We start from the raw sequence: 72,089 nt of genomic DNA on the forward strand, positions 1-72,089 counted from the left end.
TGGATTATTAATGTCAATATTATTAGGTTTCATGCTTATTGTTAATTATTACTAGGTGTGCCAATAGGTTAGTGAGTCTGATTATTGTGTATTGCGACATGCTGATGACCATTGGTTAGATCAGATTACTAAGTGTGAATATAGAGTAGTAGGTCTTGGCACTAGGTGCCAACTTTCCTCCCCATTGAGGGCTCAATCCAATGCGGCCGTGCGTTGTTGTTCAACCGTCTCAGTGAACCGTTGTGAACCCTTGTAATAGAAAATATTGTAGATCTTAACACAAATTACTAAAAATAGAATGTTTGTACCAAAAAAATTTGAATCATGTGGATGAGCTCTCCAACATTCCTATGATACCAATGATACTTCTATCCGGCCTGTTGTGTCCTTCGCCTTGTTGCGCGCCCTCGCAACCATTTTCCTTGGGCAGCCCATATAGTACTAGGCGTTTTTTTTGGTTGGTCAGTGCGCATGCAAGACTATTGGTCCTTTTTTGGCCTTGCTTCTGCTACCTTTTGGTAGCAGAAGCTTTTGGATTTTGGTAGCTACCTTTTTGGTTTACTGGCCCTTCCACTCTGTGCTCTTCTATTGTGAGTTGACAAACTTGGGCTTGTGATTCAGGGTCCGTCTGCGGCTCTCCTTGTTGATCATTCATGAGTGGGGAACTATGTAATCTTCCAGATTTTACTATTTGCTCCTTGCCGATGCATGCAATCAAACTTTAACAATTTAATTTTTAATAATCTTTAAAAATTAATTATGGAATTTAAATTGGTCTGTGCGTTAAAGTCTTGTAATAAAACAATCTGCTCTTTCTAGCCTACCATCCACAGCTGGCTTTGTGAAAACGTTGTACACGCTAAGTGTGCCGGGTTCACGGCCTCAGTTTCGGATGCTATTTCACGTAGGTCTGGTCTCCACACTTCACTTATGAAATTAAAAAAGTTAATTATGGAATTTGATTGGTCGGATTTACTGGCATACGAGGATATAAACATCGCATTACAAAAATTGTATTACACTGTTATGACCAGCATCGGGTCCTACGGTCCGCCAATCGGCATGGGTCTGGCTCCGGCTAGCTCATCCAGGGCCGTGGTTCCCCTGATCCTTTCCATTTAGACCGCTAACAATAAAAAAAAAATCGAACATATACTGAACCGCACATGTTAGACGTTTCACAACACTAAACTTCCTCAACATTTGAATCTAAATTCTAACATACCCAAAAAAAACAAACTAATAACATCCATCCTCACGTGGTCATCACGGGATCTCCATCCTACTCCTGATGAATCGGAGTAACTGGGCCTGCCCCCCCCCTATCCTTAGCGGAACGCTGACCAATTCTTGTGTCCGCCCCTTTCCTCGATTCCTCTCAATCCCTACTCTTACTTTCCCATTATTCTTTCCTCAACCCCCCCCCATTAGCCTCTACTCAGTCTTCATCTTCTAATTAAATTATATTGAATAAATTTTACAATTATTGTTATTCAGTTTCCTCTACCTTTACTTATTTCTTCCGTTCCGAAGCTTTGGTTTCGCTTTTAGGCTCAATAATAAATTGTTGTAATATACGCATATATTTGTATCAAAGCAGAAACTTGGCAACTCTGTTCCAATATGTATTAGTTCTTAAGTTCTTTTGTTCAAGTTCAGTTCTAACTCAAACGTCAAGCACGAAAGTCCAATGTAAGGGACACGATCATATTATCAACAATTTAATAAACTGCACTTTATATTCCTTTTCATTCTTAATAACCGACTACCACTTTATCTGGCTGTTGACCAAAATATCAACAGGTTATGGGCCCAGATCGCGATAATCAAGAGAATGAAATGCTGAACGAAGAGTTCTGAGAAAAAGTGTAAATTGTGAAATAGGCAAGCTATAAAAAATGGCGAGTGCTTTTATAAAACTTGAACCGCTAAGCGCGGAGAATTATGACACATGGAAATTGAAAATGCGTGCAGTGCTCGTGAAAAGCGAACTATGGCAGTACGTAGATGGTACAAACATTTGTCCAAAAAAAAATGAAGATCGGGATGCATGGAAAATGCAAGATGAAAAGGCGCGCGCGGATATATTACTCTCGATTAGTACATCGGAATTATATGTAATTGAAAGTTGCGCGACATCCAGAGATTGCTGGATACGGTTACAAGAAACGTTTCAATCAACGGGACCAGCGCGAAAAGCGAGTCTGCTGAAACGTGTGGCATTATCGAGAATGCAAGAAGGTACCGACATGAGGCAACATGTCAACGAATTTTTCGACGCAGTGAAAAAGTTAAAAGAAATCAACGTAGCAATAGGCGACGATTTACTTGCTATCCTTCTCTTATATAGTCTGCCGGGTTCTTACGAAACATTTAGGTGTGCCATGGAAACAAGAGACGATTTGCCAGGGCCAGAAGTGTTACGCGTAAAAATATTAGAAGAGGCAGATGCGCGAAAGACAAAAGGTGATTGTGAAGAACAAAACGCATTATACGCTAACCGCCGAAAAGGCAAAGTAGAGAAGAAAGAAACGAGAACTTGCTATAACTGTAATAAGCCGGGGCACTTAGCAAGAAACTGCAAGAATAGACAGAAAAATAAAAATAACGAGAATCGCGCGAGTAAAACGGAAAATAAGAAAGAAGCGCTAAATATTTGCGAATACGGTTATTCAGTGGAAATGCAAAACGAAATGTAGTGCCTAGATAGCGGTTGTACGGCACATATGAGTTCAAACAGAAATATGTTTGAGAGTGTAACAAAGGTCGAAAAGACTTTGCATTTGGCAAATAACAATACTGTTGAGCGATCAGCTTTTTGATAGCGACCGAATTAAAGATGAGATTCAATTGTTTATATTTAATTTATTGAGCTAATTCCGCACAATAAAACAAATAGCGGCCCGTCAATAACAACTCTCAAACTACAACAAGAAGAAGAACAGCTTTGGCGCAGAAGCTCTTCCAAAGCTCCCAAAAGCGCATGCGCTACAAAAATGACAACAAAGTGCATGCGAATCTGGGAGTCAAAAGAGAAGATTAAATGCCGCTGCAGATGAACAAATTATCAATATTCTAATTAGCCTATCTGGTGGCTGCTTAGCCCAACATCCTCCCCCCTATTGAAGGGTGGGCCTTCAATAACAATTTTAGAAGGGCAGCAGACACGTCTTTTTCATTAAGAAGATTTAGAACTCACAGGGCGCACAAGGCACACCAACTTCTTCCAAACTCTTGACCATGCATTGCTCCCCCCAATAGACCAATGCGGGAATCGAGTTCTCGTAACGAGTTCAGGGGGTCCGGAACGTTGATTCTTCTCCTCTTCTCCTTCTGCATAGGGCAATCCAGCCTCCCGCGATAGTACAATGCGTCCAGAAACCACCCATCCAAATAGTGTATTTTGGGCTACTGGGAGGCAGTGACCTAATTGGATTTGGCCAACTGACAATAGGTTGAAGAACAGGCTGGCTCCAATTAGCAGGTCCACACCATGCGGTCTGTGGAAGTTGGGATCAGCTAGCGCTATGCCGTGAGGAATCTTTCATTTCGCAATATCAATTTTAAGGCTGGGCTGACAGTCCGCAATATGAGACACTATAACCGCCTCTAGGTTCGCACAATATGTGGTTAGTCGAGACTTCACACACACATTAACGGAGGATCCATCCGTAGCAAACTCAGTGCCGCCGAGACCGGCGACCGCTACACAGCTTTTGGTGCGACGAAGCTGAAGTTGACTTGCCAGCCGCGATGAGATAAGGTGAACTTGTGAACCAGAGTCCAATAACACCCTGCAAGGCAGGAAGGCACCTGATCGACCACGGATGAGGATATTGGCGGTTGGCAGAAGCACTTCAGTAGGGCGATCCTGCGTCAAGACCGTGTTGATTGACTGGGACGGCGGGGTAGCAACGGCAACACCAACGGCGGAACCCAAGCTTCGTAGTGGTGGGGAATTGTTTAAGCTGGGCAGCTGCCCGCAATGGTGCAACAAAGCATGATGTCGGCGATTGCACTTTGGGCAACGGGCAGCTGAACATCCGCGTGCAAAATGACCATCCTCCAAACATACAAAGCAGCGGGTCAGCCGTCGCACTTCGTCGTACCGTTGACTAAGTGGCAAGACAATGAAGCTTGGACATGTAGGAAGCGCGTGCGCCAAAACACCACACAGGGCGCATAGAGCTGGACGGGCGTTGACAATCATTCACGACGATCGGTTATTCGAAGATCCACCTCGGCCCACTTGGTTAGCTGGTGGATACGTAGCCAAAGAAAAGTCGGTGCATTCAAGAGTACGGCACCTTTGCTAAAAAAATCGTGCCATGGACTCCCAAGACGGAAGGCTGTCGTTGTTTCCGGCGAGAGTGTCTTCCCACTTGGCTTTTGTGGCAGGATCCAACTTCTGAAGGACAATCTGGATGAGCAAGCATCCTTGGATCTCGGCAGCTGATCCGGAACTCATGAGAGCCCGCATATGCCCATTGAACCGATCCGACAGCTCCCGCAACGTAGCAACAGAACCTGGCTCGACCACACGAAGCTGCAGGATCTCGTTGATGTGATACTGGAAAATTAATCGCCGATTACTAAACCGATTGCGCAATAGGTCAAGAGCCACATCGTAGTTCGCGTCAGTAATTTCCAGCGCTCTCACCGTCTCCAAGGCTGACTCGCGCAGGCATGAAATGAGCCACCGGAGCTTTTCCATATTTGTTAGATGAGGATGGCTGTCAATCGTGGCCTTGAACAGGGCGAAGAAATCCGGCCAGTCAACATAGCCGCCGCTAAATGTTGGCATCGGCAACGCTGGTAAGGTGGGGGCTGGCTTGTATGGCATGGGTGAGACACCGGCACCGTCGAGAAGTGTGGAGTGGGCAGCAATTCTCATGGAGTGCTCGGCAACCTCCACCTGAATGTCCACCTGCACATCAGTCGCCAGCTGCGAGAATCTCCAATAAAGGTCACTCCCGATCTCGCTGAAGTTAAGCTCCTCCAACTCTTCTTGAAGCGCGGTGAACCGCTCACGCAAACGCTTCTCCACTGACTCCAGCGCCACAATGGTGCCATCCTCATTCCGCGCTGCAGCCTTCACCTTATGATGCAGCGCCTCCATCTCCTGGCAGGTCACCTCTGCTCTTCTCCGCAGCATCCTTTCCCGGCTTGCGGCAGCAGATCCAATAGTTCCACATCCAGACTCCATCCCGCAAATCTCCAGCGCGTGTGAATCAAATCGAAAACCAAGAGATGTTTGTTATTTTTTTTTGTTTATGAGTTTTTTGTACCGCAGTTTTTTCAGTTTCTCGGGCAATTAAACTGATTGAACTTCGGGCGCGATCACGTCGGGGTCACCAATGTTGAGCGATCAGCTTTTTGATAGCGACCGAATTAAAGACGAGATTCAATTGTTTATATTTAATTTATTGAGCTAATTCCGCACAATAAAACAAATAGCGGCCCGTCAATAACAACTCTCAAACTACAACAAGAAGAAGAACAGCTTTGGCGCAGAAGCTCTTCCAAAGCTCCCAAAAGCGCATGCGCTACAAAAATGACAACAAAGTGCATGCGAATCTGGGAGTCAAAAGAGAAGATTAAATGCCGCTGCAGATGAACAAATTATCAATATTCTAATTAGCCTATCTGGTGGCTGCTTAGCCCAACAAATACAAATAGTGTTAATGTAAACGGTATTGGCGACATTAATATTGAAGTCAGAAACAAACAACAAAAGAAAGAAATAATTCTTAAAGAAGTGCTTCATGTGTCTGATTTGCGCCAAAATTTATTGTCACAAAGGGTACGAGGTACATTTCCGAAAAAACGAGGCAATTATTATGAAAAATAATAAAGTGTGGTTAAGCACGAAACGGTATGGAAACTTATATTATTTGAATACCGAAAAACAACAGGCGAACAATGTGGTGAATTCTAACGTTAAAGAAATCGATTTGTGGCATTATCGTATGGGACACTTAAACGAAAATGACTTAAAAGGCATGGCCATAAAAGGGAAAGTCCACGGTATGAAATTAAATCGCGAAGAAAAACTCTCAGAATGTGAAATTTGCTTAAGTGAAAAACTAACCCCAAAAAGTTTCCCGAGCGCAAAAGAAAAGAGAACCAAAGACCTATTAGAAATTGTACACAGTGATGTATGCGGCCCCATGCGAACGGAGTCCATAAGTGGCTACAAGTATATTGCCACGTTTACTGATGACTACTCCCGTTACTGTAAAATATATTTCCTCAAAAGGAAAAATAAAGTATTTGAAGCTTTTCAGACTTATAAATCATTTGTTGAGAATTTCACATGCAAGACAATAAAAACATTGCAAAGCGATAATGGACTAGAATATCGCAACAGAGCCTTCGACGATTTTCTGGGGAAGCACGGGATTGGTCGGCGGCTATCAGTGCCGCACACACCGCAGCAGAACGGCATAGCGGAGAGGCAGAATCGCATTCTCATCGAGATGGCCAGGTGCATGATGAAACAGTCGGGTGCACCCCCTATGTTTTGGGCAGAGGCAGGTCAACACCGCCTGTTACATCCGAAACAGATGTTCGACGAAAGGAATATGTGGTGACATACCATATACATACTGGACTGGAAAAGTCCCAAAGGTGCTATATCTGAGAATATTCGGCACAAAAGCATATGCATTGGTGAAAGGCAAAAACAAAGGCAAGTTTGAGTCTCGATCACAAGAATGCATATTGGTTGGCTACGCTGAAGAATCGAAAGCCTACCGATTGTATGTTCCAGGAGCACGCTCAATAATTACCAGTAGTGACGTCAAGTTTTTGAGCACAGCAGGATTCAAAAGCGACTACCAAGAGTTTTACGAAGACGAGCCACAAGTGGCCATAGGCACAGGAATAGCAGGCATTGAGCTACAAAAGCAGCAATGGGTCATCCAGCGATGCAGAATCTGAAGATCAACCCCAGCCCCAACGTTTTGGTAAAGGGCGTCCCAGATCAGTGAGGACCGGCCAGCGTGGAAGACCACGCAAAATATACCAACAAGCAGCAAAAGAGGGCAACGAGAGCAGTCAAGAAGACAGCATGGGCTCATCCTCCCAAGAAACGTTCGAGGAGTGTGAGATGGCATTTGCGATGGACGCAGACGATCAAACGACAATCGACGATGCGAAAAGCTCAACAGATGGGATCGGCTGGATAAGGGCAGCTGAAGACGAATTTTTGGCGCAGGTTCTCAACAACACTTGGCAAGTTGTTGAACGTCCAAGAAACCGACAAATAATTGGCAACAAAATGGTTTTCCGAACCAAAGACGATGGCACATCCAAGGGTAAGAAGAAGGTGAGGCTAGTGGCAAAGGGCTACGCACAAAAACCAGGCGAAGACTTCTATGAATCGTACTCCCCCGTTGCACGATTCACATCAGTTAGACTATTGGCCGCCTTAGCAGCACAGTCTGATATGGAGATCCACCAAATGGACGTAGTAACGGCATACCTAAACGGTGAACTGGAGAAAGACGTGTACATGAACATCCCAGAAGGTTTCAACGAATTTATGGAAAAATTGGCATCAAGAGTTCCAATTGGTTCCAATCAGAAGAATCTAGAAGCGAAATACGTCCAAGAAGCCAAGCAGTGGATTCAGGCAGTAAAGCGGATGAAAAATCCAGTCTGCTTAATCAAGAAGGCCCTTTATGGATTGCGACAGTCAGGCTTACGTTGGTATCAGAAGCTGACTACAAAACTCAAGGAAATTGGACTTGAGCCTACCGAGCAGGACCCATGCATGTTTATAAAAAAGGAGGAGAAGAAAATTCTACTGGTGACGATGTACGTGGATGATTTGCTATTAACTTCAAATAATCCAAAATGGCTGCAGCAAATCAAATCGCATCTCAGCGCAAAGTTCCAGATGAAAGATATCGGCCGAGTGAAGATGTGTTTGGGAATGGAATTCCAACAAGCTCTACAAAAACATTGCGTATTCATCTCACAAGCGAAGTACATCGATACCATATTTGGTATGACAGAATGCAAACCTGCATTGACACCAATTGAAGCAAAAAGCAACCTGAAGCGAGCAGAGGCATTCGACGAGAACGAGATGAAAAGGTATCCTTACCAGAGTTTAATTTGTACTTTAATGTTTCTTGCAGTGACAACTCGTCCAGATATTGCATATGCAGTGAATTTTTTGAGCCAGTTCAACTCTAGCTACAATGAAGAACACTGGAGAGCGGCAAAACGCGTACTGCGCTACCTAAATGGAACAAAGGAGCTAGGTCTTCTCTACAGCAAAAATAAAGAAGACCTATTCGGTGTGGTCGATGCAGACTGGGGCGCCAACATGACAGATCGGCGCTCATATTCGGGGCAAGCGTTTATACTTGCCGGCGCTACTATAAGCTGAGAGGCGCGAAAACAGCGGACTGTGGCTCTATCCAGTAATGAGTCCGAGTACTTAGCCATGTCCGAGGCAGTAAAGGAGGCTTTATACCTAAAGAGTCTTCTGGAGAGGATCGGCAGAAAAGGCAGACCTATACGCATCTACAATGACAACCAAAGCGCGCAAAAACTGGTTAAAGGCTTTGGTTTTCATCCCCGCACAAAGCATATCGACGTGCGCCACCACTTCATCCAGGAAAAACATAAGAGTGGCGACATCGAAATTGAATACATGCCGACGGAGCAGATGCCAGCCGACGTCCTGACGAAGGGATTAAGCAGCAGCAAACATCGTGACTGCATATCATCATTGGGCGTCACCGTATTTAATTAAGTTGAATAATTAAAGTTATAAATTGCTATTTTGAGGGGGCGTGTTGTACATAATATACGCATATATTTGTATCAAAGCAGCAACTTGGCAACTCTGTTCCAATATATTAGTTCTTAAGTTCTTTTGTTCAAATACTTAACATAAATAATAATAATATAATAATAATGACATAGCTTTCCGCCCGGATTTATACCCCTACCAACGAGAGCTCTCCTTAAGATGTAGGGACTACCGCCAAATAAAGGGAAATTTATCTATTTTTCTGGGAATAGCCAACCGTCAGCTCCTACTGCCGCTACCGGAACTCACAATGCATATTTAAAAGTATAAGAAAAAAAAATATATAAAATAAATATGTACGTATTAAAACTAAAAATAAATTATCGTTATATATCGCACAAAACTGTGTTTTCGGGTGGATTCTACCTCCGAGAAGGCGGGGCAATTTTGCCGGATTATAGACGAATATATGTAGACAGTCCTCTCTCCTAGCCTGCGGTCCTTTTTTGGTGAGCCATGTTAGAACCTTTGGCCGGCTTCCACAACGAAACTTCAGGTCCGGCGTTAATCGTTATGAGGCGCCAGCAAACCTGCGGCGCCAAAATTGGTGGAGCGCAAAAATAAAACAAACGTCGAATTTGTTTCAAGATAGGATTTTTTAACCAAAAAAAAAACACACCAGGCCCAGCATGATTTCTTAGGCATGGCTTCTTCTCCCGAAGATACGATTCTGGTCGGTCCTGGAATGAAGAAGCCCATTTATTACGGCTCCCCTTCCTGGACCGACCTCTTACCTTTGATTCCTGCCGATCCTGCTTCCCACCTCCGTTTTTTCCAGCTCCCTTTAGTTTTTTTAAGTGTGCATTTTCTCTTTCTTCTTCTATTTTTCCTTTCACCCACACTGCTCGACCACTGTCTTTCAAATCACCTTCCCTTCAATCTCCGCCTGACATGGTCATTCGGATCGGACCGGTTGTTTCAAATTCCTCCGGAAAACTTTCTGGCCAGGTCGAAACCGAACCACCCGCTTCCTCCTATTATAGGTTCTGGCACTTGCTTCATTTGCCGCGTCTCAGATCAAGGCGATTCTGTCCAACGGCAGCAAACACAGGAGCTCATTGTCCTCCAGTTCCTTTATCTTTCTAGCCACCTTATAGTCGGTTCCATCTGTGAACATGTGCTTCCCAAATAGGGAAAACTGCGGGGTTACTCCCGTCACCTTATGCACCAACGTTCTCAACGCTGATTCAATTTCCGTCAGGTATATGTCCCAATCTCTGTGGTCCTGGTCTAAGCATGCCCTAATTGCGTTCAGTATCGACTGGTTCATCCTTTCTGCCGCATTCGACAGAGGGGAATAAACTGCTGTTCTGACGTGGCTGATGTGGAATTTCTAAATCATTTCCCGGAATCGCTTTGCCACGAACTGTTTCCCATTGTCCGAATGAATGGTCTCCGGCACTCCAAAGGTGTGAAACACCTCTCCCACCAGGAACCTAACCACCTCTGCCGTCGTTGCTTCCTTCATGGCTTTCAGGAACACGAACTTCGGAAAATGATCTACCACAATAAAGATATACGCGTGCTCTTTTCGAGATCTCGGATATTTCCCCAAGAAGTCTATGTAGAGCTTTTGAAATGGCCTGTAGGTCGTTTCGGCTCCTAGACCTGGCCGCGGGCCGCTATTCGTAGGTTTCGTCTCCTTGCAAGTCTGACATTTCCTCACAAAAGCCCGAACCAGAGCCACCATTCCTGGCCAATAAAATCGCTGCCTTAAGCGATGCAGGGTCTTTGCCATCCCTCCATGAGCCTTATTAGGCAGGAAATGCGCCTGGTCTATCATGGCCGCACTCAGCGAGGCCGGTACCCACAATTTCCAGGTGTTCTCCTCCAACTCCACGGCGCTTTTACATTCTGTCATTTTGAACACGAAGTCATCCACAATCTTTACATCTGAAAACCTATCTTTTTTCGCCTCGAGCAACTGCCTTAACTCCTGTACTCTGGAGATTCAAAATCTGTGGTTCCTCGACGGCTTCCACCATCCTGGAGAGCGTGTCTGCCACCAACTCTGATCCTTTGCAGTGCTCGATTGCCATCTGATAGGGTTGCAGTTTGAACGACCACCTCGCTAACCTTCCGGCCAGGTTTTTAACGGACATGATCCATTATAGGCTCGAGTGATCATACACGGCATGAGTTCAATATACGGACAAAAACGTTCCACCGCCAGCACGGCTGCTAATTACTTTTTCTCCGTCATGCTGTAGTTGCGCTGCGCTGGATTCTCTTGTCCTTCTCTATTTGGAACAGTACCGCTCCTATTCCGGTATCTGAAGCATCGCACTGTACATAAAACATCCTTTTAAAATCCGGATGTCTCAGAACCGGTGATGCACTCAGCGCCTTCTTCGTCGTCCAGCTACACGAAGACGCTTTCCCTGAGGCTCTGCGGTATGTAAACGCCGTGTACCTCTTGCTGGCTTCGTCCAATTCTATCTGCCAGAACCCATGCTTAAGGTCCATACTTGAGATGTACCTTGACGTTTCTATGCGACTCAAGATCCCCTCCATGTTCTGTTGCGGATACGCGTCTTTAACCGTAATTAGTCCTTAGATTTCCTACTGCCTCTTCTGGACTTCGGGCTCTTTCGTCGAATGCTGGTTGCCCTCTGACGCAACGTTCCTGTTGGCGTTTCCCGGCTTGGGCGTTACGGTGTTTGCCAATCCACATTTGTCTCAGAAAAGCCTACGCTGAGCCGCTTCGCAATCTATGTAGACATGACCCTCCTGCTGACAGTTCCAACAGGTGATCGCTTTTCGGGGTGTGTCGCTAGAGATCGCCGCCAACGTATCTTCTAGTTTGTCCATTTCGTTCACTTCGGCTTGTCCTCCTGTTCAGTAGGGATGATCCTCTTCCAACTCGTTGCTCATCCCGGGGCTTGAATCCGGCGCTCACGCGATGCCTATGCCCTGCTCCTCGCTCCAGATTTAGAACTCGTTCCACTTCCTTGCACTCATCGTGTAGGTGTTCTAGGGTGTAGACTCGCATTGGATAAATCCACTGCCTCATCGGTTCTAAGAGATTTCTTTTTGCCGTCTTGATAACCATATCGTTTTCCACTCCTGACTTCACCGAAGCTACCAGTCTACTTAGAGCCATAAAATTCTCCTCCAGTGACTCCCCTTTCCTTTGCTTCCTCTCCGCGATATCTTGGATTCGATCGTAGTCGCCTCTATTATCGCAATATCTGCGTTGCAGGGCTTCTTTTAATTCTCTCCAGTCTTGTGGCGGGTTGGTCCTTATTAGCAGCCAGTACCATTCGGATGCCTCTATCGTCAACAACCGGTGGAAGTCTCGAAGCAGTTGAATCCACGGCATCCCATATTGTTTCTGAAGGTGTTCTACCCGGAACAGAAAATCTTCAGCCCTTATCATTCCTAGACGACCGGAAAATTATCTATCGGAACATACAGCCATACTCTGTTGTGCCCCCTGCTACTGCGGTACCACAAATGTTCCATTTGTGATCCTTGGAAACTTCTGTTCCTGCTCGAGCTCCGGTGCCTCCAATTATTCGGCGGTGGGGGAAACTCCCAATTTCCGCTCTTTGGCTACTTTCCGCTAGTACCCAGTTCAGCAAGGCGTTCGTTCCAACCGTTCCTAATGCGTCTCCTTGGCTTCTGTTGTTTCCTGTCCCTGAACTTGGTGGGGCAAGGAAAACCGTATCTTTCTCTGCCTTTTGTTTGTCTCCCTATTGCTTTCCTGAATTAGGAGAACCGCCAGCTGAACCATTAGGCCGTGGATTCTCCACCTGGATGGCCATGGAGGATTCTGATGACCTCGAGGAAGGAACTTTTCCGATGTCCCGTTCCAGCTTCCGAAGTATTTGTTCAAATCCTGTCCTCATGCACAGGTTAATCCTTCGATCCACCAGTTGGCTGAGATCTACCCTTAACTGTTGGGAGGTGTGAATGAGGGCCTGCATCTCTCGTCGATTAAAGGATGCATAGGCCTCTGCGTTGCCCAGGCTATACTGCTCTTGAATGGGAACCAATTAGACATGAGAGTACGTCCCGAATGTAGTTGATGCTTGCTCCATGTTGAGGTTCCTCGGGATGGCCCTTTGTTGTGCGCTGAGTCGACTGGTCTCTCTGCTTTGCTCGGTACCGCACTGTGCGCCCCCCTCAATGTCCAAATCTCTTTCCCCTTCTTCGAGCCTCGATAGGCTTGGTCCGCCCACAGAGTCCTATTTTGATTTTACTCTAGTTTCCCAATAAGGAACTATCCAATCCATTTATATGCAAGCACTGACTGACTGTAATAATTAATTTCGATAAAGCCTGGTACAACCAGAATGAGTCCCCGATAACCAAATTAAATAAATAAATAAATTAATAAATAAATGAATAATAAATAAATAATTGGTTAAATTAATAAATAAATAAACACTATTAAACCAAATAATAAGTATAATAAGTATAAGTAAATAATAAATAAGTATACGAATAAATTTCGAAATACATAAATAAATAATTACATAAACGCTCTCTCATTTTATTTTGGACTAATACACTTCTATAAAAACGTCTCTTCAGTAACAATACTATATCTGGTTTCCTATCTGGGGGCTATAAGAAAGAATGTTTGGGGTTCCGGATTGAGGGCTTTCCGTCAGAACCGTGTTTTCCTTGATCTCCGGGTGAGTGTTATTAGCGGCATTGTCGACTATTCTAACCATCAATTTGATTGATTGATGGTTATTAGTCAAGATGCATCAAGATGCATGCACCCTATTTTTGACCAAAATAGGGTATTATAATTTTGGTCAAAAGTGTGCAACGCAGTGAAGGAGACATCTCTGATCCTATAAAGTTTATATATTCTTGATCAGAATCACCTCCTGAGTCGATATGAGCATGTCCGTCTGTCTGTCGGTTTCTACAAACTAGTCTCTCAGTTTTAAAGCTATCGAGTTGAAACTTCGCACACATCCTTCCTTTCCTTACAGGTAGTATATAAGTCGGAACAGCCGGGATTGGTCGACTATATCCTATATCTGCCAAATAACTGATTGATCGGAAATGCCATAACTTTGGTGTTTTTTATGTTAGAGGGTTCCACACACGTTATTTTTAGCCAAAATATCTTATGTACAAAATTTCATAAGGATCGGCCGAATATATCCTATAGCTGTAATAGAACGATCGGAATTGGCATAACTTTAATTTTTTTTAAATTAGAAAGATGAGACTTGGTACAGATTCTATTTTGGACAAAATAATCTGATTTGCCAAATTTCATAAGGATCGGCCGACTATATCCTATAGCTGCCATATAACTGAACGATCGGAATTGCCATAACTTTGCTGTTTATTAAGTTAGAAAGATGGGACTTGGTACAGACTTAATTTTGGGAAAAATAATTTGATTTACCAAATTTCATAGGTATCGGCCAACTATATCTAATACCCGCCATATAACTGAACGATCGGAAATAACACAACCTTAATTGCAATGGTATATCAACTTTGGCTCCGCCCAAAGTTATCTTTCCTTTCTTGTTTTTTTTTTTCTATTTGAAGGGTTTTTTCTTCTGGTCCTTCTTGAAGCAACTCAAAGGCTATTTGTGTTTAGCAGTTTGGGACTTCCGTTTTTGGTCCAGAACCCCTACAAACATAAAACAAAATTCTGTATATCCTATACTTCTATCAACGCATATTTATCCAGAAAAATGTTCATTTTTTATGCATGAAGTGACTTTTTTAGGTCATAAATGCACCGATAAGATTCTTTCTCTTTATCTCAAAGCGGACGGACGTGTTTTTTTGTGCGCACTGCGTTGTCTTAAAATTTGCTTATTAAATTTGCATAAACAATCGGTGTTTATTTCTATTCACTTAAAAAAAAATAATAATATTAAAATATTGCAATTCATAGATCCGTATCTCTTCGCGTGTGCAGTGATATATTTGGAGGTAAAATAATTATTTTATAAATTTTTCCTCCAAACATAGCCCTGCTCTTCTTCTTCATCTCTTACGGTGTTGCTTCTATTCTATTGCTCCTATTTCTCGCTCAATAGAGATTCTTATCTCTATTCTTTGCATTTTACTAACTCGTACTAAATGCTGTCTTTAATTTCCCCCTTTCGTTTCCCTGATACAGTGGTACAAGGTTCATCAATACTATTAATAAATTAATTATTGAAATTTTAATAATTTTTAATAAAATTAATTATTTAATTTTTAATAATTATGGAAATTAAATTGGTCTGTGCATTAAAGTCTTGCAATAAGACAATCTCGTCTTCCCAGCCTACCATCCACTGCTGGCTCTGTGAAAACGTTTTACACGCTAAGTGTGCCGGGTTCACGGCCTCAGTTTCGGATGCAATCTCGCGTAGGTCTGGTCTCCACTTTTTCTGTGACGGTTGTCGTGCTGTTCATAAGGCAGACTAAAAGCGGATTCAAAGAGTTGATTAGTGGTTTTCGAAAAATCAATGACCAACTCTGTGCGCTCGATACACAGTTTAGTAGTCTTCAACTACTAAACGAGTCTCCAAAGCGTAAAAAATCCTCTTTTAGTGATGCGCTTGCGGCGTATAATCTTCAGCCTGCTCAGCCGACAACTATGCAGCCGCTTATATCTCTGGCCACCCCAATGGCCGGACCTAAGAAAAATTCGGCTTCCGAATATCTCAGGATTAATGAGCAATTGTCCGATATGTCCTCTGTGGCATCGCTTCAAGTGATCCCAGACCCAATAATTCAAACCCCTGTAACAGTCCCCAAACAGGGCAATCAACCGTCCGGACCCCCGGTACGTACTGATGCCGCTGTATTAGTTACGGCGGCACCAAAACCCTTGCAGGTGATCCCACCATCGAAACATATTTTTGTTTCCCGGCTTGCCCCTGATACTTCTGAGATTGATATCTCGGCTTACATCAAAGCCAAAACAAAAGTCGACATAAAGGTGGTGGACATTACAAAATTTAAATATTCATACACCAGGCACACGTCATCTTTCGAAATACGTGTGCCGTTGCAGATGTTCAAGACGATTTGTTCCTCCAGCTTTTGGCCAGAGAGCATATATGTGGGGGTAAAACTCCCACATGTTACGGCCACTGACCAACCTTCCACTTCATCTTCCTCTGTTTTATAAAACTAATGTCTTCTCTAACACTTACCTATCAGAATACAAGAGGGTTACGTAGTAAACTTCCCAAACTGTATTCTGATAGTTCTTTCTTTGAATCTCACATTATTGTATTTACAGAAACTTGGTGAAAGCCGGAGATCTTAAGCTCCAAAGTTTTTCCAAGAAGGTACACAACTTTTAGATGTGATAGAACTCTACGAAGGGGAGGAGGAGTCTTAATCTCTGTAGACTCCAAAGTCGCTTCTGAAGAGGTAAAATCACAAGAGTTTGGTGACATTGAATTCCTTTGCATCAAAATCACTTTGTCTGATCAATCTTTGTATGTTACCTGTTCTTACATACCACCTTCGTCCGAACCGCCAACATATTGGCAACATTTGTCCGCTATTCGTTTGGTTTTGATCGTCGTCTGATGGTGACCAGCTCTGGGTGACTTTAATATCCCAGAACTTATATGGTCAAATGTTGAAAATTCACCGTCTTTACAGCTTAACTCCCACCACGACTTCCCTGTGGGTATGTTTGACATGTCACTCGGGCAAATTAACCCCGTTAGAAATTCTTTAGGTCGGCTGCTGGACTTATGTTTCGTTTCTGATCCAGATGGAATTACTCTTTCCAGAACTTTGCCCCTTTCTGACCCTGAGGATCCATATCATCCCACTCTTGAGCTTTCAATTGAAAACCACTCCTTAATTGACCTTAAGTCTACACTTAAATCTCATAAAGTTCGTTTCTTTCGTAAGGCTGACTTTATGAAATTAAATAAGTTAATTTCGGAATTTGATTGGTCGGGATGTGATTTGATTCTAGATACTTAGAAGCTGAGTCCAATTTCACCGTGCATAACGCAGAATGTTATAGGAGTTATATTCGCCGCTGCAGGATTCAGTTTACTCAGGATCCGAAGCAGTTTTATAACTTTGTAAACACTAAGCGTAAACATGTATCTTTACCCCCAGTGCTTACGTTTGAGAACTCTTATGCGAACACTGATCAGGCAATGGCCGATCTCTTTGCACAGTTTTTTCAAACTACCTATTCACCTAGCAGCAGTTTAGCTCAGCCTTATACTTATAATATCAAATCAGCGAACCTTATATTTTGCCCATCTTTTGATCAAAGTGGTGTGATATCGGATCTTCTTAAGGTTAAGCCCGTGTATTCGTCAGGCCCTGATGGAGTACCAGGCTGTGTTCTGAAGTACTGCGCCGATGCACTGTGCAAACCGCTCGTCAAACTCTTTAATCTATCGCTGGAAACTTCGATCTTTCCCCTTATGTGGAAGGAATCCTTCATTATTCCGCTGCATAAAAAAGGGAAAAAATCCGACGCTGCTAATTATAGAGGCATCTCTAAATTGTCGGCAATCCCAAAGCTTTTTGAAAAACTTATCACTCCATATTTGCAACACCTATGTAGTTCAATAATAACTCCGTGCCATCATGGCTTCATGAAGCGCCGCTCCACCACTACTAACTTATTGGAGCTAACATCTTTTATCACGGATGGCTTCCGGAATGGCTTACAAACAGAAGTCATATACACTGATTTCAGTAAAGCATTTGACTCTGTTAACCATTCGCTTCTTGTAAGTAAACTCATTGGACCCCTACTTTTTACATTGTTTATTAACGACTTGCCCCTTGCCTTCACTAATTCACTTGAACTTATGTACGCTGATGATGTTAAGCTATGCCTTCAGTATAAATTCACTAGCGCCCAGTCTAGACTTCAATCCGATTTGGATAAATTTCATAATTGGTGTTTAGCAAATAGCCTAAAGCTTAAAGGATCGAAATGTAAACTTATGTCTTTTTACCGTTCTAGTCCTCACCAGGCTATGTACTTTCTCTATGGGAACGCCTTAGAACGATTAACTCAGGTTAACGATCTAGGTGTCCTATTAGATTTGAAACTTAAATTTACCGACCATATATCTACCATGGTTAATAAAGCTATGGGTGTGCTTGGTTTTATTAAAAGATGGTCAAAAGAATTTAATGACCCGTACATAACTAAAACGTTATATACATCACTGGTCCGTCCGATTCTTGAGTATGGATCGTGTGTCTGGAGTCCTCAATATGGAGTTCACCAAGATCACATTGAATCTGTACAAAAAAAACTTCCTTACTTTTGCGCTTAGGGGACTTAATTGGGATGCAAATCTTTACCTCCCTTCTTATCGTAGTAGACTTTTACTAATCAACTTACCATCATTAACAAACCGTAGAACGATGCTGGGTGTCATGTTTCTATACAATCTTATTTATGGAAATATAGACAGCCAGCATTTACTAACACGTTTAAATTTTAACGTTCATAGTAGAAGGACTAGAAACTTTCGTCCTCTACTCCTCAGCCATTGTAGTTCGACATATGCCCAACGCGATCCGTTCAGGGTATTATGTTCGGACTACAATGGTCTCTACCACATCTTGTCACCTTGCTCTACTAACAATCTTAAATCACTTATATTAACCGCCTTATCTGTGCAACACTCTTCCTCGTGATATCTTTCTCCTACTTTTCGCTTAAGGGGGCAGGATGGTTTCAGAGGCTGAAAAATAGCAGATTTTTGCGATTTTTTTTTTTATGTCTGAGTAAATATATCAATTCAATTTTTTTACACGATTAATGGCTATATTTGGAGAGTATTTAGGAATTTTTATTTTTAAGAAATAATTATAATTTATCCCGTGACGGGCAGTCGGCCGGAGTCGCTTCCAAAAATTGGTCTCTTGCGGTGCGTAAAGTCTGGCCTTACAGTGTTCTCGGAAATAAAAAAATTGAATTGATTTACTTAAAATATTAGTTTCTTGTGCGGATGAACGAAACCATTTTGAAAAATATGCGATTTTGAATTTTTGGCGCCGTTGTAAAGTCGGAGGTACCATTTTTACATAAAAATTCGCCCATTATTGCCCGTAAAAATGGTAAAAAAATAAATTTAAAAAAAAAGCGTTCGTTCATCCGCAAGTATTTATTATATTAAAGATGTGTGCAAAATTTTATTTAGATGCGAGCATTACTTTTTGAGTTACGTTACGCACCGACTTGAAAAAGTTGTTTTGAGAAAAACGCGTCTAAAGTTTTAAAAGCAATGGAAAGTATATGGAGAGAAAGAAACTAGAAAATTGGTATCTCAGCAAGTTTTAGTCCGATCGACATGAAACTTTCACAGAATATTCCTAAGATAATGTTCTATTATATAAAAAATTTCTGAAAAAAAAAAATTTTTTAAGTCTCAAACCATCCTGCCCCCTTAACTATCTCGGATCTATTCCCGCGATTCGAGCTGTCACGCGGCAGCGTCCCTCGGTCGGTTGGACGGGAGGTGGGCTGTACGTATGCAGTGGGAACCGCGCAAAAAAAAATTAAGGAATACTTCCGGACGAGAAGAAATATGATGTCATTATGAACTACCCAGTACCGCACGACGCGGACAGCGATAGACGTTTCGTAGCATTTTGTAACTATTATAGACGCTTTATAAAAAACTTCGCCGACTATTCAAGGCACAACAAGATTGTGTAAAAAGAATGTCCCTTTGAATGGTCTGATAAATGTCAGAATGCATTCCAATATTTAAAAACCATACTTATGGAACCTACTTTGCTACAATACCCAGATTTTACTAAAGAATTCTATATAATCACAGATGCAAGTAAGAATGCGTGTGGAGTGGTTTTAACTCAAAACCATAATGGTCTCCAACTTCCCATTGCATACGCATCAAGAGCATTTACAAAAGGAGAAAGTAAGAAGTGTACTACTGAGCAGGAACTAGCTGCAATTCATTGGAAAATATTACATTTTCGACCATATATTTATGGAAAACATTTTATAATTAGAACAGACCACAGACCTCTAATATATCTATTCTCAATGATCTACCCAAGTTCCAAACTGACACGTATGAGGCTCGAATTAGAAGAATATGATTTTACAGTCGAATATTTAAAGGGTAAAGATAATCATGAAGCTGATGCGTTATCAAGAATAACTATTATAGAGTTACAGAATATTACAAGACATATAATGAAAGTCACATTAAAGATAATCATGTAGCTGATGCGTTATCAAGAATAACTATTATAGAGTTGCAGAATATTACAAGACATATAATGAAAGTCACTTCTAGATATCAAAGTAGACAAAAATTCCGCGCGGAAAATCAAGAACAAGAATTGCCTATGCAATCTTTAACTAAAGCTTCTAAGCCCAACGTATACGACGTCATAAATAATGATGAAGTACGTAAAGTAGTGACCTTGCATATAAAAGATACGTTATGTTTATTTAAACAAGGCAGAAAAATTAATGCTAGATATGATGTTAGCGATTTATATACTAATGGAGTTATTGACTTAGGTCAATTTTTCCAAAGGCTTGAAATGCAAGCCGGTATACATAAAATCAGCCAACTCAAGTGGCACCGTGGGAAAATATCTTTGAACATACTTTAATAGATAATTTTAAATTAATGAGCAATACAATATTAAAAACATTAAGAGTAGCGCTACTCAACCCGACGACCCAAATAACAAATTTAAAAGAAAAAGAAGCAATTTTGTCTAGGTTTCATGATGATCCAATTCAGGGAGGTCATACTGGCATATACAGGGGCCTGCACCCCCTGTCCTTTGCGGAACGCTGGCCAATTCTTGCGTCCGCCCCTTTCCTCGATTCCTCTCAATCCCCTACTCGTACTTTCCCATTACAAAAATAAAACAGGATAAAAATATACAGAATAATTACCCAACAACGACATATGTACCACCACACAAATAAATATGTACGTATTAAAACTAAAAATAAATTATCGATATATATCGCACAAAACTGTGTTTTCGGGTAGATTCTACCTCCGAGAAGGCGGGGCAATTTTCCCGGATTATAGACGAATATATGTGACAGTCCTCTCTCCTAGCCTGCGGTCTTTTTTTGGTGAGCCATGTTAGAACCTTTGGCCGGCTTCCACAACGAAACTTCAGGTCCGGCGTTAATCGTTATGAGGCGCCAGCAAACCTGCGGCGCCAAAATTGGTGGAGCGCGAAAATAAAACAAACGTCGAATTTGTTTCAAGATAGGATTTTTTAACCAAAAAAAAAACACACCAGGCCCAGCATGATTTCTTAGGCGTATCTTCTCCCGAAGATACAATTCTGGTCGGTCCTGGAATGAAGAAGCCCATTTATTACGGCTCCCCTTCCTGGACCGACCTCTTACCTTTGATTTCTGCCGATCCTGCTTCCCGCCTCCGTTTTTTCCAGCTCCCTTTAGTTTTTTTAAGTGTGCATTTTCTCTTCTTCTTTTTTTCCTTTCACCCACACTGCTCGACCACTGTCTTTTAAATCACCTTCCCTTTAATCTCCGCCTAGCATGGTCATTTGGATCGGACCGTTGTTTCATATCCGATCCGTCCCGGGTCATCAACCCCCTCATATCCAAAATTTCCCTGCTTCGGACTAGGTGGCAGCCCTGGGATCTTTTACCTCCACTAGGTGGCATCTTTTTCCCTGATAATTTTCATGGGTCACAACAACACCTTGGATATATTTTTCGTCGCTTGCGTGCCGTGGAAATATCCGTCCGCTTCAACGAATCCGCCTTGGTATACAAGGCACCTTATAAATTTAATGAATATTATGAGTAGATTTTTAAATAAAGATAGATTATCTGGCTGTACAGTTAGTTATTCAAGATGCTTAGTAGCTTGATCCAATTTTACCGCACAAACTGCAAAATGTTATAGGAGTTAAATTCGCCGCTGCGGGATTCAGATTGCTCAGGATCCGAAACAGTTTTATAACTTTGTAAAAACTAAGCGCAATAATGTATCTTTCCCCCCACTGCTTACGAATGAGAATTCATATGCGAACACTTATCAGGCAATAGGCGATCTCTTTGCACAGTTTTTTCAAACAACGTATTCACCTATCAGCAGTTCAGCTCAGCCTTACACTTATAATATCCAACCAGACAACCTTATATTTTGCCCATCTTTCCATCAAAGTGGGGTGTTATCGGCTCGTCTTAAGGTTAAGCCCGTGTATTCGCCACACCCTGATGGAGTACCAGGCTGTGTTCTGAAGAATTGCGCCGAGGCTCTGTGCAAACCGCTCGTTAAACTCTTTAATCTATCGCTGGAAACTTCGATCTTTCCCCTTATGTGGAAGGAATCCTTCATTATTCCGCTGCATAAAAAAGGGAAAAAAGCCGACGCTGCTAATTATAGAGGCATCTTTAAATTGTCAAAAATTTCAAAGCTTTTTGAAAACCTATCACTCCACGTTTGCAATACCTATGTAGTTCAATAATAACTACGTGCCAGCATGGCTTTAGAAAGCGCCGGTCCACCACTATCAATGTATTGGAGCTAACAGAAGTCATTTACACCGACTTCAGTAAAGCATTTGACTCTGTCAACCATTCGCTTCTTATAAGTAAACTCAGTCTTTTGTTACGTAAAGATGTTACCTCCCGTTTAGTCCGCGCAACATCTGGGGTGCCCCAAGGAAGCCTAACTAATTCATTTGTACTTATGCACGCTGATGACGTTAAGCTATGCCTTCAGTATAAATTCACCAGTACCCAGTCTAGACTTCAATCCGATTTGGATAAACTTCAAAATTGGTGTTTAGCAAATAACCTAAAGCTTATTGGATCAAAATGTAAGCTCATGTCTTTTTACCGTTCTAGTCCTCACCAGGCTATGTACTTTTTCTATGCGAACGCCTTAGAACGATTGACTCAGGTTAACGATCTAGGTGTCCTATTAGATTTGAGACTAAAATTTACCAACCATATATCTACCATGGTTAATAAAGTTATGGGTGTGCTTAGTTTTATAAAAAGATGGTCAAAAGAATTTAATGACCCGTACATAACTAAAACGTTATATACATCATTGGTCCGTCCGATTCGTGAGTATGGATCGTGTGTCTGAAGTCCGCAATACGGAGTACACCAAGATCACATAGAATCTGTACAAAAAACTCCTGACTTTCGCTCTTAGGAGACTAAATTGGGATGCAAATCCCTACCTCCCCTCTTATCGTAGTAGACTTTTACTAATCAACTTGCCATCATTAACAAACCGTAGAACGATGCTGGGTGTCATGTTTCTATATAATCTTATTTATGGAAAAGTAGACAGCTAGCATTTACTAACACGCGTAAGTTTTAACGTTCCTAGTAGAAAGACTAGAAACTTTCGTCCTCTACTCCTTAGCCATTGTAGTTCGACATATGCCCAACACGATCCGTTCAGGGTATTATGTTCGGTCTACAATGGTCTCTACCACATCTTGTCACTTTGCTTCACTAACAATCTTAAATCGCTTCTAATAACCGCCTTATTTGTGCAATACTCTTCCTCGTGATATCTTTCTCCTACTTTTCGCTTAACTATCTCGGATCTATTCCCGCGTTTCGAGCAGTACGTTACGCGGCAACGTCCCTCGGTCGGTTGGACGGGAGGTGGGCTGTACGTATGCAATATAAACCGCGCAAAAAAAAGACATATGGGTGGGATGGTTGATTGGGCATTATTTCCGGTAGTACAACGACGTTGATTTGATTTTCAATGTCAATGGTTAGTGATGATAGGGTCACCACAGCCCTTTTTCGTGATTTTTTAGTTTTTCCTCCCAGTGCAGCGATGTTCAGGGTTGATGGCTCCAAGTGTAGTCCAAGTGTGTGAGCCATCCTCCTGGTGATTATGTTAATCTGTCATCCAGAATCAAGGAGTGTGCGGCATTGCTGAGGGGGTCCGGCTGGTCCATGTATTGCCACTTAGGCGGTTGGTAACAGAACGGTGGGCGGGCTTATCTGTAAGCAGGGCTGTGGTTGAATACACCACTCGTGATAAACTAGATCGAAGTGGAGCGGTCGACGTATTTTTCTGCATTGATACTTGACTGGTTGGCTGACGCTCAAGGTTTTCTAACATCGGCTTCAAAGATTGCCGATTGGTTGGATCGGTGATGGCAAGTTCACCGATGACAGCGTGTGTGGATCCAATCTTTCCTCAATGATATGTATCAAGATTGGCTCCCAGTTGTCTGTTAACACTTTGAGTGAGTTGAGAATGGCGACCGTTCGGAGCACGGTATCATGTAGGCTGCGCAGCTGGTCCGCTTATCCATTTGTTCTTGGGTGTCCGAAAAGCTCTTGGATCGCGGATTTAATCCTGGTAACTGGTCTGTCCGCCAATTGACGTTGAGATTAGGTTTTTTGCTTCACCTGTTATATGATTCTCAAAATGACGGAATTTTACTGCATCGCTGTAGTCTTGATTGTGGATGCATTCCGTAAAAATTTCGTAGAATCGTACCCAATGTCGGTAGTCTTCGTCAAACTTTGGAATTTCTACTGGTGGTATTACAAACGAAGGTGCGATGGCGGGTTCTTGTGTTGATGCTGAAGTCGATTGCGATTCTTCGCTCTGAAACGAAAAGTATTCTGCTCGTACCACCTGAAAAGTGTCATCAGTGTGTCCATCATTTTTTTGTTGCACAGAAAGTCTTCCATATCATCTAATCATCCTTCACGTCTTCGTTTTAATGATGTCAATCGAAGGTCTTCTCCTTCGTTTCCTTGGGATGGTTGTCTCGAGATTTTCGCATGTTTTCCGGGGCCTTTGTGACGGTGTGATACTGATGGGATTCCATCCAAAAATATCGCTTCATATTTTTTCACAAGCTCTTCTAGCGCTTTGGCCTTTGTGAAATACTCATTCTCAGGACTTAGTGCTAGCTCATGGAGCTTGGCATAATTTTATTTTAAACTCCATGAGTCCATGAGTGAGTGAGCTGTTTGAGTCTCTCCTTGAAGTATCCTTCCTTGAGTTTTCGCTCTGCGGAGTCCTTAGTGAAGTTTCTTATTAGCCTTTGGATGGCTATGTAGTTTTCAATTTGCTCATAAATGAGCATTTGGATTACGAGGTCTGATTCTAATTTTTTTTTTCTTCGATGCGTCAAATTGCGTTGCGGTTTGTGTTGTGATCCTATAGAAAAGAATCACTTCGGGGTCACCAAATGTTCCTCCGTCGAGTGTTATGCGGCCACTACGTCGAACTTGAACATGCGGGAATAACGGTAGGTCCCGGAGTCGTAGTCAAAGAACGTATAAAGTCTGACTAAATTTACCTGGATTCTGCAAGAGACTGCTCGGGTTGACCAAGCGCTTGCTGTGATCAGGCTGGTGTTGATGTGGGATACTTGAAGTCCTGGGCTAGTTCTCCTCGAGTACAGGTGGTACGGGGTTTCGGCTGATCCCTTATCGACCGGTCCTACTTGTGGTCCGTTTCACGGGAGCAACACTCAAAGTAGGTTGGGTGACGCGGGTTCTACTTGTGGTCCGTTTCACGGGAGCAACACTCGAAGTAGGTTGGGTACCGCGGGATCTACTTGTGGTCCGTTTCACGGGAGCAACACTCGAAGTAGGTTCGATGATGAAAGTTCTACTTATGGTCCGTTTAGACTGGAGCCACGCGAAGTAGATAGCTTTAAGAGAGTCCTAACTTGTAAACCGTTTTACACAAGATCATTCGAAGTAGGTTAATTTTAAGTGCCGTTGTGCAAACACTGAGTAACGAGACGATTCACTCAGATTTCACAACTATCTTCATTTCAGAAGAACAGTTCTTATATAAGATGCTAAATTATACATAACTAAGTCTAGGGAAGGTCAATGTTATGGACGTGTTAATGCCAGTGTCACCCACCTCTGAGTCTGCTGACTCAGATTGCTTATTCATGCATTGCTTGTACATTCATTTTGGCTTAGCTAGCTGGCTTTGTTTGCTTCGATCAGTCGGTTATTCTTCCCGCTGATACTGCTGATTTCCGCTTCTGGTGCAGTCTACTAGTGTTGGGTTATTAGGTTGGATATTGTTTCACGCTTATTGTTAATTATTAGTAGGTGTGCCGATAGGTTAGTGGGTCTGATTATTGTGTATTGCGACATTGGTTAGATCAGATTACTAAGTGTGAATATAGAGTAGTAGGTCTTGGCACTAGGTGCCAACATAATTAGCAAGCGACGCGAAAAGAGAGAGAAAGAGCGAAAGGGGATGGAGAGTGACGTCACGGGTATTTCTTTCGATAAATTATTACCGGCCAGATTTTCCTACGGATGCTTAACCCGACAATACCCTTGCAAAGGGTATTAAAATTTTTTCATCTGTCTGTTTCTACGCAAACTAGTCTCTCAGTTTTAAAGCTATCGACTTAAAACTTTGCACTCATTGATCTTTGGTTTGCAGACAGTAAATAAGTCGGAACGATCGTAGGATTTCATAAATTTTTACACGTCCGTTTCTTTTTTTGTGATTTGAGTTCGTTGACAATTTTTTTCCGGAATGTCACAGATATACGGGGCATAAACAATCCTCTTTACAAATGAGGGCCTCATGGTGCTTCGACTTCCATAGCCAAAATATCCCATCATAAGAAAATAATTTACTTTTCGGTAAGAGTGGAAGCGATTTTAATATACTTAGGATTGTCAATTGCAGTAGGTAAAAGGTCATTAAATGCAATATTAAGTTTTTGGAGCTTGTCTCCTTATTTTCGTTAGGGAGCTGATGACAATGTGTGCAAACCGGTTGCCGCCCAGGTTGGGAGGCTCTGAGGCCATGTTTTTTATTGAAGTTTTTTTTTCGTTAAGTAATTTTTTTTTTTAGAAACGGGGAAATTAAAAATATTGCAAGAAAGAAATATGAATAATATGAAAGACCGACCGAAATATGAAGAATAGAGACCGATCGATACCGATTGATGAATATAAGAGACGTCCGCTTACAACGGACAATGGTCGAATCTATTTGTTATTAAGGATTGATTCAGTTGATATTTTTCTAGAACAAGGTGTTGGGAAATAGTCAGGGCAGAAAATAGTCTGGAAAATTTATTTGGGATGTTGTAAACTTAAAAAATATTTTATTTTAGGGCCCTAATTTTAAATGTTTAATTATTTAAAAGAAGTGGGTTAGATAAAAAAATAAATGAATTTATAAATGAATAATAAAATAAATAATAATATAATATATAAAATAATAAAATATAAATGGGCTTGGCTAAAAAGCAGAATTTTCGAAATTTTCACCTGAAATTGCTTTGATCTTCATATTTCAATGATTTTTTTTTTTGTATCATTGTGCGACGAAAAAAAGGTTTAAGTTGATTTTTTTCTTATTTTTCATTTCTAATAGTCAAAATTAGAATATAAGTTTAAGGATTTGTTAATATCAATAGCCAATCAGCTTTTACGGACATTCAAAAGCCATAGCCATGTTTTTTTACTGTTATAAGCGCTCATGAAAATTCAATATCTATTAATTAAAATGTATTAAGCAGATATACCGTTAGGCTTTTATCGCATTGCTTTAACATTTTCTCTCCCAGCTCTAAACAAAAAAAGCGTCTACGTATGGAACTTACTACGTGAGAATACCTCTGAAAAAGCCAAAAAATCAGGAAAATAAATGCATTTAAAAAAAATAATAGTTTATTGAAAGTGAAAAAAAAAGAATAACATTTTTGATAAATTAATTTTTTATTTATTATTACCACCAATCCACCAGTAGATAAAAAAGATTGATATAACAGAAAAAAATTATAATTTCATAAAATTTATCATAAAACAAGAAAGGAACTTCTACTAGTCAAAATTAGAATATAAGTTTAAGGATTTGTTAATATCAATAGCCAATCAGCTTTTACGGACATTCAAAAGCCATAGCCATGTTTCGGGCGGAGCCGAAGTTTATATACCCTTGCAGTTGAGTCACAACCCGCTAGGTGGCGCCACGCATTTTATATTATTAGATATATAGCGGATAGCATATAGTCGGCCGATCCTTATGAAATTTGGCATTATTTTGTCCAAAATATAATCTATACCAAGTCCCATCTTTCTAACTTAATAAACACCAAAGTTATGCCAATTTCGATCGTTCTATGACAGCTATAGGATATAGTCAACCGATCCTTATGAAATTTTGTAAACAAGATATTTTTGTCTGGACATGCTCATATCGACTCAGGAGGTGATCCTGATCAAGAATATATATAGTTTATAGGGTCGGAGATGTCTCCTTCACTGCGTTGCACACTTTTGACCAAAATTATAATACCCTCTGCAAGGGTATAAAAAGAAATTTTTTCACTTAAAAGGCGGCATAGATATTTTTGTGCATAATTTGTAAACCTTAACCGAAAACAATCAAAAAAGTAACTTAATCACAGATTTTGTTGAATTTTGTCGCACAGTGTTATTTTATTTTTGCTCAAAAGTATGCAAAGCAGTCAAGAGTTTGCTAACAGGAACTCATCCTGAGTCGCTAAAAGCATTTCAAACTGTCTGTCTGTTTCTATGCTTGGAAATTCATTTTTATACCCTTGCAGAGGGTATTATAATTTTGGTCAAAAGTGTGCAACGCAGTGAAGGTATAGTATATAGTGAAGGTACCCTATAAAGTATATATATTCTTGATCAGGATCACCTCCTGAGTCAATATAAGCATGTCCGTCTGTCCGTCTGTCTGTCTGTCTGTCGGTTTCTACGCAAACTAGTCTCATAGTTTTGGAGCTATCGAGTTGAAACTTTGCACAAATCCTTTTTTTTCCTTGCAGGTAGTATATAAGTCGGAACGGCCGGGATCGGTCGACTATATCCTATAACTTCCATTTAACAGATTGATCGGAAATGCCATAACATTGGTGTTTTTTAAGTTAGGGGGTTGAGACTTTTCACACATGTTATATTTTGCCAAAATATCTTGTCTACAAAATTTCATAAGGATCGGCTGACTATATCCTATAGCTGTCATAGATCGATCGGAATTGGCATAACTTTGGTGCTTTTTAAGTTAGAAAGATGGGACTTGGTACGGATTCTATTTTGGACAAAATGATTTGATTTGCCAAATTTCATAAGGATCGGCCGAATATATCATATAGCTGCCATATAACTGAACGATCGGAATTGGCATAACTTTGCTGTTTTTAAGTTAGAAAGATGGGACTTGGTACAGATTCCATTTTGGGCAAAATAATCAGCTTTGCCAAATTTCATAGGGATCGGCCAATAGCCGCCATATAACTGAACGATCAGAAATGGCACAACTGCAAGGGTATATCAACTTCGGCTCCGCTTAGCTTTCCTTGTTTTTTGTATATTTTAAATTAGAAAGTCGGGAAGTTGTATGCATTAAATTTTATTAATTGATCTGATCTACAAAATCTCGTAAGGATCGGCCAACTATATCCTATATCTACCATATAACTGATCTTTGGTTTTAAGATAAATGTATTGGGTTTTTTTTTTCAAAATTCATAGAAATTGATTTTATTTGTTTGCTGATATTTCCTATATAAATCCGATCCGATTTATATCTTATTATAAACTTCGGCTCCGCCTGGTGTTATGTTTCCTTTCTTGTTTTTTCTTGGTAATTTCATTGCCCCATTTTTCAAACCCATGGGTTGTTGTAGATATTCTTGAACGGTTTTGGTTTTAAAATAGTATCGTCTGCAAAAGCTACTATCATAGATCTCGTAAAAGTCCCTACACACCAAGAATCCACCAAAGTACACTACCTTAAGGCACTCCTGCTGTTGATGCCATGATTTTAGAGCATTAATTTTCATATTTTATAACAAAGTATCCGCCGGTAAAGGTGCCATAGCGTTGTGGCATACGCTGTAAAATGACTATGCAATATCCAGGTAAACAGAAATAAAATGTTTTCTCCTATGGTAGGGGCCTGCGATATTATTAACTACTCTATGGATCTGCTGAGTCCATTTTCTCTGATGGGAAGGGATTGCATCGTAAAACAAAATTTTACGAAAGAGTCAAGCCATATACCTAGGCTTTAGTCTATAGTTTGGATAAAAATATAGTTTGAAGAAAACTGAATGGTTTTTATAAACTTACATCAGTGGCATACTTATTTGGGCAGTAGTGTTGCCTGAAGATTCTATTGAATAAGTCTCAAAGATATTTTAAGATTGCTTCAGGTCGCGGTGATTTTACGTTGTTTCTTTATTTGTATGTGGTGCTTAATTTTTTCAGTAAAACTTTGTTTGTTTTTTCCCTTTTTTTGAGGCTGCTCAGGTATTTTTAGAGTCGGTTGTCTTTGTATTCTTGAAGGATGCATATGAGTTCTTTAGTTGCTTGGCTAGTTTAGTTTTGTCGTCTGGAAGTTTGTCATATTTTCCCCTTTTAAGTTGCTTTTTGTTGGTGTCGACTGAAACTGCTATTATATTATTGTAAGGGTAAACGGTTCATAGTAAATTGGATAGAAATGTTTGATACCAAGTTTTCTTGTAGGAGGTTGACGGAGCAAGAACGCGCTCTCACCGGTTGCATTATGAGGGCGATTGATGAGCTGTTCTTGTTATCAGCCATCGTCTTTATTATGAAATAAGCATTGTTTATGCTATATTTGGGTGTTACTCTCACTAATTTTCCACGGCACGCAAGCGTATAAAAATATATTCAAAGCATAATTCAATTTATGTAATCTAATTATCGGACCCGTCAAAATCCAAAATTAATTTTTTCAGTTTCGTAAAATCAAAGTAATATTATAATTTTGGTCAAAAGTGTGCAACGCAGTGAAGGAGGCATCTCCGACCTTATAAAGTGTATATATTCTTGATCAGGATCACCTCCTGCGTCGATATAAGCACTTCCGTTTTACGTAAACTAATCTCTCATTTTTAAAGCTAACGACTTGAAATTTTGGACACATCCTATTTTTGATTGTATTGAAAAAAGTTTATAAATTGTAACGGCCGGAATTGGTCGGCTATATCCTATAGATGCCATATAACTGATTGATGAATCGAAATCTTTGAAGTCTTCTTAAAATCTTCTACCTTAAAAAAACAACGTAGTTATGCCAACTCGGCTGTCAGCCAATCGGGTACAACAGGGGGAGAAACGCATGAGCTCATGTGCCGTAACTGTGTACACCGATGGTAGTGCGACTATACTCTCCACGTGAGTGCGGCTGGTAACAAGTCCCGGTAAGGTCATGTCTCTGCTGAGGACGCTGGCGAATTGTAGTCGGGCGGGGAGAGGAAAACTCCCTTCCTCAAATTACCCCAATCCAAGGTGGAACAGCATATGCCGAGGGATGCATGTCCGGGGGATGCACGGACGTTAAAATGCGAACTCTGGGGGACCGGCCGACCCCTCAGTTTTAATCAGGCTTATCATGACAAGCGGGCTATGTCATGATGGACGAACCCCTTCCCGCCTACTCGTGGGTCCAAAATGAACTGCAATATTAAAACAAAAGCAAATAGTGGAGAACGGAACTCCCTAAGAAAGTCCGAAAATATGATCACAGATCCGTCAATCTCCAAGGCAGATAGAGGCCAAAGAGATGCTGGGATGGCGAAGCTCCCCACTGAGGGACAACATCCGGAGGCGAGCGGCGCCGGTGTAGGGGGAGATGCCAAGGCACCGACCCCCAAAACGGGGCCCACTATGGGACCACCGAACGGTGTGGGGGGAAGATCCCAGGATCGAGCTCCTCTCGCACCGGCGGCACCCCTAAGGAAGGCCCCGGTCCGACGACTGCTGGCCCCCTGCAGCGGAAGGGCTCCTATAAGGATAGGAGGAGAGTGGCCTTCATCCTAATGAGGGCAGACCCATCGGCGGAATCCAATCCCGATCAGGCTGAAATAATAAAGTGGGCGAGGGAGATCCTGCCTGACTTTCAGCCAGCAAGAGCGGGGGCCAGATTGGACCCAAAGAAGCCGACAGGAGTAGGCGACTCTGCCAAGGAGAGTGCACAGAGTGCGAAAAGGCAGAGGTCGACCGACGGTGGAGCGCCCCTAGCTAAGAAGAAGAAGGTGCAGACACAAAGTAACAGATCCTTCGCCGAAGTTACCAAGGGCAGGACCATCATTGGGGTCATTGATAATGGCTCCAAGGATGGCCTGATCCCCAAGGAGCTTTGGCGTAAGGTAGTGAATGAGCTGCATGGGCGCTTCATGGAGGAGATGCTCAAGAGCGGAGGACCCCCACCGGACTGCGAAGACGCAGGGTGGTACCAGGGTAGCATCAAGGTGATAGCGTGCCAAGATGCGAGGTCTGTAAGCCTCTACAAGCGAATGATTGCGTCGCTTGGGGAGGTCTACCCAGGAGCCAGACTGGAGGCGGTGGACTGGGACAAGATCCCCAGCAAACCGAGGGCCCGCGTATGGCCGACAGAGAAGCCGGCGGACCCTGCCACCATTCTGGCCATGCTCAAAATGTGCAATCCCACACTCCCTACGGCGGACTGGAGAGTCGCCAAGGTGGAGGAAGCAGTGGGACTGAGAAGGCAGGTTGTCCTCACTCTAAATGAGGAGACTGCGAAGATCCTGGAGGGTGCCGGTAGCCGTATCAAATACGGGTTCGAGCACGTTGTGGTGAGGATCTACAAGTCGGATGCGAAGAGTAAACCTGGAGGCATCGACTTGGAGATGGACGCACATGAGCTAGACTCGGGGGAACCGACCGAAGAGGTCCGCCCAGAAGGAATGTCAGACGTGGAGGAGGACATTTTGGAAGGGTACACCTCAGAGGAGAGTGACCTGGCGAGGGCTCTTGGTGGCGTCGGCATGGAGGAGGACTCATTGCTGGGCTCCGACACCGAGGCGGAGGTTACTGTGGTGGAGAATCTAAGGGATGTCCCTGACATTCCTGCAGATAAACCTCCATCACAGTAAGGTGGCTTCCGCCGCCCTCCTGCTCCATCTTGCAGAGAATGGATCCACGGAGACAGGATTCTCGGTCTGGGGGCGTCGGACTTCAGGCTGTACACAGCCGATGTAACAGGTAAAAAGCGAGCATGCATACTCGCAAAGAAATGCCTTAATACCTTCTTGCTACCAAATTTCAGCAATGAAGATCACGTAGCCGCATCGATGTAGGGCCCAGGCGGCCATCTAAGAATATGCTCGAAATATATGGGTCATGACCACTTAGGACCTCCACTGCACTCGCTACTCAGGCGGCTTGTGGAAGACAGCGAAAGGAAGGAAATCGACCTAATAATAGGATGCGATGCCAACGCTCATCACAATCAGTGGGGAAGCACTGACACAAACGAGAGGGGTGAGTCAATCTTCGATTTTATCCTTAGCTCTAAGCTTCTAGTTGGTAACAGAGGTTCAGAACCCACCTTCGTCGACAAGAACAGAAGGGAGGTCCTTGATATAACATTACTCTCGCACTCCCTGGCTGATGCAATCACCAGCTGGAGCGTCCTTGACAAACACTCATTTTCAGACCATCGCTATATTGAGATAATAGTAAATTTTGAAAAGTTCACCAAGCAAGCAGTACGAAATCCTAGAAAGGCAAACTGGGAGCTCTATAAAAATATACTAGATAGATCCTTAGGCGAACCGCCTTCAGAGACCATCGAGACCTATGAGGGGCTCAACGCCACGGTAGACAAGCTTATTGCGACTAGTGCAAAAGCTTACCACAAGGCCTGCCCCAAGAAAAGAATAGGTAGCAACAGATCGAAGAAGCCTCCGTGGTGGACCTCGTCTTTAGCCCCCTACAAAAAAAATGCACGTAGGGCCTTCAACCACGCGCACCGTAGCAACACAGACGAGGCGTGGGAAGCCTATAAAGCTGAACTTAGGCAATATAACAAAGAATTGCGCCAGGCAAAGAGGGTTGCCTGGGCCAATTTCTGCACCAACATCCAAGAGACATCAGAGGCCGCCCGCTTAAGAAAGATTCTCTCTACTACAGCCCCCATCGCAGGCTACATTAAGAACACGGAGGGGCGCTGGACAACCTCAAGCCAGGAATCCCTGGAGACCCTTATCAACGCACACTTCCCGGCTTGCTCATCGGAAGGAACAACCCAGGTGATGCGTAGCCAAGGTCACCAGGGCCCACTCAACTACCTACTTAGTGACAGAAATCTTAAATGGGCAATAGACAGTTTTAAACCCTTCAAATCTCCGGGACCGGACGGTATTCTACCGGCTCAGTTATCCAGAGCCGTCATTAACCTAAGGAAATGGATTAAGAAAATCTTCAGCACAGTCTTCACTACTGGTATGATACCAAAGGCGTGGCTGTTCACGAAGGTTGTATTCATACCCAAGGCGGGGAAACCATCCCACTGCACCCCCAAGGACTTCAGACCTATAAGTCTGTCTTCCTTCCTCCTTAAGACTATGGAAAGACTCTTAAGTCTCCATCTACAACTTAACATTAACCCAAATGACATCTCATGCTCTCAGCATGCTTACAAAAGGGGCCGATCAACAGAAACAGCCCTGCACGATATCACTATGATCGCCAAACGAGCGATCAATTCTAAGGAATACGCACTTGTGGCTTTTCTAGACATAGAAGGGGCCTTCAACAACATCTTGCCGTGCTCAATAATCGACGCACTGACGGGACTTGGAATAGACAACCGATCAACTCACCTAATACGGCAGATCCTGGTTAACAGGCGTGTCGAGGCTACTCTTGGAGGTTCGACTATTCGAAGATACGTCAAGAGGGGCACCCCGCAAGGAGGTGTACTCTCACCACTACTCTGGAACGTGGCGGTTAACAGCCTACTGCGATCCTTAGAGGGTGGCGGCTGTAAGATCATTGCGTACGCGGACGATGTTGCTATTGCCTTCGTAGGGAAATTCCCGCAGACGCTATGCGACCTAATGACAGGGAAGCTCGAAGTTCTGTCTGCCTGGGCGCAAAGGAACGGGCTGGGAGTCAATCCGTCCAAGACAGAGCTCGTGCTGTTTACCAGGAAGTACAAAATACCTAACCTAAGACTTCCGAAGCTCCTAGGAGAAACACTAGTTCTTAGTGATAGTGCGAAGTACCTAGGCATCACACTAGACAGGAAACTGGACTGGAAGCTGAACACCGCTGATAGGACTAGGAAAGCGGCAATAGCACACTATGCCTGCCGCAAGGCGGTAGGCCTGAAATGGGGAATGTCCCCCAAGATGGTCAGATGGTTATACACAGCGATCATCAGACCAATCTTATTCTATGGTGTTGTAGTCTGCAGGGAAACACATCTTGGTGAAACCCTTGCTCCAGCGGCAGCACAAGGAGCCCTAGCGGCTCAAGTGGAAGCGAGGGGGTCTTCTATGTCCCCCTTGCATCACCGCCCTAACCTAACCATAGGTTATGCCCACTCCGATCAATCCTGATCAAAAATATATATACTTTAAAGGGTCAGAGATGTCCCTTTTTTGCGTTGCACAGTTTTGACCACAATACCCTCTGCAAGAGTTTAATAAGAGTATTTTCGCTCGATCGGGTTTTTAATTATTCAAGAGATCGGACCCATGGGAATACGTAATTAATAGCAGGGTTTAAAAATGATCTACTGCAGTCTAAACAAATACTTATGTGGTGCACTTGAAGCACTTGAGAAAGGGTCACATAGCATGTCAGCGTGCAATCCGTCGATAAGTATTTTTAAATAGATTTAAGATTTTCATGTATCCTTCTTGTAATAGAATTGTATGAAATAAAAACAGTTTTAAAACGAAACTCATTGGAGTAACTCCTAATTATTATAAGGGGCTCTTCTAAACAATCATTAATCATAAAAAAACCTGGTTGTCCTCTTATAAGCCCGATTTCTTGTTTCCTAATTTCCAGCCATAACAAACACTCAGCCATGCTTGTGACTTGTGATTTTGCTTGTAACCAAGTCAAAAAATGCATCTTAGTCTTGGATGTCTGTTGCTGCAGCGAATCCTTTATTTACGTTAACAATTATTAGATTATTTTTGTAATCAGGGATATAACACTGATATAAAGACTCTTTTTCAATCTGCAAACATGCCCTTGTCCCTCGTTTCTCTCAGGTTGTTGCGATACAAACGAGCTTTGTATTTATTAACACTTCCATTGTTTCTCATTGTTGCTATTGTCAAAAAAGCTTGTTGTTCATTCTCCAGTTTGAAAATTATCTTTGCTTTCTATTTGGTTTGTATCTTCAAACTCATTCTGGCATGAATTCACATCTTGTTTTTTCTTGTTTTCGTTCTCACTCTGGTGTGAGCTTTCGTCTTCTTCTGCGGGATCTAGCTTGTGAAAGAAAACTAAGAAAACTAGAAAATAAACTATTAAAAAATTGATAGCTTGCCAAAAAGTTTCAAAAACGTGATTAAAACAAGAAAGGAAAGCTAAATTCGGGCGGAACCGAAGTTAATATACCCCTGCAGTTAGGTAGCAGCTTATATTATTATATATATATCGGATCGTATATAGTTGGCCGATCCTTATGAGAATTTCACCATCAAATCAATTTCTAATAATAATATCGATGGAGACAGCCCCAAGCATCTTTAAAAATATGTAGCAAGGTGCAATTTCCATACGTTCAGTTATATGGAAGCTATAGGATATAGTCGATCCTTATAAAATTTGGAAAATCAGATTATTTTGCCCAAGATGGAAAGTCCCAAGTCCCATCTTTCTAACTGAAGAAACACAAAAGTTATGCCAATTCCGATCGTTCTATGACCGGCCGGCCGACTCTTATGAAATTTTGTATATAAGATATTTTGATATAAGCATGTGTGGAAAGTCCCAACTCTCTAACTTAAAAACACTAAAGTTAAGGCATTTTCAATCAATCAGTTATATGGCAGCTGTTGAGCTATCAGAGTTTTAATAGCGACCGAAATAATAAAGACTCCACAATTCGATTTCAATATTTTGATTGGGTCAATCAGCTTGCGCAGAAGCTCCATCAAAGCTCCCAAAGTGCATGCGCTACAAAAGAACAACAAAGCGCATGCGAATCTGGGGAATCTGCGCTACAAAAGAACAACAAAGCGCATGCGAATCTGGGAGAAACAAAGAATATGGAACAGCTGACAACGGGAACAGCTCAAGGTCCAAAATTCTCAGTTGCAGGCTGTCGTGTCCATCCAGATCCAGAGAGCGCTAGAGCAAGGCGTCAATGGAGTGGCGAGAGTGGAAGGAAACTTCTTTCAGAAATTGCGCGTAGGCGCACCTTTCGATTGCAGGATCGGGAGCCTTCACGGCTGGAGCAGCAGCCACCTTGGCAGCTGCAGACGACGGCAGCAGCGATGCGGACGACCTCCCCCCATTGGAAGGGTGCAGGCTAGAGTCCAGAATGGAGACAGACCTGGGCGCTGACTTAATCGGCAACGGTGACAATAATCCAAATCCCGGGCCAGATGAGGGATTAAGTACAGCAGCTTCAGAAAATCCTTCGCGGTCAACTGCCAGATGCGACGTTGGAATAACGACCACGGTGGATAGCAGGGGCACTGATGAGACGCAATTGGACACGTCCTGGCTATCGTGATCGTTGTTCAGGTTTCGCTCCAATTGAAAAACCTGAGAACCCGATCGTATGTCGTGGTCCAGCGGGTAATCCTGACTGCATGAGCGACGATTTGCCAACAGACCATCCTGCACCTTCACCACCGCTATGGTTGGTTCTGCCATTGACGAAGCAGTGGGACCATTGGTGCCGTCGAGACGAGTGGAGTGTGCAGGTACCCTCATGGAGTGCTTTGCCATTCCCACCTGAATGTCAAAGCGCACATCAGCGGCAAGCTGTGAGAACTTCCAGCATAATTCACTCCCAACTTCAACAGAGCTCAATCGCTCTAACTCATCCTGGAGTGTGGTAAATTTCTTGCGCAACAAATTCCAACGGCCCCAGTACCATGATGGTCAAATCTTCCTTCTGCACTGCAGCCTTGACCTTATTATGTAGGGCTTCCATCTCCTGGTAGGTCACCTCTGCTCTTCGCCGCAAAAGCCTTTCCCTGCTTGCAGGAACCGAGGCACTAGCTACGTCTCCAGACTCCATTATGCAATTTGTTTTTGTGCAAGGTGCAATGTAATGGAAACAACAGCAACAAGTTTTCCTTTACAAGGTTTCCTTTAAGCACTTTAATGATCACAAATCAATTAGAGCGCGATCACGTCGGGGTCACCAAAGCTTGAGCTATCAGAATTTTAATAGCGACCGAAATAATAAAGACTCCACAATTCGATTTCAATATTTTGATTGGGTCAATCAGCTTGCGCAGAAGCTCCATCAAAGCTCCCAAAGTGCATGCGCTACAAAAGAACAACAAAGCGCATGCGAATCTGGGAGAAACAAAGAATATGGAACAGCTGATAACGGGCAATTAGTGGACCGCTGCGGCTAGTCACACTGAGAGACTTAAATAGAAATAATTATGATATTTGATGCTGGCACAAGTCCCAACAGCAGCTATAGGATATAGTCGACCGATCCCGGCTGATCCGTCTTATATTCTGCCTGCAAACAAAAGAAGGATGTGTGCAAAGCTTTAACTCGATGGCTTTAAAACTGAGAGACTAGTTTGCGTAGAATCAGACAGACAGACGGACAGACAGACAGACGGGCATGCTTATATCGACTCAGGAGGTGATCCTGATCAAGAATATATATACTTTATAGGGTCGGAGATGTCTCCTTTACTGCGTTGCACACTTTTTATCAAAATTATAATACCCTCTGCAAGGGTATAAAAACAAGGAGCTTTTCACCAAATATTAATACAGCTGAGTTGAGTACATGTTTCTAATCATTTAATTTATGTCTAGTAAACGGCTTCTTTTATGATTTGGACATTTTGAACATGCTCTCAATTTTGCTCCCCACTGTAAATACGATGGAATGATAGCTAATTGCTGTAGCATCCCACTTTTCAGCTTTCCTAAAATTCGAAGATGTTTTATTCTTTGTTTTTGTCCCAGCCTATGTTGGTAAGCCCCAAATTTCTTTTGGATATTTTACTTCTGGATTGGAATACTTAAAAGTTCTTGACATTTCGACTATGCTTTGATTCTTTATCTAAAAAAAAAGTTTTTTTTCTGGAGTGTAGAGCTCTGGAAGGATGGGCTCGAACGCTGCTCTGTTGAGTACTACTTCGATTTCTCCGGCTCTAACAAGGACAATCATCTCATTTATTCTAGGAGTGGATTCTTTTGCTTACGACTCAAAATGATATAGTTGAGTTATTGTATAGGGCAGCCAAAACTGAAAACAGATTCTTCGTTATTTTTTAAACAAAGCATACATTTAAAAACAATTACAAAATTTTAATGTTCGACTATATCCTATAACTGCTATATAACTGATTGAACGAAAATGCCTTAACTTTAGTGTTTTTAAGTTAGAGACTTGGGACTTTCCACACATGCTTATATCAAAATATCTTATGTACAAAATTTCATAAGAGTCGGCCGTCTATATCCTATAGCTGTCATAGAACGATGGGAATTGGCATAACTTTTGTGTTTCTTCAGTTAGAAATATGGGACTTAGGACTTTCCATCTTGGGAAAAATAATTATGTAGGGCTGGGCAAGGGCAAAAAAGATGCTCAACAGTTTCTTCTCTTCTTCGTCCCTACAGCTGCGGCAGTAGTCGTTGTGCGGTGAATTCATTCGCCTAGCTGTGCTCCCACTAGCCAGTGCCACGTGATGATTCTTATAGCCGTGCTGACGCGGGTTCTGTTCATCCTAAGTAGTTGGGTTTTTCTTTTCTTTGAGATTTTGTATTCTTTCTTGTTGGCTTCCAAAGTTTAAGTTTGTATGTGGCAATTGGTATACCGGTACCACCGACTCCTTGGCCGGCTCCAGTTCACCCTGGAGCGTTGTTGTGGTGCCAATACGAGACTGCTATGCCTGTAATGTTGCCTGTAATGTCGCAGTGACCTGGGACCCAGATGAGGCTTATGTTATACTGGTTGGCCATCTCGTGGAGATGTGATCTACAGTCTGAGACGGTTATTGATTCGCTGGTGACCGAGCTGATCAATTTAATAGCCGCTTGGCAGTTTCTTTGTGTTAAGTTTATTTTAGTGCTTCCCTTATGGCTAAGCTTGAATTAGTAGTGATTGGGTAGTCAAAACGAAGCTCTGATGCCTCGTTTAGCTTGGTGCCATCACTGTAGAAGCTTAGTGCGTTCTCTGGGTCTGGGGTTTGGTCTCCTCATTCCTCTCTATTTTGAATGAGAGTCTGGAATGATGTTTGTGGAAATTCCCTGGGAGTGCAGTAGGTTGTACTGTTGGGAATAAGTGGATCCTTTAGTAAAATGGTAAAGTAGCCCATATTAATAAGGCTCCATTGATAGGCTTCCTTTAGCCTGATTGCCGCTACTTTGCTCTACTGCCTGCTCTATTCCAAAAAAAAAGAAAAAAGGACCAAAATTGGTGTTTTATTAAAAATTAATATTTTTCTCGGCTGAGCAAAGAATTTTTTCTAACCTTATTAATCCTACTAGTCACCTGAATCAAACGAATTAAATAGTCAATCAAAATACTTTTTCTATTCATAAAAATTAAAATCGATGAATTTGGATGAAAAAATCAAATATTTTATATACATTAAAATTAAGAAGTTAAATTTGGTTGTTTTTTTTACTTTTAGATCGCTTAACATATATAAATAAATAATTTGATGACTATTTTTGGTTCCATACAAATAAGTTGATTTTTTGATTCAAGGAACATCATAAGCACAAATCTTAAAGATTATTGGAGCGTTCCACATGCTCTAACTCGAGAATGGGATATCATCTTGAAATATTCTTTGGCGCGCATATATTTAAAAAAATCAATTTAGTAAAGTTCAGCAGAAAGTCCCCTTAAAGCAAACAAATTTTTTTTGCTTGTGCTCCCCTCTTTGAAATATGGACAAGTATTGTCGTCTAGCTTAGTACACATATCAAAAACCATGTTTAAGGAGTAAAAAAGCTTATTCTTTCCATTGTGGATAATTTTATCCTTTTCATTTAATTGCAATTTTATTTTCTGATATGGTTGTATTACTTAAACAAATTTTTTTTCTCTATTAACTCCTATAATTTGTTTCAAATTGGCATCAAAAGGTTTTCTATCCCACAAATCCTTGGTCAAATTTCTACTAATACACAGGCCAAAGGCAAAAAATCTCCACGCCCAATTTCACCTGCTTCATAACCTTTAAGCTCCCCTGAACCAAAGTCCAGAACAAACATAGGTTCTATCACCCACAGTTTCTGCGGTACACCTAAGAGAAGAAATTTATAAAATTTTACCATATATTGAATTATGTAGGCCGAGAAATGGCGATGACCATCATTGTTTCTAGTACATATCATTTTTGAAAATGTATGTGTTCCGAAGAAAATTAAAAAATGGTATCTAGCAGTTACCATATTTTTGGAATACTCATCCAAAGTTGAAATCTCAGATTTTCTACATTAATTTTTGGTCTTCTATGATTTTTCCCCAAAACATTTTCCTATAGAAAATTTTTATTTTCTTATTGATTTTGGATTTAAAGAAAAACTCGAAATAATTTTATTGAATTTATTATAGCTGGTTAAACAATATTTTCATCAATTAAATTGGAGTTTTTAATCTCATATTTTCAAAAAGTCATGTGTACAATGTACGCCTTTTGTACGCCTTTTTTGTGTACAATTTCTGTAAAGCTTTACTAAACAAGCTGAACCTGAAATAGATTAGTTTTGAACATAGAAACAGTTTTAGATATGGTAACTGCTAGATATCATTTTCTAATTTACGTCGGTACACATACATTTTAAAAATGATATGTACTAGAAACAATGATGGTCATCTTCATTTCACAACCTACATAATTCAATATATGGTAAAATTTGATCAATTTCTTCTCTTAGGTGTACCGCGGAAACTGTGGGTGATAGAACCTATGTTTATTCTGGACTTTGGTTCGGGGGTGCCTAAAGGTTATGGAGCAGGTAAAATTATGCGTGGATGAAAAAAAAAGTTGGAAATTGTCGGCCTGTGATATTAATAGATCGGTTATTTTCAGCTTTACACATTTTTCAGCATATTACCATAAAAACACCAAAAATGTCTTGCAGTTATCAAACTGGACCCTGTTTGACCCTGTCAAACTGGATGAACAATTACAATTTTTAATTTTTTCTCGAGGGACCTGTAAAACCATCGGTGCGGATTGACATATCTAAAAAAATTTCTGTTTTTATGGATCTGAGTAATTGGTGGCGAACAGACTCTATCAAAAACGGTTTTAGTCTATTTTCCTCTCGCTCACTCCCAAAAACAGTTTTTATATGAGTACTATGCGTACCAAACTACAAGCCTGCTACCATGTCTCTAAAAAATGTTCGAGAAATTCCGTATCGCCATATATGCCGTAACACCATATATCAGAGTCTAAAAACTTTTCCGGCACATCAATTTGGCGCGAAAGTCATGGCGCAATGGAGGAGGTTAACCGGACAGCGTTCGACAGAGTCTTACTTACTAGAGTCCTATCCATATTGTTTAACGTTTTCGGTGATACTATATAACTACACTAAAAAAGCTGGAGTTCCTCAAATAAATTCCCTGGGTCTAGCACTATTTGTTCTTTACTCAGCTGACATCGCCACGAATGAGTGTGTAACTAATCTACTGCCGCTGAAAATTAGCAAATAATAGAGAAATTTTCTGATAATTTCGTGGCGTATGAAAATTAACGAACTAAAGTGTAAACCCTGGACCGAAAAACAGACGATTTGTTATTACTTAAACATATTTTTTTAAGGGCAGTTTGAACTCGGGCTTGTGAGAATTCGTCCCGCTTCGCCCCAGTAGATAAGCTTGACTTCAGGATTTACCTAAGGGTGTCCTTGGATTTATTAAAAGATGGTCAAAAGAATTTAAAAATCCCTATATAATCAAATCCCTATATAATAAAATTTATATACATCATGGGTTCGTCCGATCTTGAGTATGAATGGGGTATCTGGAGTCCTCAATACGGAGTACACCGAGATCACATGAATCTGTACCAAAAAACCTTCTGATTTTCGCTCTTAGAGGACATAATTGGGATGCAAATCTTCACCTTCCCTGTTACCATCGTATAATTTTATAAATCAAATTTATTTCACTGACAACCGTTGAACGGTGCTGGGTGTCGTGTTTCTACATAATCTTATCAATGGTAATGTAGACAGCCAGTATCTACTAACACACTTAAAATTTGACGTTCCTAGTGGAAGGACTGTAATTTTCATCCTCTACTCCTCCTACACCTCTACTCCCAACTCCTGGTTGGTTTGACATATGCCCAACACGATCCCTTTAGGGTTTTATTTTCGACTACCAAAGCTTGTCGCTTTGCTTACGGGCAGGATGGTTTCAGAGGCTGAAAAATAGCAGATTTTTGCGATTTTTTTTAAATCTCTGAGTAAATATATCAATTCAATTTTTTTACACGACTAATGGCTATATTTGGAGAGTATCTAGGAATTTTTATTTTTAAGAAATAATTATAATTTATCCCGTGACGGGCAGTCGGCCGGAGTCGCTTCCAAAAATTGGTCTCTTGCGGTGCGTAAAGTCTGGCCTTACAGTGTTATCGGAAATAAAAAAATTGAATTGATTTACTTAAAATATTAGTTTCTTGTGCGGATGAACGAAACCATTTTGAAAAATATGCGATTTTGAATTTTTGGCGCGGTTGTAAAGTCGGAGGTACCATTTTTACATAAAAATCCGCCCATTATTGCCCTTAAAAATGGTAAAAAAAAAAAATTTTAAAAAAAGCGTTCGTTCATCCGCAAGTATTTATTGTATTAAAGATGTGTGCAAAATTTTATTTAGATCCGAGCATTACTTTTAGAGTTACGTTACGCACCGACTTGAAAAAGTTGTTTTGAGAAAAACGCGTCTAAAGTTTTAAAAGCAATGGAAAGTATATGGAGAGAAAGAAACTAGAAAATCGGTATCTCAGCAAGTGTTAGTCCGATCGACATGAAACTTTCACAGGATATTCCTAAGATAATGTTCTATTATACAAAAAATGTTTGAAAAAAAAATTTTTTGAAGTCTCAAACCATCCTGCCCCCTTAATACTGTAGATTCTTATTGTTATATTTTTATTTTTGTATGTTATACATTTATTTATACGAGTAACATTAAAAGTTTATTGTAATGAATGTGGTATTTTCAATGACATGAGTTGTGTACATGAATTCCAGAAGAATCGGTTTGAAAAATGCAGTCTATATGTGACAGTCAACTACGTCGACATTGGACATAGCGTATTAAGTGAAATAATGATATTTCATTTTTCGATAAGAGAAAAATTATCGACAATACTATTTTCCAACACTTAATAACTTTTAGGTGTTGGCTGCCAATTGTAGAGTGCAAATGAAAAGTTGCGGATTGGTTTGATGTTTTATTAACTAGTTTTTTTATAACGTTATTTGTGTAATTGAGTGTTAAAACACCGTAGTAGACTGCCGTTGCGTTTGAAATATTGACTTTCCTCGTAAGTTTCTTGATTTTAGCTAAATTAAACTCAGTTTTTCATCTTGGGGTGTATACTAAATAAAATATTTTTTCCATGTCTATACCGATTTTCTAAAACAAAAAAATATCTTAGACATGTTTGTATATATAGTGTTAGTTTTATTAAAGAAAATCGAAATGTATTTAATAGATTTTGCAGAATTAAAAATAAGTTTACTTTTTCAAATTGATTTTTTTAATATACCTTTCTCACTCCCCCACTAACCTTTTGTATCGGCCTTAGTGCGAATGGGATAAATAATCTGCTGTTTTTGTCTCAGCGCCTCCTTTTAACATAGCCAATCCACTCTTGCTGTCGCACTCTCAATTGTGCACGTATCTCTGGTTGTTCCGCTTACTCCACTCGGCTTACCGGAATTGGTGGTGCAAAAATTGCATTTTTGGTGTACAAAAAAAGAATATTAAAAATATATATGCATATATTTTCTAGATTAATATGTATATAAAAAGATATAATATATATATTTTTTTTTATATGTAGGTATATAGGGAGAGAACACAATGTTTTAAAAAATTGTATGTTATGTTTTTCCCAAGGGTAATTAAATAAAACTTTTAAATGTGATGAGTTTCAAAAAAAAAAAGAAAATGTCAAAAAAAACTATTAAACGAACTAAAAACTATTGAATTTAAACATATTTTCGTTATCTTTGAATTTCATATATGAAAATATATCTAATAAAATAATATCCGCAGGCATCTAAATATACCTTATGTACACAAATACAACTAATTCATTAAAAAATGAATTGAATTGGCGAAGAATGACGTGCACATGGATGTTTTTGGAATGAACCAGTCATAAAAGGACATTGCTCTTTAAAGTATAGTCGCGCTGAATAAATAAGTTGCAAACTATAATCAAGCTGGTTTATACTAAACTACTTCGAATATTAAACATTTTAAACAGTTATTGTTTATATAAGCTAAGAGCTTGCTTGTAAATCATGTAAGTACATTTTAACCATTATTTTTAACTCTGCTAAAATAAATATCCCATTTAAAACTGTAGTTAAACTTCACATCCCCAAAGCCCACTGAAAGTACTGGAAATCAAGGAATAAAATCTTACAAAAAAAAGGTTCCTGTATAAAAAATGAATGAACTGGACAGTCTTAGGCAAGAAGCCGAATCCCTAAAAAATGCTATACGAGATGCTCGAAAGGCCGCTTGTGACACATCCTTGTTGCAGGCAGCAGCCTCTCTGGAACCCATCGGGCGCATTCAAATGCGTACGCGCCGCACATTGCGTGGTCATTTAGCGAAAATTTACGCGATGCATTGGGGTAATGATTCTAGAAACCTCGTTTCAGCTTCACAGGATGGTAAGCTAATCGTGTGGGACTCCCATACCACGAACAAAGTTCACGCCATTCCATTGCGATCTTCATGGGTTATGACCTGTGCTTATGCTCCGTCGGGCAGTTATGTTGCCTGTGGAGGTCTCGACAACATGTGTTCAATATACAACTTAAAAACACGTGAAGGGAACGTTCGTGTGTCCCGAGAGTTACCGGGCCATGGTGGTTATCTGTCATGCTGCCGCTTTTTGGACGACAATCAGATTGTAACCAGCTCTGGCGATATGTCTTGCGGTTTGTGGGATATTGAAACCGGCTTGCAAGTCACCTCTTTTCTTGGACACACTGGAGATGTTATGGCTCTTTCATTAGCACCGCAGTGCAAAACTTTTGTTTCCGGTGCCTGTGACGCATCGGCTAAACTTTGGGATATCCGTGACGGTGTTTGTAAACAAACTTTTCCAGGTCATGAATCTGATATAAACGCAGTAACATTTTTCCCCAACGGGCAAGCATTTGCGACTGGGTCAGATGATGCAACCTGTCGGCTCTTCGATATTCGTGCCGATCAAGAACTGGCAATGTACTCTCATGACAACATTATTTGTGGCATAACCTCAGTGGCGTTTTCAAAGAGCGGTCGTCTTCTATTAGCAGGATACGACGACTTTAACTGCAATGTATGGGACACAATGAAAGCTGAAAGGTCTGGAATACTTGCCGGCCACGATAATCGTGTATCATGTTTGGGAGTAACTGAAAACGGTATGGCAGTGGCAACAGGATCATGGGATTCCTTCTTACGTGTATGGAACTAAAAGGGAAAAAACTGAGAAGATTCATTAAAGGGTGGGGTGGGTCAATGGTAGCAGTTTGCAGATAATAGCACATAATCATGTACATTTAAATCTAATGTATATGTTTTGTGTTACCCTTTTGGTGTTAATGGAAATAAATTTATTAAAAAAAAAGGGTTTATATCTGTGGGTGCGACTAGTTGACTTTAAAGTAGACCACAAAAACAAAGAACTTTATATACATTATTTATATTGCTATATACTTATAAACAAACCAAAAGAAAGCTACACAACTCGCAAAAAAAGTACGACTCTCTGGATCAGTTGTGTAGTCAAATTCCGGTTACAACTACAATTTAAATCGTACATAAAGTAACCTAAGTTCAAATGTTTGAGCGCAGTATGCACCTGAATATTACCAAGAGGTGAAAATCCCTTTTTGCGTCAGTCATTTGCACACTATAGAAACAACACTATCATTATGTGGTGCATCTATGACTAAATGTAACTACGATAGTCTTTTGCAAAAAATTAAATTCAGGATCTGGAAAATTCAAATAAAGTTAAAGCATTTACAAAGAAAAATAACCACGCAATATAAGAATAAATTAAAACAATTGCGTACTAAACTTAAAAATCAAATAATGAAAATAATAAACAAAACACTAACATTTTGTCTTATTATGTTAAGTCATTAATTTATATACAAACAAAAATAAGAATGATTTAAATAACAGATTATGCATTAGTGAAAATGTGGAATACTATTTACATATAATATAATGGCCATATAAGGTATAACAATAAATTGAGATACACATTTAAATCCTAAAATACATAAAAAATTTATAAATGTTTATCTAAACATAGCATTGCGGCATTAGGGGGCATCGAAATAAAGAAATCTACCCTTATTTCAATATCAAAATAGCACTCAAATATTCGTACCTCATTGACCTATGCGAAAAGCTTCAATTGTTTGCATAAACTAAATATTTTCAAAGGATAACTTAATGAAAATGTTAATGTATGGTCCACGAAGATGCTATAAATGTATTGATCAATGTTTTTTCTTATTAGGTATGTTTTAATTTATGTACGTAAGAAGATACATTTTAATTTCCATGGCTATTATTTATAAAAACTAAAGCTTTGACAATTTTAAACAATTACCTTGTTCTATCCTTGAAATTTCAGATAGGAGGATAGTAATAGAAAAATGTTCAAGAAAGGCGGAATGGTAACAAAAGATTATAAAATATAAAACATTAAAAATTCTTAAATTTATTATAAATACATATATATATATTTTTTTTTCATAATTAATATTACTTATTCATTACATTTATTTAATTTTTCTGAATTATTTTTTTATTTGGATTTTATGCATATCTTGTAATGAAAGTACATTTTATTTTTTAGTTTTGAGTATAAACCAGTTATAGGCAGATGTATCTCTTATGTATATGTTTCACACGTTCAGCTTAATTTAATTCAAATCTATGTTGAAAAAGTTTTGTTAAGTTTTTTTTGGTAGTATCTCTTTCTATTACGAAGAAAACCAATTATCAGATTGTCAACAAGCACATTGGAATCTAATAACATGTTCATTTAATATTAAAGTGAACATAAAAAAACATACATATTCAAATTAAAACTAAATTAAATTACTAACATTAAATTATAATTTGTGTCATAGCCGTCAACTCTGCGTTATATCTAGAATATATAATAAAGAAAATTGTGTTAAGCAAATTCTATCTTATTTAATGTAGGTGTTCATTAGTTGTGTGTATTCGAGAAAACTCCGTTGGTCGATTAAAAATGCGTTCATAGACGTAAGTGAAAAGTTGTTTGGTGCAAGCACAACATTTTTATGAATTACCCCTTAAGGGGGTTATGCCGTGTTGAACCCGCTTATCTGATTTTGGGAATTTATTTCTTCTGCTCATTGAAACATAGAACTCTTTCGTTGTTACCATATAAGATTAAATTTATTTAAGTTCATATAAATTTTTAAAACATTACTTTTTTAACAGTGAACAAAAATTAAAATTAAGCAAGCTAGAGCGAGATGAAGTAGAGTATCAAAAAACAACCCTTCCTGGCTATCACGAATGAAATTGAATTTTAAAGTGTATTTTTGTGGCTATGGAGTGATTTGAAAAATACATTTTTAATTTAAGAAGACGCTAATTAAAGAATAATATCTACGAAAAAAACAAGAAAGGAAAGCTAACTTCGGGCGGAGCCGAAGTTTATATACCCATGCAGTTAATGTTGTGCCATTTCCGATCGTTCAGTCATATGGTGGCTATGGGATATAGTCTCCAAAATGGAATCCGTAGAAAGTCCCATCATTCTAGCTTAAAAAACAAAGTTATGCCCATTCCGATCGTTCCGTTCCGAGGTGATCCTGATCAAGAATATATGTATGTATATACTTTATAGGGTCGGAGATGTCGCCTTCACTGCGTTGCACACTTTTGACCAAAATTATAATACCCTCTGCAAGGCTATAACAACAAAACCTTTTTTCCGGCCTACATTTTTTTAGTTTCAGCCTTACCACTCATGTCTGTCCTAAATATTGATAGCTATTTGCATATAAAGGGTTTTGATAAAAACTAGTTTGAAAGTTATAGAACGCCTTGTCGGGTAATTAAATGCATTCCTACTTAGCGCTATAACTTTGAAACGGGATCAAATATTGAAATATCTTTTTACCGCCATATTCGACAAAAATTATATTGTTGAGCTATCAGCAATTAATTAGTAATAATTACGCTTTTCGATGCTGGCACAAGCATCCCAACATATATTTTCTACTAGGTAACCCGGCAAAGTTTGTTTTGCCATATATATTTTTTCTAGAACATTTTTTTTTGTTCAATAAGAATAATTATAATAATAATTATAATTATAATTATAATAATTATTATTTACTATATATATGTAGGGAAACAGTAGAATTCAAGTACAGAGACAAGAACAGAGTTGCCGCGAAGTTCTAAATTCAGGGAATATAGAATTCATGCGAAAGGCATAGCAGCAGAGACGATGGTAATCTCTGCTGGTGAGTGAGGTCCGCTCACGAGTTACCAGAAGTTTAGAGGGATGAAAAGAGATGACGACAGAGGCTAAGCTTGAGAGAAGGCTAAGAGAGAGAAGGTTGAGAGAAATGATCAATGAGAGAAAATGAATCAGTCGAGTGATGGTAACGAACGTGAGCGGAACATGCTGTGCTGCCGCATCGATTTTATTAAGTGACAATGGAGGAAACTACTGGACATACTACAGGGATTACGGCTCTTACTACATCAGAAGTGGGATCTCCTTCGCCACAAGGGCAAAATTCCACTCACTATACGTCAGCGCTGGAGGAGCAAAACAAAAACCTCATGGAGATCATAAAGGCCATGCAGGCGCCAAGAGCTTCGGCGTCAGATGGGAAAACCACGCATGTGACACTGCCCAAATTTAATCCCGATGGTGCGGGAACAGATGCAACAGCATGGTGCACTACGGTCGATTTAATCTTCGCAGATAACGTACTTGAAGGCAGCGCCCTAGTAATAGCACTAAGCAAAGCGCTGTAAGGCAGTGCTTCACAATGGCTGTCACAGGTATGCTTTGCTGGCATCACCTGGACCCAATTCAAGGAACTGTTCATCCAGCGATTCGTGGGAATTGAGACAACGGCTGCCGTACTGATTAATGTTTTAAATGGACATCTCAGATCCGGAGAAAGCTTTGCTGAATATGGAAGTCGCATAGTTACGCTATTACTATCCAAGTGGAAATCTACGGAGCTGGAAAAGATTGCGGTGTCAATAGCGTTAGCACACATGACACAAATTGACAATAATTTGCTGCGTTGGGTTTTTACAACCAGCGTAACGACACGTAATGAACTACAGCGGCAGCTGCAGGCTTACGCCTTCAAGAAGCGTAAAAACGAAATTGATGAATCTTCGTCAAGTTTGGACAAGAAAAAACCACGAATGCAGTCGCAGGTAAAATGTCATAGTTGTGGAAAAATTGGCCACAAATACGCTCAATGCCGCGCTCGTATGGAGAGCTCATTCTCAACAAAAGGAAAGAACTACAGTGGAAGCAGCGTTTCTGGAGGGAAGGAGCGATCAAACATAAGATGCTACAAGTGTGGTGAGGCTGGACATATTGCTACTGTATGCCCCAAAGGTAGCACCAGTGGAAACGGCGAGTACAAGGAGAAGCGCATGGACATACAGTGGGTCGCAGCTTATTTCGTGCAGGGGAATAAAAAATGTTTAAGTCGCTATTGCCGCTAAACGAAAAGGGATATTTCAAAAATTTAAACGCAATATTTTCGTTAGGGATATTAACATATTTAATAACTAAAAAATAAGTTCATAAACATAAAAACAAAAAAGTTACATACCAAAAACAAAATTTACAGTCACTTTCGAGGCCGCAGCTTATTTCGTGCACTTAATTAGGCTTAACATAAAACTCTTATTTTATAACTTAATATTTAGTATGTCCTCCCTTCTGGTTCTGGACAGCAGTCAGTCGGGTTCGCAATGAAAAAAAACAATTTTTTTTGTCATTTCCACGGGAAATTTTCCCCATTCTTCCAACAGCGCCGTTTTTAAGTCATTTTTATTGGAAATCTTCCTTTTACGGATATCCTGGTCCAATATTTCCCACAAATTTTCTATAACGTTTAAGTCTGGGGATTGGGCTGGTGTTATAACCACTTGGGAACAATTCCAGACGAGCCAAGTCTTCACAATGCTGGCTGAATACTTCGGATCATTTTCCTGGTACTATCTAAATCTGTCCAGTATGCCCAAATTATCAGCACTTTGAAGCAGATTTTCCTTCAGGAGGTTTAAATACATTTTGGCATCCATAATGCCGTCGATGAAAACTAAGTTCCAGACCCCTGAGGCTGACATACAGGCCCAAACCTTAACATAACCTCCGCCATGCATCGTCGTAGCTTTTAGGTGCTTATTGTCGAGCTCCGTTTTCGGTCGCCGCCAAACGAATTGTCTCCCATCCGATCCAAACAGATTGAATTTGGATTCGTCCGCGAATATAACGTCATCCCAAAAGGAAATGGGATGAAGGAGATGCTCCTTCGAACATTTTGACCGAGCCGCTATATTCTTCTTACTAATTAAGGGCTTCTTCCGTGCTACACGACCATTAAAGTTGTGATCGTGTACCACGCGGCGCACCGTATCAGCCCTGAACTTTTTCCCCATTTCTTGGGCAACTTCAGCCACAATTTTTGAGGCGGATAACTTCGTGATTTCCTTAATTTTTAGAACTATCCGGCGCTCCTCGTGTTCGTTTTGTTTGGCGCATTTCGGCCCTTGTCCTCTATCCTATCCTTCCGAACAAATCGCTGGATGATATACTGTACAGTACTAGGACTTAGGGATACGATCTCATCAATGGCACGCCACTTTTAAAGTGGTGAAGGACGAGTTCTCGCTGCTCTATTGTTGTACCTGGTGCCATTTCAGTTTTTCCCCTTAATCTTCTGCATTTAGAGTGATCAATCCCCGAGATGTAGATTATATAAATAGTTAAAGTTGTATAATACCAAATAGCCAAAAAAAAATTTAGAGTTTGGCTTAAAATTTAATATTTTTGGTATATAAATATGCTGCACGAAATAAGCTGCGGCCTCGAAAATGACTGTTAATTTGGTTTTTGGTATGTAACTTTTTTGTTTTTATGTTTATGAACTTATTTTTTAGTTATTAAATATGTTAATACCCCTAACGAAAATATTGCGTTTAAATTTTTGAAATATCCCTTTTCGTTTAGCGGCAATAGCGACTTAAACATTTTTTATTCCCCTGCACGAAATAAGCTTCGACCCACTGTATGTCAAGTTCTTCAGCCTAAGGGCTTATTCTATCAAAGGGGTGAGACCTTTGCATTTTATTTTGACTCGGGTGCCGAGTGTTCTTTGATAAAAGAAAAATTAAGTAACAAAATTGATGGAAAAAGATTTAATAATTTAATTGTACTTCGAGGAATTGGCGACAATATTGTTAAGAGCCATTTGCAGATTTTGTCTACGATTCAAATATCACAGTTTAATTTAGAAATTTTGTTCCATGTAGTATTAGACAATTATTTGAAACATGACATCATGATTGGACAAGAAATATTCCAGCTTGGTTTTGGTGTAATTATCGAAACAGACAAACTTAATATTTACAAAACTAAGATTATTAATGCTATACATGAAGAGACATCCAATTTTGAAAATTTACTTGACACCAACATAGAATTAAGTGAAATTGATAAATGTAAACTAAAAAAATATACTGAAACATTACTCCGACAATTTTATAAATGGAATCCCAACTAAACGTGTAACCACAGGAGCATTAGAAATTCGTTTGATAGATGAGAATAAAACTGTTCAAAGGCGCCCTTATCGGCTCAGTGTAGATGAAAAGATATTAGTTAGGGAAAAAATAGACCAAATGATTAAATCCAATGTGATCCGTCCAAGCAATTCGCCATTTGCAAGTCCAATGCTATTGGTCAAAAAGAAAGATGGCAGCGACAGACTGTGTATTGATTTTCGTGAGCTAAATTCAAACACAATCTCAGATAAGTACCCGTTGCCATTGATTTCTGATCAGATAGATCGCTTGCGAGGCGGAAAATATTTTTCTACTTTAGATATGGCCAGCCGATTTTATCAAATACCAATCCATCCCGATTCCATAGAAAGAACAGCATTCGTTACCCCAGAGGGTCAGTAAGAATTTCTAGTAATGCCATTTGGGCTAAAAAACGCCTCTTCTATTTTTCAACGTGCTATAGTGCGAGCCCTGGATGACAGCCTATTCCTACGTAGTGGTCTACATAGACGACGTGCTGATTGTAGCAGAAACAAAGGAGGAAGCATATGAAAGGTTAAGCATTGTGCTGAGAGTTTTGTCTGAGGCAGGTTTTACATTCAACGTAAAAAAGTGCGCTTTTCTTCGCACAGGAATAGAGTACCTGGGATTTTATATTAAAGATGGTGAAATTAAACCAAATCCAAGTAAGATAGAAGCACTGACAGTTCTGTCGCCACCATCCACTGTAACTCAATTAAGGCAATTCATAGGTTTGGCATCATATTTTAGACAATTCGTCCCGCGGTTCTCAGAGCAGATGAAGCCGCTCTATGAGTTGACCTCTAAACTTAAAACGTTTGATTGGAAAGAGAAGCATGAACAGATCCGACAAAAGATTATCAAAATACTGACGTCTGACCCCGTACTGACAATCTTTGACCCTAAGCTTCAAATTGAGTTGCATACAGATGCCAGTGCCGATGGGTATGGTGCAATGCTAATACACAAAATAGATGGGAAAAGAAGGGTAATAGAATATTTTAGCAAATGCACGACAGTGTCTGAAGCTAAATATCACTCATACGAATTAGAAACTTTAGCTGTTTACAATGCAATAAAACACTTCAGACATTATTTACATGGTCGAAAATTTATTGTGTACACCGATTGCAATTCACTAAGAGCGACTCAGAAGAAAGCTGAGTTGACCCCAAGAGTACACCGTTGGTGGGGGTATTTACAGGCTTTTGATTTTAGCATCGAGTATCGGAAGGGTTGCCAAATGGCACACGTGGATTTCTTATCACGCAATCCAATCCCTAAAGTTTCAACTGTCATCCGTAGAGTGCAGAGATTCGTGTAGATCTAGCAACAATAACAAATAATTGGCTGAAAGCCGAACAGCAACGAGATGATAGCATAATAAAAATCGTGGACCAACTAAATGGTGAAGATGTAGAGACCGATGTAATGAAAACATACGAAATTAGGACTGGGCTATTGTACCGCAAGATACAACGTAATGGCAAGACTCGTTGTTTGCCAGTGATTTCCAAGGCGTTTAGGTGGTCTGTCATAAACCATGTACATGAGGCTATGATGCATTTAGGGTGGCAGAAAACTTTAGACAAGGTTTATGAACAATTCTGGTTTGAGCATATGTCTAAATATGTCAAGAAATTCGTAAAAAATTGCATAACATGCAAATTGGCTAAGCCCCCTTCTGGAAAGGCACAAATGGAATTGCACCCTATTCCTAAGATTGATATACCTTGGCATACTATCCACGTGGATATAAGTGGCAAACTCAGTGGGAAAAACGACCTAAAGGAGTACATTATTATACAGGTAGATGCATTCACAAAGTTTGTTCACTTATATCACACTCTTAATCTAGACTCAGAAAATTGCATTAAAGCTGTGAAGTCAGGCATATCTTTCTTTGGAGTACCCAGTCGAATTATAGCAGATCAGGGCAGGAGCTTTGCGAGTAACAAATTCCGAGATTGAATTGCATTTAATAGCCACGGGAGCAAGCCTTGCCAATGGACAGGTGGAACGTGTAATGAGCACGTTAAAAGCTATGCTAACTGCGGTAGAAACTAGCGAACATTCTTGGCAGGATGCATTGCAAGATATCCAGTTAGCCTTAAATTGTTCTACAAATAGAGTTACCAAATCTAGTGCTTTAGAGTTGCTGATAGGGAAAGAGGCTAGGCCTTTTGGTATGATGAAAATGAATGAAGAAGAGAATATAGTAAATAGAGAAAGTGCTAGAATAAAAGCTAAAGAAAATATGGAGAATAATGCACGATACGATAAAGAAAGATTTGACAAAAATAAAGCGAAAATTATTGCGTATAACGTAGGTGATCACGTTTTATTGAAGACTGAAGAGCGTCATCAAACAAAACTTGATCCAAAGTTCAAGGGTCCATTTCAAGTCGTAAAAGTATTAGATGGAGATCGATATGAATTAAAATCATTAGTTAATAAGCGAACGTATAAATATTCACACGAGTTTCTAAGAGCGCTACCAAATAGACAGTTAATCAGCGAATTAACAGGAGAATTTCAGAATAATGATAAACCCCAAGAGGGGGTAGAACCTGCGGTGGGCACAAGTGAATGTGCGTTTGTGTCCCAAGAGGGGATACAGCATGAAGACGGCACAAATGAAGGTGCGTCTGTGTCCCAAGAGGGGATAGAGTATGAAGACGGCACAAGTGAAGGTGCGTCTGTGTCCCAAGAGGGGAAAGAGTATGAGGATGACACAAGTGAATGTGCATCTGTGTCCCAAGGAGGGAAATGTTGATCACAGTATGGCAGCTGTCTCGCAGGGTCGAGCAGTGCTATTGCGGAGGTCTTGGTGACCTGGTGCATGTATTTGCGCGCCAAAGTTGAAAGAAGTTAAATGATGAATTTAAGTTATGTAAGATGAATTGATTAGAATTAAGAATGGTTTAAGAAAAGAAGGAAGAATGAAAAGTTTATGTTAAATGTTAGAATTGTCTATGGAAAGCGACTCTTGTAGTTTGTAGTTGTAAGAGAATGATGATGAAAAGAATCAATAAATAAATTAAATGTAAGGCTTCAAAAATAAAAATCAACATAACCGAGATTTTCTTGACTTGTTTGGCAATTTAAAAACTCAACACACAGGGACGTGTGATAGGTCAGGAAGGCCGTGTCGGGAAACAGTAGAATTCAAGGACAGAGACAAGAACAGAGTTGCCGCGAAGTTCTAAATTCGGGGAATATAGAATTCATGCGAAAGGCATAGCAGCAGAGACTATGGTAATCTCTGCTGGTGAGTGAGGTCCGCTCACGAGTTACCAGAAGTTTAGAGGGATGAAAAGAGATGACGACAGAGGCTAAGCTTGAGAGAAGGCTAAGAGAGAGAAGGTTGAGAGAAATGATCAATGAGAGAAAATGAATCAGTCGAGTGATGGTAACGAACGTGAGCGGAACTTGCTGTGCTGCCGCATCGATTTTATTAAGTGACAATGGAGGAAACTACTGGACATACTACAGGGATTACGGCTCTTACTACATATACATATGTAAGTGTACGGGGCTTATAACACAGGCCGACAATTTCCAACTATTTTTTTTCTCCACCTGCTCCATAACCTTTAAGCTCCTCCTGAACCAAAGTCCAGAACAAACATAGGTTCTATCACCCACAGTTTCTGCGGAACACCTAAGAGAAGAAATTGATCAAATTTTACCATATATTGAATTATTTAGGCCGTGCAATGGCGATGACCATCATTGTTTCTAGTACATATCATTTTTGAAAATGTATGTGTACCGACGAAAATTAAACAAGAAAGGAAAGCTATCTTTGGGCGGAGCCGAAGTTGATATACCCTTGCAGTTGAGTCGCAGTCCGCTAGGTGGCGCCACGCATCTTATATTATTAAATATAAGTCGGCCGATCCTTATAAAATTTGGCATATTGAATTATTTTGCTCAAAGAGTAATCTGTACCAAGTCCCATCTTTCTAACTTAAAAAACACCAAAGTTATGCCAATTCCGATCGTTCTATGACAGCTATAGGATATAGTCGACCGATCCCGGCTGTTCCGACTTATATACTACTGCAGGGAAAAAAAATATGTGTGCAAAGTTTCAACTCGATAGCTCCAAAACTGAGAGACTAGTTTGCGTAGAAACCGACAGACAGACAGACAGACAGACAGACAGACAGACGGACAGACGGACATGCTCATATCGACTCAGGAGGTGATCCTGATCAAGAATATATATACTTTATAGGGTCGAAGATGTCTCCTTCACTGCGTTGCACACTTTTGACCAAAATTATAATACCCTCTGCAAGGGTTCCTCTTTGGGCCAAATAATTCGATATGCCAAGTTTCATAAGGATCGGCCGACTATATACGATCCGCTATATATCTAATAATATAAGATGCGTGTCGCCAAGTAGTAGAATTTTGGATTTAAGGGAAAACTCGAACAAATTTTATTGAGTTTATTATAAGTGGTTAAACAATATTTTTATCAATTAAATTGGAGTTTTTAATCGAAGTCGGTTGTCAAGATTTCTCGGAAACTACTCAATCGATCTGGATCGATTTTGCACAGGCCTTCGAGATACGATTCTCTAGAACTTGAACGAAGGAATTTTTTTTCTTTGGTAACAACAATTAAAAAAAAAATGTTCAACAATTTTCACCAAAATTTTAATTTATTTGCAAAAAGGTGTCCCAAAAATCCAATTTTCACTTGTTTTTTTTCCTTCGTTCAGTTTCTTGTTTTAGGTCTGTACTAAAGAAAAGTATTTAGTTTTTTCATTTTAGATGATTCTGTGAGGAATTGTGCTGTCAAGGCGAAAGCACCTTTTTTTCCGAGGGGTCACCAGAAATTACACCTCAGTGGCTGACTGTTAAATATTTCTTTCTGAAAATTTCAGGAATTCTTCTTCAAATATGTACATTTAAGAAACTTAAAAGTTGCAATAAAATTTTTCATTCTTTATAAAAGTCAATTTTTTGGCCGCGCAAACCCACCTAACCCCTTAACTAACTATAATAAACTCAATAAAATTATTTCGAGTTTTCTCTTAAATCCAAAATTAATACATGGTAACATTTTTTTTTTTTTTTTTATTAGCAGGGTACATCTTTATTTAAAACTGTCCTTTGCGGACAACCATTAAATTGTTTTACATTAACTTCACTTATAATTAGAAATACACGTAGATCTAGGTAATACTAGGCTAAAGTACATTAGAGTATATTGACGATATTTAGCAAATATAGGGCAAGAATTTTAGGAATATTTAGTGTGTGGGGCTATAAATGTAGGATGTATTTATTTTATCTTTATTGAGTATGAGAGGCGGGGTCTAGTGGGTGCGTCCTTTGCAATCTTCTGGGCTGCTCTCTGTTGTCCAGCAAGGCGACGGCTGTCCGGTTTGGGTGATCATGGAGCCGCTGTCTGTAGCGCGCGCTGCTTTTCTTAATTTCGTCTCTCACCCATGGGAACTTCAAGACCTCGTGGATGGTGATGTTGTCGTGGAAGGGGTGGGCCCCAGTGGCAATTCTCAAGGCTCGGTTTTCCAGTGTTTGGATCATTCGCACATTCGATGACTTAGCAGTGCCCCAGAGCTGGATGCCATATGTCCAGATTGGACGTATTATGGCTTTATAGACAAGAAGCTTCGAAGACGTTCGGAGCTTCGATTTTCTGCCCAAAATCCAGTTAAAGGAGCGAAGTCTTTCGTAGGCCTGCTTACGTTTCTTCTCAATATGCGGCCTCCACGTGAGTACATGGTAACATGGTAATTAAAACATAAAAATCCAAAAATATTGTCGAAAAAATAAAATGAAAATAATTAGGGGTGAACCACCCTTAACATTTAGGGGGATGAAAAATAGATGTCCGATCCTCAGCCCTAACGAATAATATGAGGAGTAGAGCTACTAACCCCGTGACATGAGAATTTTATATATTAGATGTAAACATTCGTTTTCAACACGGCATAATCCACTATAAAATTAATTTTGAAAAGTCCCAAGTTTCTATCTTCAAATACACCAAGTACCATTTCCTATAGCTTAGGTGTCATATGTATATGTATGTACCAATGGTATATGCCGATCATTATAGAATTTGGTAGATCGGACAAGTTTTCCAAATATGGAATCTTATTCCATTTTATGGACTTATATACTGCGTACGTAATTCGCATAGAAAAAGACACGCATCGACGGGCAGACGGACATGCTTATATAGAATCAGGAGGGGATCCTGAATATGAAAATAAGTACTTTATTTGGTCGATGATGCCAACAAAATTATAATACTCTCTGCAAGGGTATAAATGTATATGATTTTTTTTTTCAAAACAGTTAAAAATAAATAACAACAGAAAAACGTAAATGATCGTTTTGGCTATTCCTAGGATTTGAATCTTCGAGGGCGGCGTTGGAAGTACCCACATAGCCATGCAAGATTCAGTAAGCTCTCTGAAATTTAGGAAAAATGGCAATGATACAAGTACGGCTGCGGCCTAAGTTATCTTTTCTAACTAGTTTTTTTTTTTACCTTTGTTTAGCATTGTTCTTATTTATTAAACCTCCTTTCTTCTTTACCAGTGACGGGTAAACATTCTTTCAATGTATTAGTCATGAATAGTCGCTTTATTGGCTCCTAGAATAAGGCGATTAAAAAATGTATTATTGTATTAAAAAATGATTTTACAATTTTTCTCATAAGGATTGGCGATCTACATCCCATTTGTAACATTTCAGTAACTGAAAGGTTAATATCAACTTGGCCTCCGGTACATCCCGTACTTGTAGAGTAAGGAAAAGGAATCATCTCCGACCCCATAAAGTCCTGATCTGCACCAACTGCTGAGTCGATATAGTTATGTCTGTCTGTATGAATGTATTTTATAATATCTCACGCAGACCAAGTTTACTTAACATTTTTTCCAAGCCTCCCACCGCTCTCAAAAATGGCATATGTATGTATTGTGTAGCGTTTGTTTAGAACTATTTTGATAAAGTTTTTCTGCCAATTTTGTGTAGCTAATTTATACCTGAAAAAAAACGTCCGATTTTTAGAGGAGTTATAGAATTTTATATATATTGTTATGACCAGCTTCGGGTCCTACGGTCCGCCAATTGGCATGGGTCTGGCTCCGCCTAGCTCATCCAGGGCCGTGGTTTTCCTGACCCTGAACTTGGTGGGGCAAGGAATACCTTTAGCTTAGCTTTCTCTGCCATTTGTTTGCTTCCCTATTGCTTTCCCGAATTAGGAGAACCGCCAGCTGAACCATTAGGCCGTGGATTCTCCACCTGGGTGGCCCTGGAGGATTCTGATGACCTTGGAGAAGGAACTTTTCCGGTGTCCCGTTCCAGCTTCCGGAGTATTTGTTCACATCCCGTCCTCATGCACAGGTCGATCCATCGATCCACCAGTTGGCTGAGATCTACCCTTAGCTACTCTTGGGAGGTGTGAATGAGGGCCTGCATCTCTCGTCGATTGAAGGATGCAAAGGCCTCTGCGTTCTCCAGGCTATACTGCTCTTGAATGAGATCCAATCGGACATGAGAGTACGTCCCGAATGGAGTTGATGCTTGCTCCATGCTGAGGTTCCTCGGGATTACCCCCCTTTGCTTTGCTCGGTACCGCCCTGTGCGCCCCCCTCAATGTCCAAATCTCTTTCCCCTTCTTCGAGCATCGATAGGCTTGGTCCGCCCATAAAGTCCTATTTTATCTATTACTATATCTATTTATATGCAAGCACTGACTGACTGTAATAATTAATTTCAATACCGGCTGGTACCACCAGAATGAGTCCCCGTTAACCAAATTAAATAAATAAATAATTAATTGATTAAAAAACAAGAAAGGAAAGCTAACTTCGGGCGGAGCCGAAGTTGATATACCCTTGCAGTTCAGTCGCAGTCCGCTAGGTGGCGCCACCCATCTTATTTTATTAGATATATAGCGGATCGTTGAAAAGGCCGATCCTTATGAAAATTGGCAGATCAGATTGTTGTCCCCAAAATAGAATCTGTACCAAATCCCATCTTTCTAACTTAAAAAACACCAAAGTTATGCCAATTCCGATCGTTCTATGACAGCTATAGGATATAGTCGGCCGATCCTTATGAAATTTTGTACATAAGATATTTTGGTCAAATATAACATACAAGAATATATATACTTTATAGGGTCGGTTTATGTCTCCTTCACTGCGTTGCACACTTTTGACCAAAATTATAATACCCTCTGCAAGGGTATAAAAATAGATAATTAAACACTATTAAACCAAATAAATAAATTAATAAATAAAAATACGAATAAATGTCGAAATACATAAATAAATAATTAACTTAAATTATACAATCTCACTTAAATTATGGACTCACAAAATTTCATGGACTAATACCCTTCTATAAAAACGTCTCTCCAGCAACAAAACTATATCTGGTTTCCTATCTTGGGGCTATAAGGAAGAATGTTTCGGGTTCCGGATTGAGGGCTTTCCGTCAGAACCGTGTTTTCCTTGATCTCCGGGTGAGTGTTATTAGCGGCATTGTCGACTATTCTAAGCATCAATTTAATTGATTGCTATTGAACACACATTTAATTGATATAGGAACACATGGGAATGCTGGAAGAGGTATCCAGGAGTCTGAAGGCAGCAGGCTGACGATTGGCCTAAAGAAGTTGCACTTCTGCTTCGAGGAGCTGCGTTACCTAGGATATGTGTTCGGAGGAATTGTGAGGACGGACCCAGAGAAAGTGGCGGCGATAAAAAGGGTGCTGATGCCAAAAAGTGCCAAGGAGGTTCGACGGTTCCTCGGGATGGCAGGGTGGTATCGAAGAACTGGCGGCGCCGCTCACGGATACCTTGAAAAAAGGCAATTCGTTATGACAGAGGAGGCGGAGAGGTCCGTAAGGACGCTAAAGGAGGCACTAGGTGCATCACCGGTTCTAAGACATCCGGATTTTAAAAGGATGTTTTATGTACAGTGCGATGCTTCAGATACCGGAATAGGAGCGGCACTGTTCCAAATAGAGGAGGACAAGAGCGAACGTCCCACAGCCTTCTTTTCGCAGAAACTGAATCCAGCGCAGCGTGATGGAGAAAGAGTGTTTAGCAGCCGTGCTGGCGGTGGAACGTTTTCGTCCGTACATTGAGCTTATGCCGTGTAAGCTACTCACGGATCACTCAAGCCTACAATGGATCATGTCCGTTAAGAACCTGGCCGGAAGGTTAGCGAGGTGGTCGTTCAAACTGCAACCCGATCAGATGGCAATCGATCACTGTAAAGGATCAGAGAACGTGTTGGCAGACACCGTCGAAGCCGTGGAAGCCGTCGAGGAACCAGAGGAACTAGATTTGAATTTCCAGTGTACATGAAGTTAAGGCAGTTGCTCGAGGCGGAAAAAGATAGGTTTTCAGATGTAAAGATTGTGGATGGCTTCGTGTTCAAAATGACAGAATGTAAAAGCGCCGTGGAGTTGGAGGAGAACACCTGGAAATTGTGGGTACCGGCCTCGCTGAGTGCGGCCATGATAGAACAGGCGCATTCCCCGCCTAATAAGGCTCATGGAGGGATGGAAAAGACCTGCATCGCTTAAGGCAGCGATTTTATTGGCCAGGAATGGTGGCTCTGGTTAGGACTTTTGTGAGGAAATGTCGGACTTGCAAGGAGACGAAACCTACGAATAGCGGCCCGCGGCCAGGTCTAGGAGCCGAAACGACCTACAGGCCATTTCAAAAGCTCTACATAGACTTCTTGGGGAAATATCCGAGATCTCGAAAAGAGCACGCGTATATCTTTATTGTGATAGATCATTTTTCAAAGTTCGTGTTCCTAAAAGCCATGAAGGAAGCAACGACGGCAGAGGTGGTTAGGTTCCTGGTGGGAGAGGTGTTTCACACCTTTGGAGTGCCGGAGACCATTCATTCGGACAATGGGAAACAGTTCGTGGCAAAGCGATTCCGGGAAATGATTTAGAAATTCCACATCAGCCACGTCAGAACAGCAGTTTATTCCCCTCTGTCGAATGCGGCAGAGAGGATGAACCAGTCGGTACTGAACGCAATTAGGGCATGCTTGGATCAGGACACCTGGTGGAACCGACTATAAGGTGGCTAGAAAGATAAAGGCACTGGAGGACAATGAACTCCTGTGTTTGCCGCCGTCGGACCGGATCGCATTGATCAGAGACCCGGTAAGGAGGAACTTACACGGGCACATGAAGAAAGTGCCAGAACCTATAATAGGAGGACGCGGGGTCTGATGGGTCGTCTCCCACGTTGGGCGCTGAAGATAGGGTCCAGAGGCGCCTCCTGAGCATGGGTCTGATCCAAGAAGAAGAACGGAATCGTCCATCTTTCCATTATCATTTGCCGCTAATAAGCGTAAAATGCTAATGTGGCTGTTGTGGCCAATGAAAATAATCGGGGAAAGAGACACCACCTAGTGGAGGTAAAGGGGAACAGGGCTGCCACTTAGTCCCAAGCAGGGAAATTTTGGATATAAGGGGGTTGTTGAACCGGGACGGATCGGGTCTGAAACAACGGTCCGATCCGAATGACCATGCCAGGCGGAGGTTAAAGTGAAGGTGATTTGGAAGACAATGGCCGAGCAGTGCGGAGCAAAGAAAAAAATGCACACTTCAAAAAAATATTAAAGGAAATTGGAAAAGACGGAGGCGGGAAGCAGGATCGGCAGGAATCTAAGGTAAGAGGTCGGTCCAGGAAGGAGAGCCGGAATAAATGGGCTTCTTCATTCCAGGACCGACCAGACTCGTCTCTCTGGGAGAAGAAGCCAGGCCTTAGAAATCAAGCTGGGCCTGGCGTGTTTTAATTTTGTGGGCCTGGCGTGTTAAAAATGTTTGTTTAATTTTGTTTTTTGTGGATAATAATCTTCTATGATGAAACAAACTCGACGTTTGTTTTATTTGCGCGCTCTATCAATTTTGGCGCCTTGTAACAATTGAAGCCGCGCCTGCAGTTTCGTTGTGGAAGCCGGCCAAAGGTTCTAACATGGCCCACCAAAAAAGGACCGAAGGCTAGGAGAGAGGACTACATATATTCGTCTATAATCCGGGAAATTGCCCCGCTTTCTCGGAGTTGGAATTCACCCGAGAAAAAAAAAAGAAAAATAGCAGATCGCGATTTTAAATCCTATATTGAAAATACAGTTTTGTGGGATATATCTCGATAATTTATTTTTAGTGTTAACACGTATTTATTTGTGTGGTGGTATATATGTCATTGTTAGTTAATTATTCTGTTTCTTTTTATACTGTTTTATTTTTATTTTATATTTTTTTTGTTTATACTTTTAAATATACAAGCTAAATTAAGTTAGGTTGTAGTAGTAGTTGTTGGTCCTTTGCTGATGTCGATGTCTTCAGATGCGGGTAATGTGGTTGTCCCTAGCGGTGGCCTAGGGGGTTCTTCCTTCTTGGTGGAAGTTATGGTGGGAGTAACTAACTCCGTTGCTACTGCCCTTGATGCTAAGTAACCAATTTGACAAATGAATTGACTTTTACGGCTGTGCCGGAGTATTAAAAAAAGACTTCTTTATTGTATGAAGCTCAAATATAAACTGAAACTTAAAGCTAACAAAATGGCTATGCATGGGCACCTGGCCAGACGCTGTGTCAGCAATTTGGCCAGAGCGAGCTCTTAAGTAATCGGACACTGCCGTTGCGCGGTTAACTTCAGTTAACTACTCCCTCTTCAAGAATGAGGCCGCCCTCGGCCGACCCTATTTGGTCGTTCTTCGGGCCTGAGTGACTCGCCGATAGGCCAAGCCGATGCAAATCAAAGCGCAGCATATTGCTCCCGCTATGAACACCATCTGATATAATTGATGGTGGTTCATCTTCTCCCCGAACTTCTTAATGTGTTCCAGGTTTCGTTCACTCAACCGGTGAAGGTAAGGAAGAAGGAGGACGTTGCGTTCCATAGTTCAGGGAAGGCGAGCTGGCCACTCCTGGAGCCCTTTTCTGGGCTGTGTCGTCATTGATCAATCGGGTTTCGTTGACGATGGCACCTTCTGCAAAGGTGACGAGATATGTGCCCCTACATGGGCACAGGTGCCATTATCCACACACACGCGAGCCGGGATATCATTTATAATTACAATCGTAATTCTCATCATCGTAAGTGATGGGATATAAATCGCTTTGCTGGATTTCGCAATGCGCCGTGCCTCCAGCGTGGAGCTCTTGAGCGCATGATCTTTTTCGCGTCAGCCGAAAAAATGTAGCCCCTGATGTCAAGGAACAGTTTTCTACCGTGTGGATATTGCCGTCGCATTCAGCAATTACGTTATATTCCAGCCTGAGTATGGTGTCGTGCTGAGACACCGGAAAAACGGTGATCTTGTTGCAGGCCGACTTAATTTTTGGAAACTTAATAATAAAGTGTAAGATGTTATCGGATTGTAAGATCTTAACGGACGATACTGACAAAACATCCCTAATCGCAGTCTCGGTCTGCTTTTCCATCCACACACCTTCCAGGTCTGCATGATCTAAGATGCTAGGGCTAATAACATTAACCTTGGCAAGTGCTACTGCCAGTATTAAACCCTGCAGCTTCATTGTTATCATCCTCTTCCGGGTTAAAAGCACCTCAAATAGGTGCCCTGTATCAATTTGGGACTTTTTAGCCTAGTTGGTTGACGGTAGCGGAAATTTTATTAATTTAAATTTGTACTTTTCTTAATATTGACTTGCCTATTGTTTGCATTTAATAACACAGGCCGACAATTTCCAACTTTTTTTTTCCTCCACGCATAATTTTACCTGCTCCATAATCTTTAGGCTCCCCTGAACCAAAGTCCAGAACAAACATAGGTTCTATCACCCACCGTTTCCGCGGTACACCTAAGAGAAGAAATTGATCAAATTTTACCATATATTGAATTATGTAGGCCGTGTAATGGCTATGACCATCATTGTTTCCAGTACATTTCATTTTTGAAATGTATGTGTACCAACTTAAATTAAAAAATGATATCTAGCAGTTACCATATCTTTGGAATACTCATCCAAAGTTGAAATCTCAGATTTTCTACATTAAGTTTTGGTCTTCTATGATTTTTCCCCAAACATTTTTCTATGGAAGATTTTTATTTTCTTATTGAAATCAGTAGATCATACCATGTTTTAATTTTGGATTTAAGGAAAAACTCGAAATAATTTTATTGAATTTAATATAGGTGGTTCAACAATATTTTCTTCAATTAAATTGGAGTTTTTAATCTCATATTTTCAAAAAGTCATGGCTATCTACAACTGTTTCTATATTCAAAACGTATCTATTGCAGGTTTAGCTTGTTTAGTAAAGCTTTACAGAAGTTGTAGATAGCCATGACTTTTTGAAAATATGAGATTAAAAACTCCAATTTAATTGAAGAAAATATTGTTGAACCACCTATATTAAATTCAATAAAATTATTTCGAGTTTTTCCTTAAATCCAAAATTAAAACATGGTATGATCTACTGATTTCAATAAGAAAATAAAAATCTTCCATAGAAAAATGTTTGGGGAAAAATCATAGAAGACCAAAACTTAACGTAGAAAATCTGAGATTTCAACTTTGGATGAGTATTCCAAAGATATGGTAACTGCTAGATACCATTTTTTAATTTTAGTTGGTACACATACATTTCAAAAATGAAATGTACTGGAAACAATGATGGTCGTAGCCATTTCACGGCCTACATAATTCAATATATGGTAAAATTTGATCAATTTCTTCTCTTAGGTGTACCGCGGAAACGGTGGGTGATAGAACCTATGTTTGTTCTGGACTTTGGTTCAGGGGAGCCTAAAGGTTATGGAGCAGGTAAAATTATGCGTGGAGATTTTTTGCTGTTGGCCTGTGTAATTGGAATTTTCTAATTTTAATGTTTTCAAAGTCTTCCGCGTCCAGCGTTCCTGCCACTACTTTCAACGCGGTCCCAAGGAAGTCTAAGCTTCTTGCTTCCTTATGATAGATGCTCAACGAGTCAAGCAGGTCGCGTAGATGGGCGACATCAACAACCAAGAGTTTCTGCATGTGAGACTGAAGGAACATGTCGGTCATCCCATTAGTTTCTTCTATGACGCGCCTATATTCGGAGAGATCCGTTGAGTATTTTACAAACGCGAATTCCTCCCATACTAGAATTCGGCCATTAACGATGGGGATGTAATTGGCTTAAGAATAGTCCGTGATGCGTGCCGATGTTGCCGCCGAAAGGAAAATCAGTGATATGGTTGTGAACCTGTAATTTGGATGTCCTGTAAATTTTGTTGAAATTGGGTAGCCCATCACCAAAGCGTGATTAAAAAAATAATGGAAGCAAAAACTTATGCCAAATGGCTAGGGAAAAGGACAACAAAAAATGACAAATTATCAGGCTAGCGATAATATAGTCACGCTCGGCCTACCTAAGGTTGTCTTTGTGGACCACCCTCCCCTTAATGAGGACTGTAGTCCCCATGTCCAATTCAACGGTTTTTTCTTCACATAACGATGAAAGTTTGTTTCCTAGGCGTTTGTTGGTTTTCACTAGGACTTTTTCGCCATTAAGCGTGATTAAAATAATAATGGAAGCAAAAAACTTATGCCAAGTGGCTAGAAAAAAAGGCAAAAAAAAATAAAAAATTATCAGGCGAGCGATAATATAGTCAAGCTCGGCCTACCTAATGTTGTCTTTGTGAACTACCCTTCCCTTAATGAGAACTGTGGTCCCCATGTCCGCTTCAACGGTTTTCTCTTCACATAATGGTGAGAGTTTGTTTCTTAGGCTTTTGTTAGATTTCACTAGGACCTTTTCGCCAACCGCGAACACTCTATTTTGTCGGGAAGCGTTTTCCCTGTTCCGCAGCTTGTCCTGGGCGAGTTTTATCTTATCCTGTATCCTGTACGTCGGCCGGCCTCTTGTCGATGACCGAATGGATAGATTTGTTATATCTAGTCGTAGCCAGTAGGCTCAGCTCTACGGTATCGCTAATGCCTTTGTCGATATTAACGCATCTAGCAAGCTCTACCAGTGTGCTGTGGAAGCGTGCCTCTTGTCCATTTGAGACACTGTGGCGGAGCGGTGCATTTGAAATGCTAACGCCGAAGTGGTTTTCAATGATTTGGGGACAATGCTTTAGTAGCGCTGGTTTGAGGTCCTCTATAGCTCTAGAGGGAACCGGTTGGACGCCGGCAAATTTCGAGAATTTGTCGATGCACGTAAGGAAATACTTTTTATCCGTGGAGAAGATGTCTATGTGCAGCATTTTTCCAGCATTTCTTGCAGGAAGTAGTACTCGGAGAGTACCTGCTTCACGTTTTCTTGGGCAGATCTGTGAGCTCTGTTGTGCTCGACAGTGAGAATTTCCCGCCTCTCGTCAATTGCAAAAATATCCGTTCGTCGGTTTTTGCAGTGCCAAAATTTGGTGGCAGGGAATTGCCGAATCAATTTGTCCTGTATCATTGCTGCCTGTGTAAATCGCAATAAATGGCGTTTACGCCTTTAGGAACTATTATGTCCGCGAGCTCCTCCAGCAATGACTCCTCGTAAGTGAAGTCAATGTTATGCCGTCTCTTGTTTCCAAAAAGAACGAAGCTGCGTTTTCACGGAAAGCGTGCTTCCTCCAGAGTTATCTGGTTTTGGAAGCAATTGAGAGGCTTGTCCGTGGATGGGATGGTGTGGGTTAGCGACAGCTCACTGTGAATTGTGGCCGCGCTTGAAAATGCCTCTTCCTCTTCTACAACGTTGAGTTGTTGCCTCGAGAGGGCATCTGCAACGAGGTTGTTTTTGCCAGGCATGTAATGGACCTTAGCACCACACTCGTCGATCCGTTCTTTCCATCCTTTAATTTTTGTGTTGGGATTAGAATCCGAGACCGCGTAGGTCAGCGGTTGGTGGTCAGTGTAGAAATTTATATCTTTGACCCCATATAGGCAATGACGCAGCTGATATAGTGCCCAAACCATGGCTAACAGCTCCCTCTCGTTGCTAACGTAGTTAACCTCTCTTTCCTTTAAGGTTCTAGAGATCATAGTAATGGGTCGTCCCTCTTGGGAAAGCACTGCGCCAATGCCGTATGCTGAGGCATCTGTCGTTAGATCAAATGCCTTTTTGTAATCAGAGTACCTGAGGATGACATCCTCAGAGGCCAGATTGTTACGAAGCTTTTCGAAGGCTAGCCGTTGTGGCTCGGTAAACTGTACCTGGATGTTTCTGGATCTGCATCTGCTGATATTTCCATGTTCCCCTTTTAAGATGCTCGAAATGGGCTTAGCTATTGATGCAAAATCTTTAATAAAGCACCTATAGTAGCTAGCCAAGCCCTTGAATGACCTTACTTCATATATGTTTTTAGGCTCCGAGAATTCCTTGATGGACCGGACCTTTTCTGGGTCTATTCTAGTCCCTTCGCTGGTGACTATAAACCCCAAAAAGATAACTTCCCCTTTTTTTGAAGAAGATCGATTTCTGCGCTGACACTCTCATGTTGGCGTCGTGCAGGCTCTTTAGAACCCAGTCTACGTGCCGTATGTAGACGTTTTCGTCTTCTTTGAAAACGATAACATCATCGACATAGACATAGCAAAATTTGCCAATCTGCTCTCGCAGTATGTCGTCGATGGTTCTTTAGAAGATGCTGGCAACATTCCTCAACCCGAATGGCAGTCGGCGAAACTCGTATTTTCCCCCGTTTACGGAAAAGGAAGTTTTTTCACGGTCACGTTCTGCCAGTATAATTTTGTGGTAGCCAGACTTCAAATCGAGCGTTGTGAAGTATTTGGCCTGGCCTAAATTACGTTGGGGCATGCTTGGAATTCTAGGTTTTCTACTTCGGAGCCCCATTTGAGGTGGCCGGAACCTGTTTTAACAGGTCAAGACCGATGATGGCGTCAAAGGAACACAAATCTGGTAAGATGAAGAACGTAGCCTTCAAGTTGAATAGGGATACGAAGCATTTTTTCGTGATTGTGGTAACACCATGAATAGAATGTACCGAAAATGGCGAATCTACTGGGCGCCTTTCATCCCTTCGTATATTCGTGTCTATTAAACGCTTCATTTCTAGCCCCGCTACTCTTCGTCTAATGACGGGTAGCAGGGACTTTCCCCTAAAAAATAAATGACGTCCGAATCATATTCTTTAATGGCGTAGTTGTCAATTTCTTGAGTCGCGTCTGAAGCTGCGGCCGTATATTTTACCCCGGATTACTCGCAGGAGCCTGACGGTGTTCTTGCGCCTTTGGATATTGTTTTTTATTCTTGTCCTCCTGGCTTCTGGCAAACGAAGCCGCGAAGGAGTATCTCTCGTGGTTAGATTCTACTTGTCGCCAAAGCGAGGACTAAAGGCATATCTTTCGGCTTTGCCGAAAAAAGGGCATCTTTAAGGCTGCGTTTGAGTTCCGAGATAAATACTCGAAGTGCGTCATCCCGCCCGATTTATTGCCGAGGCTTCGTACGACATGGTGGCTTTGTTGGTGAGCAAGGTGAGTTTTTTCTCGACCTCGTCATAGTATTGCAGGAGGGTCATGTTTCCCTGCCTGAGAGTACCCATCTCCTGCTCGATTACGTGAATCTGACGCTTATCACGGTACGTAAAGTCGATTCTATTTATAATCGCTTCGAAATTCAGCACAGCGCCAAACGAGGATAGCACGGCATAGGCAGGGCATCTTAATTTTACTCCTTATAATGATAACTGCCTGATAATGGCTCAAGCTATTTACGTAGTTCCTAAAAATATAATATGCGGAAACGCCCTAAGGCTGCGTTGGAGTCCCGAGATAAATACTCGAAGTGCGTCATCCCGCCCGATTTATTGCCGAGGCTTCGTACGACATGGTGGCTTTGTTGGTGAGCAAGGTGAGTTTTTTCTCGACCTCGTCATAGTATTGCAGGAGGGTCATGTTTCCCTGCCTGAGAGTACCCATCTCCTGCTCGATTACGTGAATCTGACGCTTATCACGGTACGTAAAGTCGATTCTATTTATAATCGCTTCGAAATTCAGCACAGCGCCAAACGAGGATAGCACGGCATAGGCAGGGCATCTTATTTTACTCCTAATAATGATAACTGCCTGATAATGGTTCAAGCTATTTACGTAGTTCCTAAAAATATAATATGCGGCTACCGCCGCTTGCCGCCAGGAAACGTATGCTTCCAGAGCTCCCGTAAATTCGGGCAGGCACTTGGCGGCATCTAGGGGCTCGTCACATTTGACGTTGTCCCTAATTTTAATATGTTCATTGGCTTTGATTTTGGGAGCTTACGCTTGCGCGGGAGCCATTTGTACTGCGTTGACCTGTTCGGTCAGCTGTTGTATAGCCAGGCGCAGTTCGTTTTTCCTACGTTCGGCTTTCCATATTGGCTTCTTGAACGGCCGACTGTAAAGTGGCTTTCATTTGTTCCATACTGAAAGCCATTTTCGCGTGTATGAGTGCGCTAGCGTTTGCGCTTTTTTGGGGTGGAAAATCTGGCCGGTCTCGGACTTAGAAACACTGAAGAATTGTCTTGCGCTTCTATATCGTTGGAAGGGATTTGTCGGGTTAGGCAGCAGCCACGGCATAAATTGAATTAATATAAATGTAACATATATATATAAATGTAATAATTATAGTTTAGCACATAATCATTTTTCTCATCGCTGTTGTTAGTCGCAAGCCGACTCTTCTCGGCCGCTCGGCTTTATTTTATCTTTTTTATTAAGTTAACGAGCTTTCGCCCGTCCTATGCTAAAAGGAGGGCCCACTTGTACACTCTATCTCAGTGCATACGTATTCTAAATCGGAGCTTTCTGGAACTCCATTTCATATGCAAACAAATAAACATTTCATAACGTTGTGAAAAAAATAATTCCCTTTTTTGTTATTTTGGAAAAAGTCATTGAAAAGACTCAATGACCAAACAGGATTGCTCATGTGGAGCTGTAGCTATGTATAAAACCGCCCGAAAAAAAAATAAATTCATGCTCGAATTGCATGCCCACAGAGGCAATTGGGCGGGTGAGGGGTCCGCGGGGGCTGAGCCGTCGTTTTAGTTATGTGTGCGGGCTCGTCGAACTGCACTATTGCTTTGCCATGTAGAGGCAAGGTGAGGGGTACGCGGGGACTGAACCTCCGCTATGACAAACTATGACAAACAAAGTAAAATAAAAACAAGAAAGGAAAGCTAACTTCGGGCAGAGCCGAAGTTGATATACCCTCGCAGTCCGCTAGGTGGCGCCACGCATCTTATATTATTAGATATATGGCGGATCGTATATAGTC

General features: G+C 40.8%; 2 protein-coding genes and 1 long non-coding RNA gene across 4 annotated transcripts; 2 read left to right on the top strand and 1 right to left on the bottom strand.

The window, feature by feature from the left end:
• The first annotated feature begins 44,104 nt into the window (after positions 1-44,104).
• On the top strand, positions 44,105-48,187 carry LOC6503209 (guanine nucleotide-binding protein subunit beta-1). Of its 2 annotated transcripts, none has more exons than XM_001963610.4 (3): positions 44,105-44,293; positions 45,031-45,283; positions 45,347-48,187. In XM_001963610.4, the coding sequence occupies exon 3, from the start codon at positions 45,431-45,433 to the stop codon at positions 46,451-46,453; it is 1,023 nt and encodes a 340-aa protein (XP_001963646.1). In that variant the 5' UTR covers positions 44,105-44,293; positions 45,031-45,283; positions 45,347-45,430; the 3' UTR covers positions 46,454-48,187. The 2 variants fall into 2 exon arrangements, with proteins under 2 accessions (XP_001963646.1, XP_044572609.1); XM_044716674.1 differs by lacking the exon at positions 44,105-44,293 and adding an exon at positions 44,641-44,872.
• LOC123257488 lies at positions 44,140-44,662 on the bottom strand. Its single transcript, XR_006507558.1, has 2 exons — positions 44,540-44,662; positions 44,140-44,385 (listed from the first exon to the last, which is right to left on the bottom strand). It is a non-coding gene; the product is annotated as an uncharacterized LOC123257488 (long non-coding RNA).
• A 14,264-nt stretch (positions 48,188-62,451) lies between the features above and the next one.
• Positions 62,452-62,808, top strand: LOC123257528 (uncharacterized protein K02A2.6-like). Its single transcript, XM_044716986.1, has one exon. It carries the CDS (start codon positions 62,452-62,454, stop codon positions 62,806-62,808), a length of 357 nt encoding a protein of 118 aa, XP_044572921.1.
• Positions 62,809-72,089: the final 9,281 nt, after the last annotated feature.

The sequence above is a fragment of the Drosophila ananassae genome, chromosome XL (genome assembly GCF_017639315.1).
Source record: "Drosophila ananassae strain 14024-0371.13 chromosome XL, ASM1763931v2, whole genome shotgun sequence".
NCBI classification, from domain to species: Eukaryota; Metazoa; Arthropoda; class Insecta; order Diptera; family Drosophilidae; genus Drosophila; species Drosophila ananassae.

Bases quoted from the DNA above. Each gene is read 5' to 3' on its own strand.
- LOC123257528 (XM_044716986.1), top strand. From the start codon at position 62,452: ATGGTGGCTCTGGTTAGGACTTTTGTGAGGAAATGTCGGACTTGCAAG.
- LOC6503209 (XM_001963610.4), top strand. From the start codon at position 45,431: ATGAATGAACTGGACAGTCTTAGGCAAGAAGCCGAATCCCTAAAAAAT.